This window comes from Lissotriton vulgaris, chromosome 2_1, assembly GCF_964263255.1.
Source record: "Lissotriton vulgaris chromosome 2_1, aLisVul1.2, whole genome shotgun sequence".
NCBI classification, from domain to species: Eukaryota; Metazoa; Chordata; class Amphibia; order Caudata; family Salamandridae; genus Lissotriton; species Lissotriton vulgaris.
The window spans coordinates 1,112,441,700-1,112,513,788 of NC_141687.1; the positions used below are offsets into that span (position 1 = coordinate 1,112,441,700).

Consider the following 72,089-nt stretch of genomic DNA (forward strand, 5'->3'; position numbering starts at 1 on the left):
TCAAGCCAGCCGGGCCGAAGACGGCTGAAATGCCAGAAACCGGTCCCCGGTAGCTTGTCTCCTTTCTGGTGAAGAATTGGCTTGGTAGTTTAGTCTGCCCTGTTCCCATGATGCACTGGGCCAGGGACAGACTGATTTGCATATAGCCAGGTTCTGAGCTGGGATGGTGCAGTGAGATAAATAACGGTGATGGATCAAGCCCTGATCTTTGGACTGGGTAAGAGTGGTCTGCTTAATTCAGACACTCTGTTCATCACCACCCCCTTTTCTGAATCATTGCATAACAAAGACACACACAAATTTGTCGATCAACTGAAAGTAGAATCAGGGCTACAATCAAATGAGCAACAAAAACAATGCAATCCTTTAACCAAACCGAACGAAAGAGATTGAGAAAAGCTAGACAAAACAGCATCAAAGTAAAAAAGCAACAGCATTCTTCAATCGGCACCAGGTTCAAGAGACATCACTGGCCAGCTACCAGAATATAAACTCGACCGGAGCAACTCCAGAAAAGGGGACGAAGGGAAAAGAGTCAAGCAAAAGGGCCCGGGAAGACCTAGGGAAAGTTGGGCAGGGACCTCATAGATCAATGACGCCCCCAACAACCCTAACAACAAAAGAGCCAAGTAGCTTAAGTGACTCTAAGTCAATCCAAGACAACACAAAAACACAACCTGCTGTTATCTCACCAATACAGAAGGTTTGACTAGAACAAAAAAGCATTTCTATTTACTTTTCAAAAATGGCAAAGGATCAAAAAGAAAATTTCATGGCCAAAGTGCACCAACCAAGAACTACAATACAAGAACCAGAGATCTCAAGAGTCCACCCGCCCGCTTTTGGCATTGAGGCAGTAGCACAGTACAAGCTCTCCAATCAGGACAATACAGTCAATAAATTTAAAGCAAGTACTCAAAACATGTTTTTGGACCCAAAAGAAATGACAGAACCAACTTACCCAGTAGGCCTATTAATACTTGAAATTATCTCGCATTATAGCTCCAGAGGGAAGCACGACATCCTCAATCAGAGTGCCATTCTAAAACTCACCAATTCAATTGAAACTCTAAAACTCCTGAACACAAATCATATTGAAAGTATTGAATTCAAACCACTCTCAAATGTAAAAGGGAGTGATAAGACAGTGGTAACCTGGAGTGATCCTAAGAAAGCCAAAGAAATTTGGCAGCACAGAGATGAGTTCGCAAAATGGGGAATTGAAATTAGACCAGTAGAAATTGAAAGATATCCATGCCCGTTATGCCCGATGGTAGAGGCAAGATCACAGGCAGTGGACTACTCCGGGAGTCAGTTGTTCATTCCGACAGCTTTAAGGAAGGATGTACCAACCTACGTATCATCCACCAAGGTTCATCAGGAGCAACCAGTCAGACCCGGAAAGTCCTACCCCCAACATCAAGTTCCATGGACTGCAGGAAAAATGAAGCATGAAAATCTAATTTGAAATTTTGCTTGTGGAACATAAACGGACTAGGGGGCAAAACAGAGAATGCCGAATTATTAGCATTCCTAAAACAATTTGATATCTTATTACTTCAAGAGACCTGGTCAATTACATTGGTTCAGATAAACAGCTTCAAAGAATTCCAACAATATGCCACCAAAAGAGGTTCATTAGGTAGGGCAGCTGGTGGATTATCAATCTACCTGCATACCATGGTCGTACAATTTAATTGACTCTGGACAAACATGGATTCAGTGTATCAAAATTGAGCTACCATCTGACCTCTGCTCAGGATCACAGGACGCCCAAGAGATACGTCATTGGTAATTTGTAACATCTACATACACCCAGAATCCAAGACGAAACAAGAGAAAATCTCGACCCTTAAAGCACGTGCAATCTAATTTCCCACAGGCGGGATTGGTTGTGTTAGGCAACTTCAACATGTTTTTATTACAAATGGACCACACACATAATATCCAACAAAACAAACTGAAAGGGAAAATAATTCCTCCAATGATAACAAACCACCGAAAAAAGGACAAATATGGCCAGCTGTGTGCCTTAAACTTTGCTGAAATCGGCATGATCACTTTGAATGGCCGTTTTCCACAAGATCAGCCTGCAGCCACAACCAGAATTGCTAAACAGGCTCAATCAGTCCTAGATTATACCATAGTGGACTTGGAGGTACTTCAAAGGAACGTTAACTACAGAATAATTCACAAATTGGAGAGCGATCATAGTCTACAATCAATTGATCTCAGCCATCAATATGCAAGGGCACCAGCAAGCAATGACTTTATCGGAAACCCAGAGCCCATATAACCTCAAACGACTCGTATGGACGGGAAAGAATGTTGAAGAAATCATGACCCATGTAAAAAATTTACAGGAAAAAGGCGAAGGAAAAAGTTCAGCAGAGCATCGGGCCAATTGGGAAAAGATGATCATAAGTTTAACCGATAGATTTGGTCTCCAAAACAAAACCCATAGAAGTAAATCAAGCACAGTACACTGAGTGAATCTTGGCTCTATAGTGTGCAAAAAAAGGATTTTAAATCAGGAAATCAGAAAGTTACAAGGAAAAGATCAGATTATGGGTGAAGACACAAAGAGACAAATTCACAAATTAAGGCAAAACTACAAAAAAGAGGTTTGGATAGCAAAAAAAAATCAACAAACAGAAACTTGGCAAAAACTATTGGAAACAAGCAAATCAAATAATAACAGGAAATTTTGGGCAGAAATTAATAAAATAGCAAACGGAGCAGTCAACGATAATAATGCAAATATATTACAGGAACATTGAATCCATCACTTAGAGCAAAATCAAGGGAACAACTGCAATATCCAAGTATTGAAATTAGATCACACTACTCACCAGCAACACAAAAGGGAAGAATCGGCACAAAACTTTGAGGATAACTGGATCAGTCCACATCAAGTCCAAATGGTCATAAAAAAACTGAGGACAAACGGTGCACCTGGCCCAAACGGCTTGCCAACTGGGCTCTTTAAACATTACCAATTGTTCTGGGCAGAATACCTCACCCCATTGTACAACCACACCTTTCAAACGGGAAGTATACCTTCATCAGGGAGAGGGAGCATTTTGCATACAATTTTTAAAACAGGCGCCAGATCGGACCCAGTGAACTACAAGCTGATCGCTCTCATTGACGTAGAGGCCAAAATATACGCATCAAACCTCTTGAGAGCACTGGAAGAATGGGTCACCACGAATAATATCCTTCCAATCACACAGACTGGGTTCAGGCCAGGAAGAAACATTACTTTGCAACCTGCTCACTTTAAACCTTCTTGTCGAAAAAGCAAAGGATAAATCAACAAAATTATACACCTGTTTTGTCGATTTAAAGCTGCGTTCGACACCGTACCAAGGGAGATCCTATGGCAAACTGGGGTATCCCATTGAGGTTACTGTAGGCCATTATCAGCCTACACACATCCAACTGGGTCAAGATAAAATTAGGAAATGGTGAAAGAACAACAGCAAATATCCCTACCCACATTGGCCTAAAGCAGGGATGCGTATTAGCCCCCACTCTTTTTAATATTTTTACTGCAGACCTCATTAAGAGGATTTCGGAAATTCAAAGTGATCCCCCAAAGCTAGCACATCACAAAATAAGTAGCATGCAGTACGCAGATGACATTGTCCTATGCAGCCAGACCCCTTTGGGCCTACCACGCTCCATCACAAGGTTGCATGAATACACCAGGGAGCACGGTTTGCTTATCAATCATAAAAAAATGAAGGTCATCTGTTTTTCGTCACGTACAGGGCGGCAAAAATTCAAATGGCATGCAGCAGGTAACAATGTAGAGCAAAGTCTCACATACAAGAACCTAGGAGAAATGGAAGACTCAAGGTGGACTCTAAAAGATAATTTACTGTATAGAAAAGCCCAGGCTAACAAACTACATTTCGCTCTAAATTTACTAAAAACAAAACTGAAGTGCCCATCCAACTTATACTTTTTAAAAGTAATCGCAGCTAAATTTCTCCCAACCCTCACGTACGGTTCCGAATTATTCAGTGGCCAAGACGCAAGCTTCCTGAATCTACAAAAATCAGAGTTATTCAAATACATCTTCCAGATTCTGAAGTTTATATCACAAGCACAAGTACGTTTGGAATTTGGGCTATCAAACAAGCATTTAGTAAGACAAGCTGCAATATTAAACACGTGCTGGAAATTAAAAGCAGCACAATACTTTAGAACCCAAGACAACGTCAATTTTTAAAAAATATGATTGTATAGATTGCCTATGTATTTTTTCTTATTTTTTAAATGCCAGTTCGATGATTTTTGCACAATAATTGTAAAGGTTTTAATTAACGATATACAATAAAAATGTACTTACTTAAAAAATTGACTGGCCTCCTAATCTGAAGCCACAGGACGCAACATGATGCTAACAATCTTGTCCATGCACCTGGATCTAACATCGGTGAGTCTTCCCTGCCAAATGATGCTTCCAAGTCCAGGTCCCTTGAAAGTAGCTTTGCTAGACTTTGTGGATCCAACAGAACTGATGCATCTCCTCTAATGCTTGGTGCAACTTTGAGCAGAACTGATGCATCCCTGCTGCTGCGTGGATCGGAACCAACACAAAGACCTGCATCGCTAATGCAGCTTCTTCGGAACCAACTCAGTGCGGCGCATCCTTGCTACCTGCCCTAGCACCCGTTTTTGACTGCAGCCTCAATTACAATTTTGGACTCTGCTTCACAGTCTCAGAGCTACTCATAACCGACTAACCGCACCGACTGCGGGACACATCCTTGACACCAGACTTCACATTGCAAGCCCGCATCAACAGGATCCTCTACAATAACACAGGACCTCGCTCTGCAGCATTCCTGAATCTTGGAACAGACGCATCGCTCTTTGGCTGTGCAATGCATCTACGACATGGTAGGCCTGACCTTGCGAATTTGTCTTGGTCCGGGTCCACCAGATATCCACATTAGGCAATTTCGTCTTTTGGTGCTATTTTTGCAAAAATCTTTCATTTGAATATAGCCAGTTCTACTGATTAGATATTTGTGGTGTTGGTCTTTTTTTGTTTTGTTAAAAAGGACTGTTTACAGTGTTGCATGAATACTGTACACAGTACCTCTGAGATAAGCCTGAGTGCTCTCTACATGCTACCAGAGAGTGGAGCATGGGTTAATCTAGGGTCGCTTGAGACTTCACCGTGAGAAGAATTATAGTTGCTGCTTAAGAAGGGTTTCACACCCCTAAACCAGTAACACAGTGTAGTGTAGTTCCTATTTTCCCTGTAGGCCCTGCGCATTGGAATAACATAAACAGCAGTGTAGACGTAGGAGTGCGGTCTCCTCGGTCTCTACTGACTATGTTAGACTTAATTGGGTTTGTACCAGCTAGCTCAGAGGTCACTGGAAACTTTCTTGACTGAATAGGAAGTGATCAGCTTCCCTGGCTCAGAGAAGAAGGGATTCAGTTTTCCAACAACCGCATTAACATGACGACTTTGCTCCTCAGAATAAGAGTCAATCTCTAGAGTCGTGTGAAACAATAGACAGCTATTTCACTCAGTCAGTTGTGCAGAATTACTTTCACCAGTTATGCAGAGAATAGAGAGACGGGCGTTTTCAATAAAAGGTATTATTTATTGAATAGTCTTTCTTCTCATGCAATAGAAATGAATTGCCACAATTGCAAGACTTGTCATTATAAAAAGTGCGTACAGTAAAAGGAGTATTGCGAAATAATACTGTAAAAGCATTGATATGGTTTCTTAGCCATAAGATGGTTAAAATGAATAAAATATATACATTGATATATACATTTGGCTAACATACTCAACTGGTGCTTCTAACTGCGCCTCCCCCAGTGTACCTGACCTAAGCCTAATACGTGGGAGGGAGTACGAAAGTAGCAGTTTAAGTTAAGTTGGTTTTGCCAAGGGTTGCTTCAAGAATTCTCTCTAAGGGTTTAGTCAGCACCGTACCTCTGGAATAGAATGCAGGAGGTCTGGTATCTCCTCTCAGGACTCGATATTCCAGTCACCCGCAAGGGTAGGCTGGAAATGCCGGAGCTGGATTTTCTCGGCAGGAGAAAAGACAGCGTCTTTCTCAGCGCGTCAAGGAGGTGGGGCAGCGTCCTTGGGCTTCTCGCATCTGCTGGGTTCTCTGCAAGGGACAGCTGTTCTGCCTCTGTATTCACCACCACCGTCGTGTTTGCTTAAGGCATTGTTGGTATTATTTATACCTGAAAGGTGCAGAGTTTGACGTAAGTTTTTGGACATAAGACGTCAATAAAGATGTCACTAAGAACTGGTCGTTCTTACAGTGCTCGTTAGGAGTTCTATTACAAATCAAAACAAAGCAAGTGGGGCTTTCCCAGGTTGCTGTAGGATTTGAGCTGTCGAAAGAACTCGCAGTGTTATCTAGGAATCTAAGGAAGTGGCTTCTGCTGTGTCATGTACTGTAATGAGCTGCAGAGACGAGTTACTGAAATATGGCTCTGATCGGTTATGCCATTATAGGGATATCAATTGATTATAGCCGTATAGGGGCATGAGGTCACAATATTGATCGGGGTCCTAGATAGAACACAACAACAGTCTCTTTCATAAATTAAGCAAATTTTGCACACCTATATCTAGAATTCCTATTGCTGGTGATTGCTAGAGATGCAGGACTGTGCAAAAGGAACTCTTTACTTATCTTCACTGGATAGCCCCTTTAAAAAGGATGAAGGACTCTGACACACAGGTAGAAAAGAGAACCTATATCACAACACTTGCTCGGAAAAATGCATGTGGAAAATAGCTGCCAGAAACTTATCCTGCAACATTTTCCAGATATGCAGATCCTTTTGGTGAAAAGGGGGGAAAATATTATTAAAAGCATTGCAAAAGACTACATTTACCCATACAATTCCAACTGTGTACAACTGTACAACCTTAGCACTTTTTCATAGCTCCTGCAACTATTAAGCAAAATTCACGCCAAAAAAACTTTGCAGCACTGCACATTCCCAGGATTTATTCCATCTGTAAAAGCCCTAATGTCCAAACCTGTCCTAATTTTTTTAATATGCTTGATAAACTCGCTGAAAATGAGCTACTTGAAATTTGTGAAATTTCCCGAACTTCACATGTCATGACATTTCACAAACTTTTTTCTGTACGAGACTGTAGTGAGCACAACATTTGTCCCCGAAGAAGAAAAATGCCTGCAGGAGACAGTTGCTCCTCAAACGACTCCCCGTGGCAGTGTCTCATGTGACTTTTGAACGCTAGTATGATTTAACATTGAAATTTCGCGAGAGACATCACAGAGATGCCTATTGTAAAATTGTGCTTAATTGTGCACGTCTTCTAATATCCCGAGTGCTCCCCCCACTTGACTAGGCCCAGAAGTTCACCTGATGGGAATCAGGTGAAGCAATGCAAATCACAAAACTCTGATCATGACGATGGCCACTTGTTTACTCCTCATCGCCACACCCACTTCTGTGCTTGTTGCCCTAGCACAAGAGTGTGGATGTGACAATGTAAGATTGCACTCTTTTAAGAACCTGCCACGCTTGTGTATACTGGAGGACTTGGAGCAACTTTAAATGTCAGGGTACACCATTAATCTACTAATCTTCCTTCAGCCTGCTTACTCTGTCTTTTCCCACTTTTAAAGGAACGGTCATTTGTCGCTTTCCATAAAGTCATCACTTCACGAGAGTCCCACGAGAGGCTGGTAGAGATCGCCTGGTGCCATTCTGTGGTGATAGAGCTCGATGTCAACACCCTGAATTGACCTACTAGCCTAAAAGATTCACATTTACGTTTACATTTCGTATGGTTTACTTAATTTCCAGCTCCTGGCCTACTAGCCACTGTAACTGCTAATCATAGCATCATAGTAAGTTGTACAATTTTCCATAAAAGTAGGAAGTCAGTGTTGGATTTGATCAAAACTTATTAAAATTAGACATCAATGCCTGAATACTATAGAAGCCTTTATGAACACTGTGCTTACCGCTGCCTGCCTTCCCCGAGTGTTCATGGCTGCCGGATTACTTCAATTAGCAGCGCACCCTGAACAAGGCAGAGAGTGAACAAGAGGCAAAGCTCCTGCCAAGGAAACTTTCAAATTACACTTTTCACTCATTGTTAGATGCAGGATTTAGCCAGTGCCTAATACAAAGGTCAAAGGTAGATAGGGAAAGCGGAGAGGTGAATGGTGAGGAGTTACCATGGCCTGGGGAAGGGGTATGTGAGAAGCTGGAAAGCTTCTTTTTTTAAAGTTAAATGATTTAAATGAGGTAACGTAATTAAGGATGCACAAGTAATGTGTGATGGGTATTTAGGCCCGTCCGTATGCACAGACTGTGCTTGTGAATCTGTTGCTCATTGGGTAAGGTTTGATAATGCTGGACGGCGACTGGCTAAGGGCTGTGAGGAACCACCAAGTCCTGCATGGGTCAAACAAGCTCGACTCTTCATAGCCACCCTTGAAGACTTCAGAGAGTAAAATAATTGAGTTAATGAGGTCTTACGCTCTTATTTATTTAAAATTTGTAGTGCGTACTATCGCATGGGTATCTAGGCAACTAAGTGAGAAAATAGTAAGCCACTGTGGCATTAGCCCCGAGGAAAAGTTTTACTATACAACTAGGTTTTCGGACCCAAGGGAGGGGTCAAAGCGTAAGTTTAGATGAAATGAGTTCCAAATAGGGATGGTTGATAATTAAAACTACAGCAACTATATCTGATTTGCGTATTATGAGGACCCTTAAGAAAAAGCTTTGCGCCAAGTGCAAATACCTCACTGGACTGTATTCAACCAGTCACTTCTTGATGAAATAAGGATCCTCTCCAAAAACGACTTATCAACAATGTGAAATGTTTTCAACTGAATTCTTTGTTTATCAGGCAACCAGTGAAGGTCCTGTGGAATCAGCCTAATGCACTCACGCCTGATGCACCCTGCAACAAAGCAGACTGATGGCTTTTGTATTACCTGGAGCTTGTTGGCTATTGAAGAAGCAAGAGCCAGGTACACAGCATTAGAATAACCTAATCGTGAGCCATATATCCCCTTGCAACTAAGTGGCTGGCCTCCTGATTGTGGTAAGACTCTAACATACATGAAAGCTCTGACTCCCAACTCCACCAAGGCATTTGCCAATGGTCTCATAAAAAATAATGAATAGATGGGGAGTTGAAGAGGAGCATCGGGGTATCGAGTTTGGCATATGAGCTTTTGTTGAGATAAATGGTTCAAGCGTTACCTCCTGAACGTGGTTGTCTAAAAATGAACGAAGCCACTGCAGTGTATCAATTCCGATACCTAGACCTTCAATAGAGTTCAAAAGAATAGCATGATTGACCATACTGAAAGACAGATCACACATGATTAGTGCACTAACGCACCCAGCATTGAGATCCATTCTTAGATCGTCCACAAAGGAACCAGGCATTGACTTCATGTTGTGAGCTGGGAAAAACGCAGGGTGCACAAGCTTAAGCTCTGTACTGTGTGCTTTTCAAGCACTTAGCAGTGTAAGGCTTCAAGGAAATAGAAGAACAATTTTTAACGACTGCAGGATCCAGTCATGTTTTTTTTTTTCAACAGCAGAATTATAGTTGTCTCCTTGAAGATTGATCGGTGGATCACGTCATTTTCTAAGGACGAAATGAATAGGGAACAGAGCGGCTGTGCAACCACCGGAGTTAGTTGCATAAAAACTGTCAGTGTTCAGACGTGTAAGTCAGGGCAAAGGGACATGCTTCAATGGCTCTCCTTGCAGTTGCCACATTGTCTAAATCAGGGCAAAAGGACATGCTTCAATGGCTCTCCTCGCAGTTGCCACATTGTCTAAACAAGCATTTACAATGCAATGGTTTTGCCTTTGTTAAAGTTAGAGCTATTGGCATTGCTCTTGACACTCTGCACTCTGAAGCTCCACTCTGAAGCTCCACTCTGAAGCTCCACTCTGCTATAGAACATAGAATGAGTGCATTTGTTGTATTTTTGTTAAACTAAATTTGCATAGTAACATTTATGTTGTTTGTAAATAATAATGCAAAGACAAGATAAGGTTTACATTTTTTATTTAAGTAAATATATTTATTATTGTATGTAAGCAAATTAAACTGTACTGAAAATACTTTTACATTTTGTATGAAACGTAATTTAGTTATGTTTTTTTAGTTCCATTTACAGTAAAGTTTTGTGTACTTTTTTTCAACTTATGGAAATATATCTTGTACAAGCCACTTTTAGATGGATGCAGGCAGCTGCTTCGAAACTTCTTTAAACAACATATACAATGATGTGAAGGTCTTAGAATGCGATTGCATGTATTGTTGGAAAACATCAATAAGGCACTTGAGGATGTCACACCGAACCATGCATAAGTACAATATTGCACAGTGACTTTACTAGTTTGAAAAAACCATAACTTCTGAAGAATCTGAAGATTGATGTATAAAATGTTGCATGGATGAATGATGGATGTGTGAAAAGGTGTGTGGATGTGTAAAGGATGGATGGATGTATGGAAGGATGAAAGTGTGGATGGATGCAGGATGGATTGTTGAAAGTGTGAATGGATGAAATGTTGGACGGAAGGACGGATAAAAGAAAATGTAGTTGTTTGGATGTATAAAATGTTGCATGGATGAATGATGTATGGATGTGTGAAAAGGTGGCGTGATGAATGATGGGTGGATGGATGAAAGTGTGGGTGAATTGATGTATAGATGAAATGATGGATGTATGAAGGATGTATGAAGGATGGGTGGAAGAATGAAAGGATGGATAGTTAAAGTTGCATGGATGTATGATGCATGTGTGAAAAGCTAGGTGGATAAATAATGTGTGGCTGGATGGATGTGTTGATGTGTGAATAGATTGTGGAATGAAATTTTAAGATGAATGTAGAAAATGTTGCATGGATGAATGATTGATGGATAGTTGAGAAAGTTGTTGGACAAATGATGAGTGAATGGATAGAAGGGTGGATGTGTAAATGATGTATGGATGGAAAGCTGAAAGTGTGGATGGATGTATTGTTAGTAGAATGAAATTGTAGATGAATGTGATGGATGGATGTGTTGAAATTTATGTGGCTGTATGATGGGTGTATGGATTGAAGGGTGGATGAGTAAAGGATGGATGTATGGAAATGTGGAAGTGTGGCTGGATGAAGGATGGATGAATAAAAGTGTGTATGAAAGGATGCATGGAAGGATAAAAGGGTGGTCGGTAGGACGGATGTAAGAAAAGGTGGATGTATGGATGTATAAAATGTTGCATGGATGAATGATGTATTGATGTATGAAAATGTGTTGTGATGAATGATGGGTGGGTGGATGAAAGTGTGGGTGCATGGATGTATAGATGAAACGTAGGATGGATGGTAGAGTGAAAGTATGAATAGTTAAAATGTTGCATGGATGTATGATGTATGTGTGAAAATGTAGGATGCTAAATGATGTGTTGCTGGATGGATGCGTTGATGTGTATATACATTGGAGACTGAAATTTCCAGATGGATGTTGAATATGTTGCATGGATGAATGATGTATTGTTGAAAAGGTGGGTGGCCGAATGATGAGTGGATGGATGGGAGGGTCGATGTTTCAAGGATGGATGTATGGATGTAAAGCTGAAAGTGTGTGAATCTATTGTCATTAGAATGAAATGTTAGATAGATGTATTAATAAAAATGTTGCATGAATGATGAATGGATGTGTGAAATTGTAGGTGGCTGTATGATGGTTGGATGTATTGAAGTGTGGCTGAGAAAGTATGGATGGAAAGATGCAAGTGTGGATGGATGATTGAAAGTGTGGATGAAAGGATGTCTTGTAGGATAATAGGGTGGATGAATGGAATAAAACGTGGCTGGATGTATGGTTGGATAAAATATTGCATGGATGAATGATGTATGAAAAGGTGGTGGGATGAATGATGGGTGGCTGGATGTAAGTGTGGGCGTATGAGCATTATCACGTGAGTAGCAGTTCTAATGAATGTGGGATATGTTTTTATTTTCCCATTCTTTAAAAAGGAATAAGACAGATGAATTTGCTACAGAACATAGAATGATTGCATGTTCCAGCTTCTTTAAAAAAAAAATATTGTGCACAGTAACATTTTGTGCATTTTCCTCAATTTGCTATAGAACATAGAATGAGTGCATTTGTTATCGTTTCTTTCAACTAAATTTGCACAGTAACATATTTTATGAATTTTGTAACTAATAATGCACAGACAAGATGTTTGAAAATGTTATTTAAGTAAATATATTTACTATTATTGTATGAAAGCAAAATAAAATTTAATAAATACTTTTTCATTTTTTATGAACCCTAATTTGAATATTTTTTGTTTTTACTTCCATTTACAGTAAAGTATTGTGTCCTTTTTTTCAACTTATGAAAATATATTTTGGACAAGGCACTGTTAGATGGATGCAGGCAGTTGCTTAGAAACTTCTTTAAACAACATATACAATGAAGTCAAGGTCTTAGAAAGTGATTTCACGTTTTGTTGTAAAACATCAATAAGGCATTTGAGGATGCCACAGAACTATGCATAGGAACTATATTGCATAGTGACTTTACTAGTTTGAACAATCCCATAACTTTCGAATAATTTGAAGATTGATGTATAAAATGTCGCATGGATGAATGATGGATGTGTGAAAAGGTGTGTGGATGTGTAAAGGATGGATGTATGGATGGAAGGATGAAAGTGTGGTTGGATGCAGGATGTATTGTTGAAAGTGTGAATGGATGAAAGGATGCGTGGAATGATGAAAGGGTGGAATGATGAAAGGGTGGACGGAAGAAGGACGGATGTAATAAAAGGTAGATGTATGGATGTATAAAGTGTTGAATGGATGAATGATGTATGGAGGTGTGAAAAGGTGGTGTGATGAATGATGGGTGGATGGATGAAAGTGTGTGTGTATTGATGTATAGATGAAACATTGAATGGATGAAGCATGTAGGATGGATGGATGGAAAAATGAAAGGATGGATAGTTAAAATGTTGCATGGATGTATGATGTATGAGTGAAAATGTAGGTGGATAAGTATTGTGTGGCTGGATGGATGCGTTGATGTGTGTATAGATTGGGGAATTAATTTTTAAGATAGATGTGAAAAATGTTGCATGGACGAATGATTGATGGATCGGTGAAAATGCTGTTGGACAAATGATGAGTGGATGGATAGAAGTGTGTATGTGTAAAGATGGATGTATGGATGGGAAACTGAAAGTGTGGATGGATGTATTGTTAGTATAATACATGGTAGATGGATGTATTAATAAAAATGTTGCATGAATGATGGATGTGTGCAAATGTAGGTGGGTGTATGAATTGAAGGGTGGATGTGAAAAGGATGGATGTATGGATAGAAAGATGCAAGTGTGGATGGATGAATAAAAGTGTGGATGAAAGGATGCATGAAAGGATAAAAGGGTGGAAGGATGAAGTATGGATGGAAGAAAACATGGCTGGATGTATGGATGGCTAAAACTTGCATGTATGAATGATGTATGTATGTGTGAAAAGGTGCTGTGGTGAATGATGGGTGGATGCGATGAATGATGTGTGGATGGAGAAAGGGTGGGCGTATGGATGTATAGATGATAGCGTGGATGGATGAAGGATGTATGGATAGGAGGATGAAAGGCTAAATAAAAAGTTGCATGGATGGATGTGTGAAAAGGTAAGTGGATGAATGATAGTTGATGAAAGGGTGTGTGGATGGATGTATATTTGGGAGAATGAAATGTTAGATGGATGTATGGATGGAGAAAATGTTGCATGTATGAATGATGTATGAAAAGGTGGTGGGATGAATGATGGGTGGATGGATGAAAATGTGGGCGTATGAGCATTATCATGGGAGTAGCATTTCCAATGAACGTTGGATATGTTTTTATGTTACCATTTTTCACAAGGTATAAGACAGATGAATTTGCTACATAACATCGAATGAGTGCATGTGGTGTAGCTTCTGTAAAAAAAAAAGTGTGCACAGTAACATTTTTGCATTTTGCTCAATTTGCTATAGAATAATTGCATTTGTTGTAGTCTTTTTAAAGTAAAATTGTCCATTAACATATCTTATGTACTCTGTCAATAATAATGCAAAGACAAGATAAAAAGCTTTAAAAATTTTATTTAAGTAAATATATTTAGTATTATTGTTTGAAAGCAAATTAAACTTTAATTAAAATACTGTATTTTTAGCCTTTTTACAGAAACATAATTTGAATATCTTCTTTTTGTACTTTTATTTACAGTGAAGTATTGTGTTGTTTTTTACAACTCATGTATTTTTAGTATGTATCCATTTTGAAATATTACATTTACATTTTTTGGCAAGATTGGCATTAGAGCTTCTTGAATGTCATCAATGTCCGGTGGTATATTGAAGAAGTCCAGTAGAATATTGTTATTTATTTCTACAGATTGTAAATTTTCGGCATTATCAATATGTACATTTAGTGTACTGTGTTCCTGATTCGCAGTTTCTAGGCCAAATATAGTCATATTTATTTCTTCTTCTGGTGGTTGTATTTTCTGTGAAGGAAAAATAATTTAGTTAATTTCATATTTATGAAGTTCTTTTATTTCTTTTCTTGTGTTGACCTACGGAAAAATTTCTTGTTATATGCAGTCTTAAATAATGTTAATAAGTAGTGAAGATAGTTTAAGAAAGGATAGATGTGAGTACATATAGTGAAAAGGTATAATATAGTGTGTATAATAGAGGATTAGAGACTGTTTTGTAATGTTATAGCTACTTTAGTAAAAATACGTTTTAATAAATAGTGAGTAGTAGGTACTAGTTTTGTGTTTCAGAATAGTATTGTAAATAGTGATTATAGTTAATAGTACAGTGTGAGTAGACTGAGTTATTAGTAGAGTGTGTATGATTTTGAGTGCATTGTTAATTATTTTTGGAGTATTGAAGTTATTGGCGTAGTAGTATAAAGTTAATTTGAAAAGAACCAAAAATTGTGTACTTAAGTGTTAGTATTAAAGTTATATTTGTAAGTGATAGTTGGGCATTATTAGTAAATTATTTTGAAATAGTGAATGTTATTTTTCTGTAATAGTGTTTTTTTATGGTGTGAGTAATAAAGAGAGAGTAGTTAAGATTGAGTAGTAGATTTATTAGTGGAGAGTATTAGTGAGTTTTATAGTAGTGATTAGTAGAATACATAGTATAGCTTAATCGATTTAGATAGAGAGTATTAGAAGAGAGAGTTTGAGTGAATTGTAATTAGTGAATATTGAGTTTGATGGTGTTTTAAAAAGTAGATAGTATAGATTGAGTAGTAGAGCAAGTTATTAATATTTTCATAATTTGTACTTACTTGAAATTGTGTATTTCTTGTTGTGTTTAACATTTTATTGTTGTTAAATTCATGCACTGTCAGGTGCGTCATCTTTATGTAGGATCCAATTTCTATGGGAAAGTCTGTGGCATCTCTCCAAAGAGTTATTTTTACTGAGTCCGTTGTATCTTTCACAGTTATTGATTTAAGTTTTGTATCTTGTCCAGCAATAACAATTGTTTTTGTTTCTTCTTCCTGTAAGACAAAATTGGTAATAGAAATTAGAGAGAGTCTGTCAAAGAGAGAGAGTCTGTCAAAGAGAGAGAGAGTCTGTCAAAGAGAGAGAGTCTGTCAAAGAGAGAGAGAGTCTGTCAAAGAGAGAGTCTGTCAAATAGAGAGTCTGTCAAAGAGAGAGAGAGTCTGTCAAAGAGAGAGAGAGTCCGTCAAAGAGAGAGTCTGTCAAAGAGAGAGAGAGTCTGTCAAAGAGAGAGAGTTTGTCAAAGAGAGAGAGTTTGTCAAAGAGACAGTCTGTCAAAGAGAGATAGTCTGTCAAAGAGAGACAGTCTGTCAAAGAGAGACAGTCTGTCAAAGAGAGTCTGTCAAAGAGAGAGAGTCTGTCAAAGAGAGAGTCAAAGAGAGATAGTTAAAGAGAGAGAGTCTGTCAAAGAAAAAGAGTCTGTCAAAGAGAGAGAGAGTCTGTCAAAGAGAGAGAGAGTCTGTCAAAGAGAGAGAGAGTCTGTCAAAGAGAGAGAGTCTGTCAAAGAGAGAGAGTCTGTCAAAGAGAGAGTCTGTCAAAGAGAGAGAGTCTGTCAAAGAGAGAGAGTCTGTCAAAGAGAGTCTGTCAAAGAGAGAGAGTGAGCCAAAGAGAGAGTCAAAGAGAGATAGTCAAAGAGAGTCTGTCAAAGAAAGAGAGAGTCTGTCAAAGAGAGAGAGAGTCTGTCAAAGAGAGAGAGAGTCTGTCAAAGAGAGAGTCTGTCAAAGAGAGAGAGAGTCTGTCAAAGAGAGAGAGAGTCTGTCAAAGAGAGAGAGAGTCTGTCAAAGAGAGAGAGAGTTGTTAATGAGAGAGAGTCTGTCAAAGAGAGAGAGTCTGTCAAAGAGAGAGAGTCTGTCAAAGAGAGAGAGAGTCTGTCAAAGAGAGAGAGAGTCTGTCAAAGAGAGAGAGAGTTGTTAAAGAGAGAGAGTCTGTCAAAGAGAGAGAGAGTCTGTCAAAGAGAGAGAGAGTCTGTCAAAGAGAGAGAGAGTCTGTCAAAGAGAGAGAGAGTCTGTCAAAGAGAGAGTCTGTCAAAGAGAGAGAGAGTCTGTCAAAGAGAGAGAGAGTCTGTCAAAGAGAGAGAGAGTCTGTCAAAGAGAGAGAGTCTGTCAAAGAGAGAGAGAGTCTGTCAAAGAGAGAGAGAGTCCGTCAAAGAGAGAGAGAGTCTGTCAAAGAGAGAGAGAGTCTGTCAAAGAGAGAGAGAGTCTGTCAAAGAGAGAGAGAGTTTGTCAAAGAGAGAGAGAGTCTGTCAAAGAGAGAGAGAGTCTGTCAAAGAGAGAGAGTCTGTCAAAGAGTGAGAGAGTCTGTCAAAGAGAGAGTCTGTCAAAGAGAGAGAGAGTCTGTCAAAGAGTCTGTCAAAGAGAGAGTCTGTCAAAGAGAGTCTGTCAAAGAGAGTCTGTCAAAGAGTCTGTCAAAGAGAGAGAGAGTCTGTCAAAGAGAGAGAGAGTCTGTCAAAGAGAGAGAGAGTCTGTCAAATAGAGAGAGAGTCAAAGAGAGAGTCAAAGAGAGAGTCAAAGAGAGAGTCAAGAGAGTCAAAGAGAGAGAGTTAGTAAGAGAGAGTCTGTCAAGAGAGAGAGTCTGTCAAAGAGAGAGAGAGTCTGTCAAAGAGAGAGAGAGTCTGTCAAAGAGAGAGAGAGTCTGTCAAAGAGCGAGAGAGTCTGTCAAAGAGAGAGAGTCTGTCAAAGAGTGGGAGTCTGTCATAGAGAGAGAGTCTGTCAAAGAGTGAGAGTTTGTCAAAGTGGTAAGTATTGTGTGCAAGAGTTTTTGGTATATAGTGTGCGTGTAAAAGGGTGAGTGTGATAATTTTTTTTCTTTTTATAAGCTTACCTCAGCAATAGTCCCTGAAATGCTCATTAATGAGCGTAGTGAAGCTGCTTTAACTGTTTTTATCGGTGATATTGGTGGAGCAGGGGGTTGTAGGATATATTCTGCCTCCTGTATTATTTCTTGAGGTATAGATAAGGGCATCATGCGTGATAGTTTCGTTTGTTTCGTGATGATAATCACATTGTTTTTGGCTAAGAAATTGCGAATCATAATAGCTTGTCCTTCTTTAGTTTGCTGGTAAAATGGCTCATTGTAGCACGTTGCTTTAATGCAACTACTTTCATCAGCTAGAGCTAGATGATACATGACTTTGTTCTCTTGTTTAGCATTTGTATAGTTTGTTTTTGTCGAACATTTTATTACGTTGGCTCGGATTGTTTTTTGGTAAGGTTTGTTGTCTTCATGTTTCATTTTTTTGAGGTCTTGTATGGAAATCATCTGAAATGAGAGAAAATGTTAGTACACATTCTGAGCATAAATTTTTCCCCTTTTGCTATTACCTGTAATAAAATAGCATGTTAATGAAGTGGTTGCATTTTAAACTGCCACCCATAATGCTTTGTGATCACTATAATATGATTCTAATGTACCGTAGTGCATGATGTTGTCATTAGTATAGATGTGATCTAGTGTAGAATTGTAGTCTGTTGTGTATTGTTGTATTTTTTGCTGGCATTGAAATTGCTGCAGCATATATTCTAATAGCAAAGTTCTGTTTGGTGACATTTGTGTTAAATCTATATTGAAGTCTCCCATGATGACATATTTCGAATTTGGATACAAGTTAATTATGCTACTTAAAACTTGTAATAATGTCTGCAAAAGTACATGTGGTGGTTTGTACGGTATAATAAATAAGTATTCAGAATCATTAAGATGCTGAGTGAAAAATAAAAAGTCAATTTCGTGTTGTGTTTGATATATTGGCGATAAAAGCATGTTTTTTTTGTAGTAAATGGCAATACCATGCTTTGTGTGCTGGTTGTGAAATTTATCAAATAATACTAGGTGATATTGTTCTATTAAGAACGTATTCTTACCTGCTTTTCTAGTTGTGTTGATTTCAGTGAGGCATATAATATCACTGTTCATGATATTTTTGTCTGATTTAATAGCAGTGTAATTTCTTTGCAAGGACCGTATGTTATGGACAATTATATTACACTGTTGTTAATAGCTATCTAATTGTGGTACTGATATTTGTAATTGCATGTGTGTTCTTAAACGTGTCATTTCTTCATGCACTTTTGGATGTACAGCTATTTTGTCTTGCTGAAAGTTTCTAATGTATATGTTGTCTAAAGATTTAGCTCTGCTTAAAGCTACATAATGCAGATGATGTACTTTACTGTTGTTAAAGTGAATGTAAATGGGCTCAATTGTTTCTCCTTGTGTTCTATGTATAGTTCTTGCAGATGATTGTCGCAATGGGAATTGTTTGCGTATAATAGTTATAAATTTCTGTGTATATTGGAAATGCCGTGTAATAGCATGAATGGGTGTCCAATGAGGCAAAATATTACTGTGATATATGTGTCTGTTTTCTTGTCTTGTTAATTTGCCTACTGTTTCTTTATCAAAATTAATCCAAATTACATTTGGGCTGTTATTGATAGTTTCTACAAATTCTACTATACCTGTTGCACCATTTGTTAAACCATCATTGACATTTATATTGTTAGTTAAATCATATCTTAATTGCAATGCAATATGTAATATTGATGGCAGGCTCATTGTTTTAGTAGAATCTGTGGGCAACTGTTTGAGTATTTTTTTTTTTACTGCTTCACTTAAGTCTGCTGCAACTGTATCTATTGCTGTAGCTGTGTAAACTGGGTAATGGGTTATATGTTCTAATAAAACTGCATTATTTATGCTATTGACTTCATTGTTAGTTCCCATAATGTAAGGGATCGTTTTGCTAATGTTTTCAGGTGGCTCTATTTCTCGTGTTTTTATCTGTATAATATCTTCATTTGTTTGTTTCCCTTCTCTTAATCTGTTTAGTAGTTGAGCAAATGGCAAGTCATTTTGTTGTCTCATTATTTTAGTCAACTCAAATAACTTGAAATGTGTCTGCCATAAATTAGTACTTACTGGCCTATATGAATGTTTTGGGTTGTCAAATATGTATGGGTCAAAAACTGGCTTCAATTGGTAAAAGTCTCCAATTGCTAAAATAGATATTCCGCCAAAAGGGAGATCAGACATTTTTATCTCTTGCAATCTATTATGTATAAAGTTGAATACATTAGCCCCTACCATTGATATTTCATCAATTATTAGCAATTTAAGATGCATTAGCTGACCTTGTAGTGTGCTTCTATTCTCATGAGTTAGCTGTCTATGAGTTAGTGTTTGTGAAATAGGTATTTTAAAAGTACTATGTAGTGTTTGGCCTTGAATGTTATGCGCTGCTTTGCCAGTTGGAGCTGTAAGCAATACATATATGTTATCTGGTTTTTCTCCTGCTTTTGTATTGTAATAACGTACTAATGTTTGGTAAAGTGCTGTTATAAGGAAACTTTTGCCTACTCCTGCACCACCTGTACAAAATGTGTAGCATGGTGTTTCTTTTGTTTTAACCCAATGCAAATGATGATATATAAAGTTAAGTTGTTCTGCTGTTAGATTTTGCATTATACTATCATATTGTTCTTTTGGCATTATGTTATTGCTTAGTGATTCTTCTCTACTTGTACTTCTAATCCCTAAATCAAATGATAGGTCATACAATGGGTTTTCATTATTTTGCACTTCATGGAATATGGTGTTATCTTCTTCTGTATCTATTGGTGGTAGCAATGTATCTAATATACTAGTTTCATTGCTATTAGTTGTTAGTTGTTTATTATGTTTATTATATTTATTATGGTTCGAATCAACTGCATTTTTAAGTTCTAGATAGCGTTCATAATAAGTTTCCTTGTTATTAATTATATTATGTTCATTTCGCCATGGGTAAAAAAGCATGAGCAATTCTCTATAGTAATTTTCTGAGTCATTTTTGATGTTAAATCTGCAATAGCGAATTACTCTTGCTTTTTTTCTTTTTATGCAGTTTGTTTCGTCTACTAAATTTATCTCAAGTTCTTCGTCATCTGAGCTATGAAAGTTATTTTCAATAAGGAAATTGTCATGGCCTGTTTCTTCTTTCCCTTTACATTTTTTCTTTTCATTATACATAGATGCATAGTCAGCTAATGTACATGTTTCTAATTTTACAGGGCGTTTACTATACCTGACTATAATATTATCATATTGTATTTTACAAGACTCATCTGGTAAAGAATTGATAGTTTCGATGTCTTTTAATAAGTATGTACGCTTTTCATTAGGACTTGTATTGATAAATACAAAAGATCTTGAACTTTTTCGTAAAGGAATTTGTAGTATTAGATATGCTGCTTCTTGGGCACTTATTTCTGTACAGTTTAAGAATTTGTTCCCTATATGCTTAAGTTGTTCTTTAATACTTGGATTGGCATGTACTTCTTTAGCAGCTTGGGCAATTAGTTTGCTCATTCCTCGCTGTGATTTACTAATGTATGAAACAATATACACAGCACATGCATATGCATCTAAGATGTATTGTATATCTATGTTTGCTTGCCATGCTTTCAAAATAGTTGGATTGTAGTTATTTATAAAGCATTCAGCTGGTGTCCTTTTCAAGAAAATAGTATTTTTTTGTATAATAGATTGTATACATAAAGTATATTGTTTTAGATCTATGTTCATTGAATGTAAAAACTGTTCAAAAGTATAATTTGAAAATTCTTGGCTGTTTATAGTTAGATGTATTAGTTCAATTTGCTGTAAGAGCTCGTTATTTGTTTTGTCTAGCTCTATTGGTTCTAGTATAAAAGTTTCAGGCATTGGATATCTGGGATAATGATATTTGCATGTTCTTTTATGTTTGATACGGCAGTTTTTGGTATGGCCGTGTCTTTGTAGAGGTAGTAAAGACTCTATATCTGGTTCTTGTGTTTTTGCACATGTAACATACTTATTTATGAAAGTAGTGACTTCATTTCTATCAGAAGTTTCATATAGTGGAGCATTTTCTATCCATATTATAGCATGTATATGTGGTGATCCCCGTTGTTGGAATTCCACTCTATAAAAGTAATCAATAATTTGGCCAATCGGATTACTTTCATGCAATAAAATAGAATTAAATAATTTCCGAACTCGGAAGTCAAAATGTCTTGCACATGTAATGGGATTTTGCTGTATTAATTTGCATTTTGTTTCCCATGACATATTTTTAAATTCTTCTTTTGTGCATTCTGGTCTCTTTTCTGTACGTAATAATATGTTAATTAAGTGATACCATTTCGTTTCTGCAGCAGATAAAGTTAAAAAAAATGTTGGTAATCCTAATTGTCTAATCATAGCAAAGAGGTCTTTTTTGCATTGCTCCCAATATGGTGGTGAACTACGGATAGTTTTAAGTATTTTGTATCCTTCATTATACTGTAAAATTGTATCTAATTTATTCTTTATGTCTTTGGCAGTTATAATGTTTCCATTATTAAAGTATTTCCTAAGAGATATAAATATTTTGCTCTGTAATTGTTTAATGTGTAATGTTTTTAATTTAAAGAAAAGATTAGTAACACACTTTGCTACTCTTAGATCATTACTTCTTACTTCTGATTGACAGATTGTGCTGTAATGTATTGGGACATGCCTTTCTTCATTAGTCGGCCTTCGTTTTCCGCAAAATATAGTTGGGAATGCCAAATATTCAGAATCTTTGTCTTCATACAGGCCTCTTGGTGTGTTATATTCTGCAGGTGCTAAACTTAAAATATTATTTGTTTCTGTAGTAATAGTTTCATTATCTAACATAGTATCTAAATTTCCTGCTGGAATGTTGTCTGAGGAATCTGACGTATTACTTGTATCTGAAGTCTCATCACAAGAATGTATATCTTGTGTTGTATAATCCCAATCTTTATTAATAGTGATTCCATATTCTTGAAACAAAGTGCTTGTAGTGGCTAAATATAAAGCTGCACGTTTAACTTTGTTTGGTCGAACATTTTCATAATGGGTATAAGATTTATAACTTAATTTCCTTTTTAATTTTATTGGGATTGTCATGTTATCATTAATTTGCCTTGGTAAAACAGTTACTGTTGTCATAACGTCTGCAGGGACATTTACTACTGCACCTGATAGAGATTTTTGGAATCCATGTGGTAATGTTCTAATTTGTAAAAAAGGTATTCTTGGTGATACTAATCTTTCTTCTAAGTTATGCAAGTGTAAGACTGCTGGGATATCAGGAAATGTCATCCCATTATATACTGAACATGGAGGTATTTTGTCTTTAGATATATATGTGTAACATGTTCTGCATATCTCATTTGTTCTGTATTTGCTAATATTATATTCTATGAATTTAGCTCTCTTACTAATACTGTGTGTATTTTGAAGACTTTGCTTATGCCATAGTTGATTGCAAATAGTGCAAGTGTACTCGGGTCCATATCGTATTTCTTCCTGAAACGTCCTAATTATCTCATTTGTTGTTTGACCTGCTATATGTCTATGATTAGGTTCATTCTCTTTGTTTTGTGTCCGTTTTCTTTTTCTATTACTGTTTATTTCTAGAATTTCTATATTGGTTGGTTGAATTAGTGATTCAACATCAGCTGTTAATGTGTTTATTATCTCAGTATTGTTAAGAGCTATGTGTGAAGCTAAATAACTGTCTTCTGTTACATGCAGTCTATTGTCCTGACTATTGCTGTTTTGTGTGTTTATTATTGTATTTTCTACTTGTAAGTTATTTGAAGGAATTTCCCCTAATGCATTTATAGATATATGTGTCATATGAACATATATGCTTTTTCTAGACTTTACATTTCCTTGTTTATGATTCCGTTGTGTTTGGTGTAATCCTTTTTTGCTAATTGTTGTTATGTTCACTGTAGTTAAATCTAAAGTAATACTCTCAGAATTAGTAATTTGTTCTCTATTGCCTAACTTTAGGATGTATTCTATAATAAGATTAATAGAGTCAATTTGGATAGCAATACATGTTCCATTAGGATGTTGTATTGCATTTTCATTTTGGCTATGTGAATCAAATAGAGAGTAAGTATGTATAGTTTTGAAGACTGAAATTATATATCTACCTATAGAGATCAATACACCAGTTTGTGAATTAATTGTAGAAGTTAATGCAGATATAAATTTACTATGTAAAGTTTGTGCTGATTTTGTTAGTTCTTCGCTAAAGCATTTTTTGAGCTTTGTAGAATAGATTATGTCATTGCTAACTATGTAATTTGGTAACTTTAGAGGTTGCATACAATCTTGTTCATCGACAGAGTGCATTTCAGTGTACAAAGCATCTCCAAGATTCATAATACAGTGCAAGTCTACACTATCCCAAATATATGCTGGTTTACAGTAGTTCTTTAGAATAGCAAATATACTATTTTGAAGACAATGTGTATAGTGAATACTTTTATCACTATGTGTATTTTTTTCCTGTGGATGTGTGTTATGTAAAAAGGGAATTTCTTGTGGTGTTTGTGTTAAAATATTTGAATCTATATTGGTATTATTTGTGCTACTTTCCTTGTTGTGCAATGTGCTATTGTGTATATTATCATGAAGTAAACTGTCATTACTTCCAGTAATAAGTTTATATGTATTATAGTAATCACTTGAATATGTGTTTGTATGTAAATTACTTGTGTTTATTGTTTGTTGTACATTTATGTGTGTGCTATTAATTACATTAGTAGAATATGTGTTGGTATTTAAATTACTTGCTGGTATTGTTTGTTGTACATTTATGTGTGTGCTATTAATATGTTGTCTTTCTGTGTTGCTCTTAAGTGTTTTCTTAAGTATACTTGCATATGTGTCAGTAGGAGTAGTCTCTTCTGGTGTATTAGTATATTGTGTTGTGCTGATCTGCTTGCTGTTGTTTTTAGATAGATTATTAGGCCCTGTTGTAGTGAGAATTGCACAGGAATACGTACTAGTACTAGGAGTACTATCTAAAAATGCTAATGGCTGTTCCTTATTCAAAAAAGTATTTTTTTTAGATTGACATCTCTGAATGATTTTTTTGGCATTTTCTATACGCATTTCAAATGCTTGTGTGAAAAAATTTTCACTACCTTTAGTAGAATACACATAAAAATTTTTCGGTGCTACTGCATTCTTATTTTTTTCATGACGCACCATTGCTTTTTGAAGTGATTCTTTTGTAATCGTACTTATTTGTATTGGAGTTAATTCATACGGCACACAATTCATGTTTGGTTTCTTAAGATAGTGTGCCAGATTTGTGATGTACTCTAGAAGTTTTTCAAATCTGAACTGTATAGTAATACATGTTCCATTTGGATGAGGCATTCCAGTGTTATCACGACTATGTGAGTCAAATACAAAGTACGAATCATTTTTCTTAAAAATGGAAATAACATAAATTTCCATGCAAAGTATAACACCGGAGTTGGAATCAAGTGCAGGTTTTAATATTTTGTTGAGATTTGGAAACGAAGGGTCACATTGTTGTAATATGTCTCCATAATAAGGTTCTTTAAGTTTAAGAGAATAGATAGTAGTATTGTGTTCAATTAAATTTGGTAACTCATCTGGATGCCTAAGTTGTTCGCTATTAAGTAAATGCATATCTATATATAAAGCATCACCTAATTTCATAATGTAATGCAAGTCTTCTTTAGTCCATGTATGTGCATCTTTGTAATAGTTGTGTATAATTGCAAAAGTACTATTTGGCAAGCATTGATAACCTCTAGAATTGCATGTAAATTTGTCATGACCTTGATGATAATCTGCTGCTAGTATTTGCATCTTAGCTAAGCTAATTTATGAAATAATTTGATATCGCTACAGTATTGCTAGATTTTTTTTGTTATACGTGAGTCTTTTTTCGTTCTCTCTCTCTCTCTTATTTTATATATATATATATATATATATATATATATATATATATATATATCTATTGCTAATTTATATTTGTTTTGTAGTTAACTATAATGCAAGGCAATTAATTTAACACTATTTTTTTGCTTTGTATTTTAGGTAGCAGCTTTAGATGTATCTTTTTTACAATTTTAGTGATGTACTAGCTATAAGTTATACTATTAGCGTATATATATATATATATATATATTTGTATATATTTATATGTATATATATAGTTATTTTACTGTTAAATATATTCCAAGTTACAGGTTGATAGCTTATTTAAAAAACATACTTCTAATTGTATATATTTCCAAACAATTAGCAATTGTCTTTATAAAAGAAATAATTTTCAATGGTAAGTATATAAATATATATATAATTTTTTTTTATAACTAATTATATATATGATTAGGTCTAGTTTTTTTTTCTCTAAATCCACTCTATTGTTGTTTTTGACTTGTTTTATAGTTGGAGCTGGTAGCAAAATAAAAAGCAATTTGTTTTACTTTTTTGTTAACTAATTTTTTTTCTTAAGATTAATGTTACCTATGGAAATCTTCTATATGATATTTCCTAATTATAAGTATATACAATATATATATATATATATATATATATATATATATATATATATATATATATATATATATATATATATATATATATATATATATATATATATATATATATATATATATATATATATATATATATATATATATATATATATATATATATATATATAAATATATATATATATATATATGTGTGTGTTGATATATGTGTCTTATTTTTTTCCTTGCTATTTCTATACTTACAAGTCAATACAGAAGCAAAATAGATACTTTTACCGTGATGATGTTTTCACTGATGTTGTGTCAAACAATTATGAACGTCTGATCTTATTCAATCAATTGGCAATCTAAGGAAGAATGAAACAAGCATTAATATTGAGTTTACATATTAATATAATAAAAGCGGCTCGATACTCCTAATCATTGATAGTATTTTAAAAATTTTAGCAAAAAGTTTTTTAATTGTAATTAATTAATAGTATTAAATAGTGTATACAGTAAGTTATATTTAATACTATATAGTGTATTGTATTGCATGTTGATATAGGTTTTTGAAACATTGTGACTAGAGTGCATGTGTAAAGAGTGCATGTGTAAAGAGTGCATGTGTAAAGAGTGCATGTGTAAAGAGTGCATGTGTAATGAGTGCATGTGTAATGAGTGGCAAACGTATATGTACAAAGGCATATGTGTAGAAATTGTGTGTACAAAGTGTATATGTAGTACATACTTTAAGACTATGTGTAGAAGTTGTATGTGTAGTATGTGTGTGGACTGAGTGATGAAGCATATTAGTAGTCGTAAATCGAGTATTAGAAGTGTATGTAGTATAGAGTAACTAGTAAAGTATAGTAGTAAGGAGGATAAAGTGAGCAAGATAGAGAGAGATGGAGGGCAGGAAGAAGAGATGTTAATAAAGAGGGGTGGATAGGCAATATTGAGAGTAGTGGAAAGATGAAGAGAAAGATAAGGAAAAGAGAGAAGTATGATAAGGAAGAGAGAGGATATAGAGGTGTAGAAAGGAAGCTAAAAAAATATAGAAATGTAAATTACACGATGTGAATTTTATTAGAAGTTGTAAAGAGTGTATTAGATGCATTGTTTGTAATTTTAAGCAAGTACAAAAGAATAGGAGAGGTAGTGAGATTAAGGAACACTTAATCCCCTGTTAAATCTAAATAAACAAGAGAAGAGACGTTAAATAAATCTGAAATTGCCACAGAGACTGAGTGATGCAACTGGGGAATTGCACACTCACTTTAGGTGGAAAAGAAAGCCCTCACACACCGACCTAGTCAGTGTCATGCTTCATCATTGGGCCCCACCAAAGAGGCCGAATGCCTCTTTGGTGTGCTACGACGCCAGAAGACTGCGGAGCAGGTTTTGTGAAAAAGGCATGTTGTGAGTTTTATAATTAAAACTGCTTAATGTGTAAGTACAAATCTATAATTCTTGATGCTTAGTACACAAATGAAAGAGTTATGTGTCTGAATTTAATGCCCAAGGTAATGGATTTGTTAATTTAAAATACTAATTAGTCAGTCAACATGTTTCATCTTTTACAGTTGTTTACATTTACTTAGGCATTTATAATGACAGAATTATACCCCGGCAGTATGGACTCTCTAATCGCCCACCCTGACCTGGGGGCGTGAAAGTGAAAATATCAAAAAAAGGATTTAGTGCATAAAAAAAGGGGGAAGAGCAATTGCTCATTCCAAAAATACTCCTAATTGCGGAGTGTTTGTGCACCTGTAAAAGAAATAACAGACAGACATATAAAACTTTCACACAATTAGTTGTAAATATAAGTCATTGCGTTTGTCCAGGGTGTTCCATAGTTGTTGCATAGTGTTCCTAAATAAACACTATAGTTAACATCATCTATATATCTATATAGCCTTATAGGGATGCTCACACTAACTTAGTAAAGTGAAGTGGAAAAAGGTGTGTAAAGCACACAAAGTAGCTAGAAAGTGTTGATGAAGAGAGAAGACACATAAGAGAGATCAAGAGAGCTAGAAAGCAAGAAGAAAAGTAAGTGCAGAATGGAGTGAGAAGATAGCAAGTAAAAAGTGCAAGATAGAAAGTGAAGACAAGATGGAGACGAAGATAGAGAGTGAAGGCAGGAAGGAGAGAGGACATGAGAGAGAGAGAAAAAGGGAGGGTAGGATGTAGGGCATGAGCAAGAAGGAGGAATGGATGGAAGAAGGTGCAGGAGCAAGAGGCCCAGCTCAGTGGTGTAAAGACTTTCAGGTATGCAATTTTGTGTTTTGTAAAGCTGATAATACTGTCACTTTGAATGCGCCGAATGTGACTAAATTTATTTTTCTTTTGTTGCAGTATTTGACAGCAGGGTTGGCCAAGTATTTCTTGTTGCCATTTTGTCTTGAGATCTTTGGCTCGCTGTCTCAGTGTCCATGGTGCAAGGACCCCCATAGAGAGAGATGTAGATGGAGGGCAGTAAAGAAGAGAGCAGTTGGAAGAGTGGGCAAGAGGAAGAGTGATAGCAAAGGGGAAAAAAGCGGAGAGGGAGATAAAGAGAATAATGATAGATAAGGAAGGAGAGAAAGAGTGGATGCAGAGAGTGAGCAAGAGGGAAAAACAGATAAAAGATAGAAAAGAGAGAAAGTTAAAGGGATAAAACAGGGAGAATGTGCAAGAGAGAAGAATAGTAGATAGGGAGGAAGAGAGGGAGGAAGAGAGAGGGAAGACGAAAAGTAAGGGTACAATGGAGCGAGAAGATAGGAAACAAAGAGTGCAAGATAGTAACTATTTCCGGTCGGCATTTTGTCTTGGGATCCATGGCTCGCTGTCTCCATGGCACAAGGGATTTCAGGTATGCGTTTTAAATTGTAATGTAATTAGTATTTCTCTTACAGGTGTTTAACTATTTTGTTTATATTCTTTTAATATGTTTTTTTTTTGGGCTGTTCTCTCTAGTGTTTCCGTGTTGGGTCTCCTCCTTGGCGTAACAACTTTCAGGTAAGCGATGTGTTTTGTAACAAATAAATGACTGTCTCTTTTAAATGACCGGATTTTTTTTTAAGTTTGAAAAGGATTTTTTGACTTCATTCTACCCTTACGTTTTTTTTTGTCTTTTTTTTCTCTTCCTCCCTATGTACTATTTTTCTCTTGCACTTGCTCCCTCTTTTATCTTTTTAACTTTCTCTTTTTTATCTTTTTTTTCTATTGCTCACTCTCTGCATACTCTCTCTCTTGCCTTATCTATCCTTATTCTTTATCTCCCTCTCCTTTCTGCTTTTTTTTCCCTTTGCCATCACTCTTCCTCTTGCCCCCTCTTCCAACTGCTCTCTTCTTACTGCCCTCCATCTACATCTCTCTCTATGGGGGTCCTTGCACTATGGAGACTGAGACAGTGAGCCAAAGAGTGCAAGATAGAAAGAGAAGACAAGATGAGGACAGAGATGGAGAGTGAAGGCAGGAAGGAGATAAGACGCAGGAGTAAGAAGAAAGACAGAAGGTTAAGGAAGAGTAAGAAGTAGGGCATGAGCAAGAGAGAGGGAGAGAGAGCAGATGGAAGAGGGTGCAGGAGAGAGGGATGGTAGAGAGAAAAGAAAGCATAAAGGAGATAGAGAGAAGAATGATAGATAGGGAGGAAGAGGAACACGGAGAGTATTAGAAAGAGGAAAAGAAAAGAAAAAGGAGAGTGCAGGACAGAGAAGCATGATAGATAGAAAAGGAGCTAGAAGAAAGGAGAGAGCAGATGGAATAGGGGGCAGGAAGAAGGAAGAGAGCATAAAGGAGAGATATATAGAGAAGAATGAATAAAGAAGTAATTAAAAAAAGGAAGAGAGAGTGCCAAGAAAGAACGGAGTATGCAGAGAGGAGGTGAAAAGAAGATAGAGAAAGATAAGTAAGAAAGAGGAAGAGAGTGCCGGAGATAGAAGTATGATAGATAAGGAAGTAGAGAGGATGTAAGATAAATGGAGATCATGAGAGAGAACGTAGAAAGGGGGAAAAGACTGCAGAATGGAGGCAGAGGGCAAAAAATATAAGGAGTGCAAGATGGAAAGGCAGAACAAGATAGGGAAGGAGATAGAGAGTGAAAGTCACAGAGTGCAAAAGGAAGAGCAAGAAAGAGAGAGAAAGCAGGAGATAAAGGGAGGGTGTGCATGAGCAAGAAAGAATTAAGAAGGGAGCAGTTGGAAGAGGGGGCAAGAGGGAGAGTGATGGCAAAGGGAAAATAGCAGAAGGAAGATAAAAAAAGAATCATGATAGAGAGGGAGGAAGAAGGAAGGAGAGAGAGCAGATGGAATAGGGGTCAAGAGTAAGAAGAAAGAGAGCAAAAAGGAGAGAGAAAAGAGAAGAGAGTGCAGAATGGAGTCAGAGGGCAAGAAAGAGAAGGAGTGCAAGATGGAAATGTAGCACAAGATAGGGAAGGAGATAGAAAGTGAAAGTAAGAGAGAGGGCAAAAGGGAGAGCAAGGGAGAGAGAGAAAATGCATGATGTAAAGAGAGGGTGGGAAGGAGGGCATGAGCAAGAAATAAGTAAAGTAGCAGTTGGAAGAGGGGGCAAGAGGGAGATTGATGGCAAAGAGAAAAGAGCAGAAAGGAGGGGGATAAAAAGAGAAGCATGATCGAGTGGGAGCAAGAAGGAAAGAGAGTAGTTGGAATAGGGGGCAAGAGGGAGAAGGAGGAGAGAGCAGAAAGGAGAGAGATATATAGGAGAGTGATAAAGAGAACGGGAGGAAACAGATTGTGATGGAAGAAAGAAGGTGAGAGGGTAGATGAAGAAAAGCACAAGAGTGTGAATATAAGATGGAGTGGGCAAAATAAAGAGAAATAAAAAAGGAATACAAGATAGCGACATAAGGAGCAGAGAAAGAAAGGAGAGAGATGGAAAGGGTATGCAAGAAGAAGAGAGGGGCAAAAGGTAACAGAGCAAGAGGGAGAGAGATAAAGATAGAAGGAATAGGAAGAGAGGGCAGGAGAGATAAGCATGATAGAAAAGGATGGAGAGAGCAAGCAGAAAGGAGAAAGGACGCAGGGCGCAAAGGGAGCAGCTTTTTTGCGCAGGCCAAAACCTAATGAGAACTGTAGTGTGAGTTTGGGTCGGCCCTCGTCATTCATTGTCTGGCTCCATAAATTGAGCCTAGCCATTGGACGAGGGGCCTGTCCGTCAATTTAGAGCAGACTCAGGGGCGGTCGAGATTCTTTGGCTTTTGCCGACGTCACGCGACGCCGGGAACGCCCCCGATTCTGGCCCGGCATTGCCGGGACCTGCCTTTGATGACGTATCAGGTTTCTTTGTCTGTGGCGGAACAAATTGCAGGTAAGCGATGGTGTCTTTTGTAATATAAATGACTGTCTCTTTTGAATGCCCCAGCCGAAATGTTTATTGACGTATTTTTTTTTTTTGTTCTCTGCAGGTATTTGGCGACGGCACGGTGGGGGTAACAATTTCCGGTCTGTATCCTTGGCTCGCTGTATGTCTCCGTCTCCATGGTAAAAGGGATGTCTTGCAGGTAAGAGATGGTGTCTTTTGAGGACAGAGATGGAGAGTGAAGGCAGGAAGGAGATAATACGCAGGAGTAAGAAGAAAGAGGAGGAAGGCAGAAGGTAAAGGAAGAGTAAGAAGTAGGGCATGAGCAAGGAGGGAGGGAGAGAGAGCAGATGGAAGAGGGTGCAGGAGAGAGGGATGGTAGAGAGAAAAGAAAGTATAAAAGAGATAGAGAGAAGAATGAAAGATAGGGAGGAAGAGGAACACGGAGAGTATTAGAAAAGAAGGAGAGTGCATGACAGAGAAGCATGATAGATAGAAAAGGAGCAAGAAGAAAGGAGAGAGCAGATGGAATAGGAGGCAGGAAGAAGAAGGAAGAGAGCAGAAAGGAGAGATATATAGAGAAGAAAGAATAAAGAAGTAATTTAAAAAAAGGAAGAGAGAGTACAAAAAAAGAACGGAGTACGCAGAGAGGAGGTAAAAAGAAGATAGAGAAAGAGGAAGAGAGTGCAGGAGATAGAAGTATGATAGATAAGGAAGTAAAGAGGATGCAAGATAAATGGAGATCATGAGAGAGAACGTAGAAAGGGGAAAAGACTGCAGAATGGAGGCATAGGGCAAAAAATAGAAGGAGTGCAAGATGGAAAGCCAGAACAAGATAGGGAAGGAGATAGAAAGTGAAAGTCACAGAGTGCAAAAGGAAGAGCAAGAAAGAGAGAAAGCAGGAGTTAAAGGGAGGGTGTGCATGAGCAAGAAAGAATTAAGAAGGGAGCAGTTGGAAGAGGGGGCAAGAGGGAGAGTGATGGCAAAGGGAAAATAGCAGAAGGGAGATACAAAAAGAATCATGATAGAGAGGGAGGAAGAAGGAAGGAGAGAGAGGAGATGGAATAGGGTGCAGGAGAGAGAAAAAAGAGCAAAAAGGAGAGAGAAGAGAGTGCAGAATGGAGTCAGAGGGCAAGAAAGAGAAGGAGTGCAAGATGGAAATGGAGAACAAGATAGGGAAGGAGATAGAAAGTGAAAGTAAGAGAGAGGGCAAAAGGGAGAGCAAGGGAGAGAGAGAAAATGCATGAGGTAAAGAGAGGGTGGGAAGGAGGGCATGAGCAAGAAATAAGTAAGAATGGAGCAGTTGGAAGAGGGTGCAAGAGGGAGATTGATGGCAAAGAGAAAAGAGCAGAAAGGAGGGAGATAAAAAGAGAAGCATAATCGAGTGGGAGCAAGAAGGAAAGAGAGAGCAGTTGGAATAGGGGGTAGGAGGGAGAAGGAGAGAGCAGAAAGGAGAGAGATATATAGGAGAGCGATAAAGAGAGCAGGAGGAAACAGATTGTGATGGAAGAAAGAAGGTGAGAGAGTGTAGATGAAGAAAAGCACAAGAGTGTGAATGTAAGATGGAGTGAGCAAAATAAAGAGAAATAAAGAAGGAATACAAGATAGCGACATAAGGAGGAGAGAAAGAAAGGAGAGAGATGGAAAGGGTATGCAAGAAGAAGAGAGGGGCAAAAGGTAAGAGCATGCGGGAGAGAGATAAAGATAGAAGGAATAGGAAAAGAGATGGCAGGACAGATAAGCATGATAGAAAAGGGAGAGAGGAAGCAGAAAGGAGAAAGGACGCAGGAAATAGAGAGATAAAGAATGAATTCAAGAGACAGCTACATCTAGGAAGTAGAGAAAGAAAGGAGAGAGATGGAAAGGGTATGCAAGAAGAAGAGGGGCAAAAGGTAAGAGAGCAAGAGGGAGAGAGATAAAGATAGAAGGAATAGGAAAAGAGAGGGCAGGAGAGATAAGCATGATAGAAAAGGAGGGAGAGAGCAAGCAGAAAGGAGAAAGGACGCAGGAAATAGAGAGATAAAGAATGAATTCAAGAGACAGCTAGATCTAGGAAGTAGAGAAAGAAAGGAGAGAGATGAAAAGGTATGCAAGAAGAAGAGAGGGGCAAAAGGTAAGAGAGCAAAAGGGAGAGAGATAAAGATAGAAGGAATAGGAAAAGAGAGGGAAGGAGAGAAAGCATAATAGATAAGTAGGGAGAGACCAAGCATAAGTAAAGAGAGAGCAAGCCGAGACGCAAGATAGAAAGAGCATGAGAGAGAAGGTAAGGAGGAGTAAAAGTGAGAGCAGAATAGAGTGAGTAAAAGAAAGTGCATGATAGAAAGAAAGAGAAGAGGGGAATACAGGAGAGAGTGTAGAAGAGAAAGGATGCAAAAGAGGGAGAGGAAAAAAAAGAAGGAAAGTAGGAGAAAGTGAGGGAAGAATAGAGCAGGAGTAAATAAAATAGCAAGACTGCTGGCAAAATCATGAAGGAGATGCAGAGTAAATGCAAGAGAGAGGAAAGGCAAGAATGCAAAATTGAAAGGGAAGGCAAGAGAAGGAGATGTATGTATGTTGCATGTGCTGTCTCAGTATCTAAGCATTTGCTGCAGGATGTGGAAGAAGATATAGGGTGTGTGCAGAGACGTATGAACAAAGTCTTGGTTATAAGTTTTCCTTTAGGTTTGACCTCTCTCTTGATTACGACCTCACCAGTGCAGCTTTCATCTCCAAAGTAAATTAAATGTTGTTTATGAGGCAAACTCTTGTGTATAACTATCCAGCAAAGAATGCCCAGTACAGATAGGAAGAACAAAGTCTTAGTTATAAGTTTTCCTTTAGCTTTGACCTCTCTCCTGATTACGACCTCACCAGTGCTGCTTTCATCTCCAAACTAAATTAAATGTTGTTTATGAGGTAAACATTTGTGTATAACTATCTAGCAAAGAATGCCCAGTACAGACAGGAAGTACTACCCAAAAAAATGTCTAAAGTAAAATAAGTTTTAAGTATGAACGTACCGTGTTGAATGAACGAATTTGAAAGATGTGTCCTCGATGGGGCAGTTGCACCAAATGGCAAATTTTTTGTCCTGTAAAAGTAAAATATACTGTTAGCAAAAGATTGAAAAGAGTGAGGACATTTGTCTGAAGTATATTAGAAGTTGTAAATAGAGAATTGAAGCACTATGTATTAGAGTAACTAGTATAGTAGTAAAGACTATAAAGTAGCAAGGTAGAAAGAGATAAATGTCAGGAAGAAGAGAGAGAGATGGAAAGAAAGAGGGGAGGATAGGCAAAAAGAAAAGGAGTGAAAAGAGAGTGTAGAAGACAAGGGATGCAAAAGAGGGAGAGGAAAAGAAAGAAGGAAAGTAGGAGAAAGTGAGGGAAGAATAGAGCAGGAGTAAATAAAATAGAAAGACTGCTGGCAAAATCATGAAGGAGATGCAGAGTAAATGCAAGAGAGAGGAAAGGCAAGAATGCAAAATTGAAAGGGAAGGCAAGAGAGGGAGATTATGTATGTTGCATGTGCTGTCTCAGTATATAAGCATTTGCTGCAGGATGTGGAAGAAGATATAGGGTGTGTGCAGGGACCTGTGAACAAAGTCTTAGTTATAAGTTTTCCTTTACTTTTGACCTCTCTCCTGATTACGACCTCACCAGTGCAGCTTTCATCTCCAAACTAAATTAAATGTTGTTTATGAGGCAAACTTTTGTGTATAACTGTCCAGCAAAGAATGCCCAGTACAGACAGGAAGAACAAAGTCTTAGTTATAAGTTTTCCTTTAGCTTTGACCTCTCTCCTGATTACGACCTCACCAGTGCAGCTTTCATCTCCAAACTAAATTAAATGTTGTTTATGAGGCAAACTTTTGTGTATAACTATCCAGCAAAGAATGCCCAGTATAGACAGGAAGTACTACCCACAAAAATGTCAAAAGTAAAATAAGTTTTAAGTATGAACGTACCGTGTTGAATGAACGAATTTGAAAGATGTGTCCTCGATGGGGCAGTTGCACCAAATGGCAAATTTTTTGTCCTGTAAAAGTAAAATCTATTGTTAGCAAAAGATTGAAAAGAGTGAGGACATTTGTGTGAAGTATATTAGAAGTTGTAAATAGAGAATTAGAAGCACTATGTATTATAGAGTAACTAGTATAGTAGTAAAGACTATAAAGTAGCAAGGTAGAAAGAGATAGAGGTCAGGAAGAAGAGAGAGAGATGGAAAGAAAGAGGGGAGGATAGGCAAAAAGAAAAGGAGTGAAAATAAAAAAGGATAAAGAAAGGATGAGGAACAGTGCAAGTTAAAGAGAAGCTTGATAAGGAGAGAACGCAAAGAAGTGAAAAGACGACAAAGATAAAGAAGGAAGAGAGTGCAGGAAATAGAAGTATGATAGATAGATAAAGAGTGAAGCATAATAGAGAGGGAGCAAGAAGGAAGGAGAGAGCAGCTGGAATAGGGGTCAGGAGAGAGAAGGAAGAGAGAGAGCAGAAAGGAGAGAGATATAGAGGAGAGCGATAAAGTAATTGAAAAAAGGAAGAGAGAGTGCAAGAGAGAACGGGAGGAACTAGATTTTGACAAAAGAATGTGAAAAAGGGTAGATAAAGAAGAAAAGCACAAGAGTGTGAAAGTAAGATGGATAGAGTGGGCAAAATTGAGAGAAATAAAGAAGGAATACAAAAGAGTGAGATATAAGGAGGAGAGAAAGAAGGAGTGGTGGAAAGTGTATGGAAGAAGAGAGGGGCAAAAGGTTAAGATATCAAGAGGGTGAGAGAAATAAAGATAGAAGGAATAGGAAAAGAGAAGGTAAAAGAGATAAGCATAATAGATAAGTCGGGAGATAGCAAGCAGAAGGGGGAGGACGCAAGAAATAGAGAGCAGGAGAGAGAAGGAAAGGATGGGTAAAAGTGAGAGCTGAATAGAGAGGGAGTAAAAGAAAGTGTGCATGATAGAAGGAAAGAAGATTAAAACAGGAGAGAGAAGGTATAAGAGAGGGCATGAAGAAAAGAGGGAGAAGAGAAGAAGAAAGAAAGTAGGTGTAATAGTGAGGGAAGAATAGAGCAGGAGTAAATAAAAGAGAAAGACTGATGGCAAAATGGGAAAGGAGATGCAGAGTAAATGCAAAAGAGATAAAGGCAAGAATGCAAAATTGAACTGGAAGTCAAGAGAGTGAGATGTATGTATGTTGCATGTGCTAGCTTAGTATGTAAGCATTTGCTGCCGGGACCTGTAAAGAAGGTGGGGATGAATATTTAGGGTGAGGGCAGAAGAGTGAGGATGCAGGAGAGAGAGGGAGAGCAAAGAAAGAGAAAGTAGGAGAAAAGGAGAGAAGAATAATGCGAGAGTGAAAGAAAGGACAGTGAATGTAAAATTGTGAAGGAGATGCAGAGTAAATGCAGAAGAGAGACATAAGGAAAGGCAAGAAAGAAATTGAAAGGGAAGGCAGGAAAGAAAGAGATCTATGTATATTGCGTGTGGTAAATGAGTCAAAGCATTTCCTACATGGACCTGTAAAAAAAGTGTTGGTTATAAGTTTTCCTTCTCTGCTGACTACAACTTCACCAGTGCAGCGCTTGTACAAAAGCATAAGATGTGCTTTATGAGCAAAATTTTGTGTATAACTATACAGCAAAGAATGCTCAGTACAGACAGCAATTATTAAAAAAAGAAATGTATTAAGTAAAATAAATAAAGTATTAACATACCGTGTTTATATAACGAATTTCAAATTGTGTAGTCGATGGGTCAGTTGCAACAAAAGTCTACTTTTTGACCCTATAAAACAAAAATAGCATTAGCAAAATATTATGAGTGCAGGCAAAAAAAGCAGTGATTTTCTCATGCAAACTGTGCAAATTGAATCTTAGCTAAAGCTTTGCGTATTAGCGATTAATGCGTTCTAATGTAATAGTATGGCAATTATTTGCGTCACGTTACTGGTTTGTATGTGCCTTTAAAAATATAGAAATCCGCGCATGCACGTAGTGAAAATAAAACAAGGAATGATGTCAGTGTTTTATTTAATTTCTCGCATCGTGCAAAGCAGTTTGTGAACTAAAGTTGTAACTGAACATATATATATATATATGTGTGTGTGAAAGATTAGTCTTACCTAAAGAACTGAAATGGATTACCAAAAACATGGTGAAATTGGCCAAATGTATATGCAACACAATTTAATTGTAAAGTGATACGTATTCTTACTGCAAATTAGTTTCACATAAAGGCATACTTACATGCGCAAACATTTTCATCCTAAATGCACAGTTTGCAAACATTTATATCGTAAATGTACCTATTGGCGATGTATGAAAAAGAACTCAAAGGCATTAAACAAAAACATGGGGAAATTGGCCAAATGTATATGCAAGACAATTTAAATCTAAAGTGATACGTATTATTACTGATTTGTTTGCGTGTATAAAAACAGAAAAATGTGCTCGTAATACCGCTGCTCAAAAGAACAGATTACTTTCACAGAGAGGCCTGAACTTACATGCGCAAACATTTTCATCCTAAATGCACAGTTTGCCCATGTATAACTTTGCACTGAAAGTCGTCGTGTCTCACCTTATCCTAACTGTTCTTTATGCTCTCAGTAAATGTTACGGGCCTTCATGCTCTGACTAAATCTAGTGTTGCGACAAACACATGCTTGTGCTCAGCTAACTCTCAGCCCTACGATTGGAGCATATTAAATAAAATCTGGCATCGCATAAACAAGGCATCCAAAATGTACATAATGACGAATTGGATTAAACAGCAAGGCCTTACAAAGTAAGCATGTGTTCGAATTTTCAAAGGCCATGAATAAAGTAGACATGCGCAAACATTTATATCGTAAATCTACCTACATTTTTCTCCTAAATGCACAGTTTGCCGATGTATAACTTTGCACTGAAACTCGTCGGTCTCACCTTATCCTAACTGTTCTTTATGCTCTCAGTATAAAATCTGGGACAAATGACTTTCACAGAAAGGGCGAAACTTACATGCGCAAACATTTTCCTCCTAAATGCTCAGTTTGCCGATGTATAACTTTGCACTTAAAGTCGTCGTGTCTCACCTTATCCTAACTGTTCTTTATGCTCTCAGTAAATGTAACGGGCCTTCATGCAATGATTAAATCTAGTGTTGCGACAAACACATGCTTGTGCTCATCTAACTCTCAGCCCTACGATTTGAGCATATTAAATAAAAAAGGGGACAAATTACTTTCACAGAAAGGGCTAAACTTACATGCGCAAACATTTTCCTCCTAAATGCAGTTTGCCGATGTATAACTTTGCACTGAAAGTCGTCGTGTCTCACCTTATCCTAACTTTTCTTTATGCTCTCAGTAAATGTAATGGGCCTTCATGCTCTGACTAAATCTAGTGTTGCGACAAACACATGCTTGTTCTCAGTTAACTCTCAGCCCTACGATTTGAGCATATTAAATAAAATCTGGCATCGCACAAACAAGGCATCCAAAATGTACATAATGACGGATTGGATTAAACAGCAAGGCCTTACAAAGTAAGCATGTGTTCGAATTTTCAAAGGGCATGAATAAAGTAGACATGCGCAAACATTTATATCGTAAATCTACCTACATTTTCCTCCTAAATGCACAGTTTGCCGATGTATAACTTTGCAATGAAAATCGTCGGTCTCACCTTATCCTAACTGTTCCTTATGCTCTCAGTAAATGTAACAGGCCTTCATGCTTTGACTAAATCTAGTGTTGCGACAAATACATGCTTGTGCTCAGCTAACTCAGCCCCACGATTTCAGCATATTAAATAAAATGTGGCATCGCACAAACAAGGCATCCAAAATGTACATAATGGCGAATTTGAATAAACAGAGGTCCTTACAATGTAAGCATTTGTTTGAATTTGAAAAGTTCATGAATAAAGGAGACATGCGACAAAATTTATATCGTAAATATACCTATTGGGATGTACCAAAAAGAACTCAAACGCATTAAACAAAAACATGGTGAAATTGGACAAACGTATAGGCAACACAATTTAATTCTAAAGTGATTCATATTATTACTGCTTTGTTTGCGCGTGTAAAACTGAAAAATGTGGTCGTAATACCGCTGCTCAAAAGGACAAATTACTTTCACAGACAGGCAAGTAACTTACAGTTTCTGTCGAAAGGCTCCAGTCCGCTGTCTCGAAGTATACCTCCTGAGATCGGTCGAAAAATCGAGAGAGGCTCCAGTCCACTGTCTCGAAGTATACCTTCTGAGCTCGCTCGAAGAAATGTTTCTTTCCGTGGCTGTAGTCCTTTACATACTGTGGAAGACAAAAAACGCAGTTAGTTCATTAAATAACAAAAGACTTGCAAAGTTTGTTGTTAAGAACATGTACGTGAGATGTTGTTTAGGATGTTGCTGTCTCGACATATGTAAATTGCCGATAGGAGGCTGTCTAGCCGAATGAAAAGGTCGTGGATGCTGTGACTCGTTAGAGTACTTAGTGGCTATGTGCGACTTTTGCCGATCTTGAATATCAAAGCTTAGTGGTAGACGAGTTGGCGCCACGCTGCCTGCAAATACAAAAAGAAGTGCTGGTGAATATCATTTTGTTAAAGTAGAAAAACACGATAGCTCTTTGCAATAATTCCCTACACAGAAAGCACACGATATAAAATAACTATTAAAGTAAGCATAATAGAATTACGAGTGCCACCCATCCGTCCAATACCTGCAAGGAAAAGAAAATAGATGTATTAAAAAATATAGAGCATTCAAAGAAACAAAACAGTTTTATTTTACAAAAGACAAAATCTATTCAATCTCTTACATGAAAAGCCTTGCACCATGAAGACAGCGAGCCAAAGATCACAAAAGACACCAGCAAAGGCACCAAGCAGCTGAGGCGATACGAAAGTACGTACCTAAAAAAGAAGCCGAAAAGAGAGTTTAATATCGAACATGTTAAATAGCTTACTTGCACCACGAACAAAGCGCACGGAGGCAACGTCCGAACATATAAAGGAAACACGAGAGAGCTGCAAAACAAAAATATAATCCAAGATTATAAGCAAAGGAGCATGAAGTTACCTGTAACAAAACAGTAATTACATAACAAAGTATGTACTACGAGTCGCACTTACCTGAATAGTCAGGGCAAGATCACCAGACAAAATGGCGAACAAAAACACATGAGCTACACTTATTACTTTGGAAAAAAAACAAAATCCCCTACCTGAAAGTCCTTGCACCACGAAGACAGCGAGTCAAAGATGACAAAACAAAATGGCTAACGGAAATAGTTACCCCCACCACGCCGCCGACAGATTGCTGCAAATAAAGGAAAAGAAATGAAGTCAGAAATTACTTTTGAAACGTAAAAAAACACTCCGGGTATTCGAAAGTGACAGTAATTGTTTAGTTACAAAACACATCGCTTACCTGCAAGTCGTCACGCCACGGATGAGACCCAACATGGAAACACTAGAGAGAACAGGCCAAAAAAGAAACATTAGAAGAACATAAACCAAATAGCCCGAACACCTGTTACGTTACAATCTACAACACCTGTAAGAAAATACAAATTACATTCGAATCTATCTACACCGAGTCGCACTAATACATGACCACAGCACTTACCTTAAAGTCGTTCGTCCACGGGGAAGGAAACCCGACACGTCACGGCAGGCTACATGGAAACACTAGAGAGAACAGCCCAAAAAAGAAACATTAAAAGAATATAAACCAAAAAGGCTGAACACCTGTAAAAGAAACACTAATTACATTACAATTTAAATCGCGTACCTGAAATCCCTTGTACCAAGGAGACGGAGACAGACAGCCAAAGATCCCATGACAAAATGGCGACCGGAAATCGTTACCACGCCGCCGCCGTTCAATTCCTGCAAAGAAAGGAAGATACATAAACTCAAAAATACCTTTTCCAAGTTAAAAAAACTCCCGGGCATTGAAAAGGGACAGTCATTTGTTACAAAACACAACATGGCTTACCTGCAAGTCGTCACGCCACGAATGAGACCCTACACAAAAACACAAAAGAGAACAGGCCCAAAAAATAAATACATTACAATATAAACAAAACAGGCTGAACACATAAAAGAAATTACAATGACATAAAAATGTAAATTACAAAACACACCATCGCTTACGTGCAAGCCGTCACGCCACGGAGGAGACCCGACACGGAAACATTAGAGAGAACAGGCCCAAAATATATAAAACCAATAGGCAAAACACTTGTAAACAAAATAAGTATTACATGAAAATGTAAATTGCGTACCCGACACGAAAACACTATTACAAAACACACCATCGCTTACCTGCAAGTCGTCACGCCACGGAGGAGACCCGACACAAAAACACTAGAGAGAACAGGCCCAAAAAATAAATACATTACAATATAAACAAAATAGACTGAACACATATAAAAGAAATTACAATGACATACAAATGTCAATCGCATACCTGAAATCCATCGTACCACGGAGACAGACACCGAGCGAGCCAAGAATCCAAAGACAAAATGGCGACCGGAAACCGTGACCACGCCGCGACGCCGAAAAATACCTGCAAAGAAAGTTAGATAAATTAATTCTAAAAAACGCTTTTCAAAGTTACAAAAACTCACAGTCATTGAAAAGAGACAGTCATTTATTAATTACAAAACACACCATCGCTTACCTGCAAGTCGTCACGCCACGAAGGAGACCCGACACGGAAACATTAGAGAGAACAGGCGCAAAATATATAAAAGCAATAGGCAAAACACTTGTAAACAAAATAAGTATTACATGAAAATGTAAATTGCGTACCCGACACGAAAACACTATTACAAAACACACCATCGCTTACCTGCAAGTCGTCACGCCACGAAGGAGACCCGACACAAAAACACTAGAGAGAACAGGCCCCAAAAATAAATACATTACAATATAAACAAAATAGACTGAATACATATAAAAGAAATTACAATGACATAAAAATGTAAATCGCGTACCTGAAATCCATCGTACCACGAACACAGACACCGAGCGAGCCAAGAATCCAAAGACAAAATGGCGACCGGAAACCGTGACCACGCCCAGAAACCGGGACCACGCCGCGCCGCCGAAAAATACCTGCAAAGAAAGTTATATATATTAATTTCTAAAACACTTTCCAAAGTTATAAAAACTACAACACATAAAACAAATTACAATTACATACAAATGTAAATCGCGTACCTGAAATCCATCGTACCACGGAGACAAACACCGAGCGAGCCAAGAATGCAAAGACAAAATGGCGACCGGAAACCGTGACCACGCAGCACCGCCGAAAAATAGCTGCAAAAAAAGTTAGATAAATTAATTCGAAAAAACGCTTTTCAAAGTTACAAAAACTCACAGTCATTGAAAAGACACAGTCATTTATTAATTATAAAACACACCATCGCTTACCTGCAAGTCGTCACGCCACGAAGGAGACCCGACACGGAAACATTCGAGAGAACAGGCGCAAAATATATAAAAGCAATAGGCACAACACTTGTAAACAAAATAAGTATTACATGAAAATGTAAATTGCGTACCCGACACGAAAACACTATTACAAAACACACCATCGCTTACCTGCAAGTTGTCACGCCACGGAGGAGACCCGACACAAAAACACTAGAGAGAACAGTCCAAAAAAATAAATACATTACATTATAAACAAAATAGAATGAACACATATAAAAGAAATTACAATGACATAAAAATGTAAATCGCATACCTGAAATCCATCGTACCACGGAGACAGACACCGAGCGAGCCAAGAATCCAAAGACAAAATGGCGACCGGAAACAGTGACCACGCCCAGAAACCGGGACCACGCCGCGACGCCGAAAAATACCTGCAAATAAAGTGAGATAAATTAATTTCTAAAACACTTTCCAAAGTTATAAAAAGTAGAAGACATAAAACAAATTACAATTACATACAAATGTAAATCGCGTACCTGAAATCCATCGTACCACGAAGACAGACACCGAGCGAGCCAAGAATCCAAATACAAAATGGCGACCGGAAACCGTGACCACGCCCAGAAACCGGGACCACGCCGCGCCACCGAAAAATACCTGCAAAGAAAGTTATATATATTAATTCTAAAAAAAGCTTTACAAAGTTACAAAAACTCACAGTCATTGAAAAGAGACAGTCATTTATTAATTACAAAACACACCATCGCTTACCTGTAAGTCGTCACGCCACGAAGGAGACCCGACACGGAAACATTAGAGAGAACAGGCCCAAAAAATAACTACATTACAATATAAACACAAGAGGCTGAACACATATAAAAAATTACAATGACATAAAAATGTAAATTACAAAAACACACCATCGCTTACCTGCAAGTCGTCACGCCACGAAGGAGACCCGACCCAAAAACACTAGAGAGAACAGGCCCCAAAAATAAATACATTACAATATAAACAAAATAGACTGAATACATATAAAATAAATTACAATGACATAAAAATGTAAATCGCATACCTGAAATCCATCGTACCACGGAGACAGACACCGAGCGAGCCAAGAATCCAAAGACAAAATGGCGACCGGAAACCGTGACCACGCCCAGAAACCGGGACCGCGACGCCGAAAAATACCTGCAAAGAAAGTGAGATAAATAAATTTCTAAAACACTTTCCAAAGTTATAAAAAGTAGAACACATAAAACAAATTACAATTACATACAAATGTAAATCGCGTACCTGAAATCCATCGTACCACGAAGACAGACACCGAGCGAGCCAAGAATCCAAAGACAAAATGGCGACCGGAAACCGTGACCACGCCCAGAAACCGGGACCACGCCGCGCCGCCGAAAAATACCTGCAAAGAAAGTTATATATATTAATTCTAAAAAAAGCTTTACAAAGTTACAAAAACTCACAGTCATTGAAAAGAGACAGTCATTTATTAATTACAAAACACACCATCGCTTACCTGTAAGTCGTCACGCCACGAAGGAGACCCGACACGGAAACATTAGAGAGAACAGGCCCAAAAAATAACTACATTACAATATAAACACAAGAGGCTGAACACATAAAAAAAATTACAATGACATAAAAATGTAAATTACAAAAACACACCATCGCTTACCTGCAAGTCGTCACGCCACGAAGGAGACCCGACACAAAAACACTAGAGAGAACAGGCCCCAAAAATAAATACATTACAATATAAACAAAATAGACTGAATACATATAAAATAAATTACAATGACATAAAAATGTAAATCGCATACCTGAAATCCATCGTACCACGGAGACAGACACCGAGCGAGCCAAGAATCCAAAGACAAAATGGCGACCGGAAACCGTGACCACGCCCAGAAACCGGGACCACGCCGCGACGCCGAAAAATACCTGCAAAGAAAGTGAGATAAATTAATTTCTAAAACACTTTCCAAAGTTATAAAAAGTAGAACACATAAAACAAATTACAATTACATACAAATGTAAATCGCGTACCTGAAATCCATCGTACCACGAAGACAGACACCGAGCGAGCCAAGAATCCAAAGACAAAATGGCGACCGGAAACCGTGACCACGCCCAGAAACCGGGACCACGCCCAGAAACCGGGACCACGCCGCGACGCCGAAAAATACCTGCAAAGAAAGTTATATATATTAATTCTAAAAAAAGGTTTACAAAGTTACAAAAACTCACAGTCATTAAAAAGAGACAGTCATTTATTAATTACAAAATATCAAGCAACATCTGGTAAAGGCAAGTAGATTGATGACCAACAAAAAAGATACTAGGAGTTTATTAGGATTACCACCTGTGATTGGACACTACCGCTGCATGAATTGCGCTGTGTGTCCAAACACGAAAGACTTGAAAGCAATCGACATCAATGGCCATACACATACGATGCGTACCTTTTCTAATTGCAACACGAAGAACGCTATTTATGTAGTGACATGTCCGTGTAATTTATCCTATATTGGGCAAACTACGCAAGCAGTTAAAATGCGTATTGGACAGCACAAATCACGCATAAGGTGCAAGTACATTGGGGCACCTCTAGTGCAGCACTATATGGAAGCTGACCACAACGAAGAGGATTTGACTTGGGCAGTTCTAGTCACCATCATGGCAAAAAATAAAGCCGAATTAGAGACCAAGCTGAATCGTACAGAAGCAAGATTAATAGAAAGATACCATACTTCTGAAAAGGGACTTAATGAGCGTGATGAAATTTGGGCATTGATCTGAATCCATTGACCCCTTGCCTTGACTTCTGATTTATATTCTATAAATACTCTGTTCTCTGGTTTTGACTGAACCTAAACTCTGTTGTGTAACTGTATTGAGCCGATGGTTTGGTGCTATGTATTGATGTATAGGGAAACAGGTTAGATATATACATATATATATATTGTTTCATCTATGTATCTAATATGGATTTTGTGTATAGATTTTCGCATGCTACCATATATTTTATTATGTCTGTGGCATTCCTATATTCATGATGGTTTATGAATCTGTGTTCTTTACACTTGTTAGCCTTTGAGATGTACGGTCATGGTGCTTTATTAAGAATGGGAACCCAGTAGTGGAAATGCAGATGTGTTTATGGATTATTCTCGACCTTTGGATGTTTCTAGAGGTCCTTCCTTTGTGTTTGGTTCTTTCTTTCACTATTTTATTTATTATGATTATTGTTTGTTCTTTTGATTTTATTCCCTTGTTAGAGGTGTTTTCAGCACATTGATATGAGATTGGCCTGATGTAGATATTAATATTATGCATGTGAATTGCTTATGCCAGTAGATTTACTCTTAGGTTGCACTGCCTGACCTCCGTATTCATTCGGGATCACTAGTCCCTCTTTTGTATTGTTGACGGAATTTACGTTCCGTCCCACGCTGACACGCCCCTTGCCCCGGGCGTTATTTGGCCGCTCGCACTGCAGCGGGTGCATTCCCGGAGGAAGACGTTGCTAGCCGACACCGGTTCCTCGCGCCATTGGAGCAGTTGGAGATTGAAGGTACTCCTCTCCCCGCCTTGTGTACTTTCGTACACACGCCGCGCGGGTTCTTTTGACCATGCTCGTTTTGGAAGAGTCTGGGCTTATTTAGTTCTTTATGGATAGTGTAGCCTGTACGGGACCGTTTGAATCTCCCTTAAGGCCGTAGTGGGTAATTGTACTTCCCTCGTCCTTGAGCCCTACAGTACCTACAGTACCTACTATCGAGTGGAGGCTGTCGTCAGTGTCCTTTGTAATCCTCGATTCTCCGTTGCCCTGCCCCGCCCCCCCTCCCACCCCCCGGTGTTATACCTATTCTGCTCGGTATTAGCCGACTGTATACATATATATTCACAAACTTCTCTCAGGCGCTGTTATCATCGGTGGGGTCACTCTGTGTGGATAGACCCTGTATGTATATAGTCCTTTTTGTGTGGACTTGCTCTATATACCTTGTGTTTATGAGTGACGTGTAGAGCATAAATAGATTGAAACAACTCGTGATGGGGTTTTCCTCTTTTGTTTTGTTTCCTTCCTCCTTGGACTCGTGTTGTTGGTAGGAAGATCGTGTGACTTGAACCACCCCCAAGAACCAAATTATTTTGATTCTATATATTGTGTTGGGCGGACACAGTGAAGAGATTAAGGTATGTCTGTTAGTATTGTTGTTCCACTATCTGCTAGAGAATGAACACTTCTGTGGCTTTGGACCTGCACCTGTGAATGATTTGCTTGTTCTTGTGTTTGGCTCGTGCAGATTACTCGAGACTTGAGCCGAGACGGTGGCACCTACCCCACCCTCTTGGGTGGGTGTGTGGGTTGACTGATTATATTTGCCCTAGATTTGGCCAGGGCCATGCATATGAGGTACTTATATCTTACATTAGAGGTGTGATGTAATTCTTGGTCTGCACATGCTTCTTTACACTCTGGGATATAAAGGAAAAATACCCATTGAACTAAATTGGCTTTTTTCTTGTCACATAGTTGTAGTATGCACCCTTTAAGGTGTGGGTGTGGTCTCTTGCTTTCAATTCCTTTGTTGATTTTGGTCTTTTATTTGAATATCATTTCTGATGCTGGAGCTATCTCTGATTCAGTCTGGTGCACTTTTTCTTGTCATATCTCTTCTTCCCCCTTCCTTTTTTTCGGATAGAGTCCCCTAGTGACACTGCATTTCCACACTCGTGGGGAGATAGATTTTTCAATCTGATTTCTTGCAGCTGTAATGTAATGTGTTTCCTTGTTTTGGTAAGAAAGAGGATAAAAATAATATATGTGTTTGTTGTTATTAGAGTACCCATGTCCTGATGAAGCCTATATCATCTGGCTGAAACGCGACCGCGACTGCGTCGACACCTTTGGCTTTGAACGGAGTCCCTTAGTTTAATACAAGAAAGATTTGATTTGTTCATTGATGCACCTACACAAATATAGGTTGGGTATATGTGTTAACCCCCTGGTGCTTGTCTGTTGGGACTACCTTTTTTATTGTATACTCCACTAGACCTTAAGAGGAGATACATATGTAAATTGGTGTGTATATATATATTTGTACATATGTTTTTTTGTCTTTAGGGTACATAAAAGTGTTTTTGATATTTTACATGTTGTATATTTGTATAAAATGTACATGTGATGTGTTGTATATAAATTGTTTTTTGTTGTGCCTCTCTGGCTGCCCGCCCATATATGTATATATGAACTTATAGATATACCTCCTTGATTTAATTTGCTAATCACAAGAAAATTAATTGTTTCTTGTTTGAGAAATAAAAGTGGATTGATCCCTTCAGTACCATTTTTCTCTACTTTTTACATCCGTGGATGTCTCCTGCTCAGGTACGGGAGGGTGAGGTGGGCAGAACCCCTAACCATTTTTTCTAGTATTTATTAATTACAAAACACACCATCGCTTACCTGTAACAGAAACCGGGACCACGCCGCGACGCCGAAAAATACCTGCAAAGAAAGTTATATATATTAATTCTAAAAAAAGCTTTACAAAGTTACAAAAACTCACAGTCATTGAAAAGAGACAGTCATTTATTAATTACAAAACACACCATCGCTTACCTGTAAGTCGTCACGCCACGAAGGAGACCCGACACGGAAACATTAGAGAGAACCGGCCCAAAAAATAACTACATTACAATATAAACACAAGAGGCTGAACACATATAAAAAATTACAATGACATAAAAATGTAAATTACAAAAACACACCATCGCTTACCTGCAAGTCGTCACCCCACGAAGGAGACCCGACCCAAAAACACTATAGAGAACAGGCCCCAAAAATAAATACATTACAATATAAACAAAATAGACTGAACACATATAAAAGAAATTACAATGACATAAAAATGTAAATCGCATACCTGAAATCCATCGTACCACGGAGACAGACACCGAGCGAGCCAAGAATCCAAAGACAAAATGGCGACCGGAAACCGTGACCACGCCCAGAAACCGGGACCACGCCGCGCCGCCGAAAAATACCTGCAAAGAAAGTGAGATAAATTAATTCTAAAAAAAGCATTACAAAGTTACAAAAACTCACAGTCATTGAAAAGAGACAGTCATTTATTAATTACAAAACACACCATCGCTTACCTGTAAGTCGTCACGCCAAGAAGGAGACCCGACACGGAAACATTATAGAGAACAGGCCCAAAAAATAAATACATTACAATAAAAACAGAATAGGCTGAACACATAAAAGAAATTACAGCGACATAAAAATGTAAATTAAAAAACACACCATCGCTTACCTGCAAGTCGTCACGCCACGGAGGAGACCCGACACGGAAACATTAGAGAGAACAGGCGCAAAATACATAAAACAAATAGGCTAAAGACTTGTAAACAAAATAAGTATTACATGAAAATGTAAATTGGGTACCCGACACGAAAACACTATTAGAAAACACACCATCGCTTACCTGCGCTTACCTTACGGAGGAGACACGGAGACAGACAGCGAGCCAAGGATCCCGACCGGAAATTGTTCCCCCCACCGGGCCGTCGCAAAATACCTGCAGAGAACAACAACAAAAAATACGTGATTAAACATTTCGGCTGGGGCATTCAAAAAAGACAGTCATTTATATTACAAAAGACCCCATCGCTTACCTGCAAGAAATCCCTTGGAGCACGGAGACGGAGACAGACAGCGAGCCAAGGATCCCGACCGGAAATTGTTCCCCCCACCGGGCCGTCACAAAATACCTGCAGAGAACAACAAAAAAAAATACGTGATTAAACATTTCGGCTGGGGCATTAAAAAGAGACAGTCATTTATATTACAAAATACCCCATCGCTTACCTGCAAGAAATCCCTTGGACCACGGAGACGGAGACAGACAGCGAGCCAAGGATCCCGACCGGAAATTGTTCCCCCCACCGGGCCGTCGCAAAATACCTGCAGAGAACAACAAAAAATACGTGATTAAACATTTCGGCTGGGGCATTCAAAAGAGACAGTCATTTATATTACAAAAGACCCCATCGCTTACCTGCAAGAAATCCCTTGGACCACGGAGACGGAGACTGACAGCGAGCCAAGGATCCCGACCGGAAATTGTTCCCCCCACCGGGCCGTCGCAAAATACCTGCAGAGAACAACAACAAAAAATACGTGATTAAACATTTCGGCTGGGGCATTCAAAAAAGACAGTCATTTATATTACAAAAGACCCCATCGCTTACCTGCAAGAAATCCCTTGGAGCACGGAGACGGAGACAGACAGCGAGCCAAGGATCCCGACCGGAAATTGTTCCCCCCACCGGGCCATCGCAAAATACCTGCAGAGAACAACAAAAAAAAATACGTGATTAAACATTTCGGCTGGGGCATTAAAAAGAGACAGTCATTTATATTACAAAATACCCCATCGCTTACCTGCAAGAAATCCCTTGGACCACGGAGACGGAGACAGACAGGGAGCCAAGGATCCCGACCGGAAATTGTTCCCCCCACCGGGCCGTCGCAAAATACCTGCAGAGAACAACAAAAAATACGTGATTAAACATTTCGGCTGGGGCATTCAAAAAAGACAGTCATTTATATTACAAAAGACCCCATCGCTTACCTGCAAGAAATCCCTTGGAGCACGGAGACGGAGACAGACAGCGAGCCAAGGATCCCGACCGGAAATTGTTCCCCCCACCGGGCCGTCGCAAAATACCTGCAGAGAACAACAACAAAAAATACGTGATTAAACATTTCGGCTGGGGCATTCAAAAGAGACAGTCATTTATATTACAAAAGACACCATCGCTTACCTGCAATTTCTTCCGCCACAGACAAAGAAACCCGACACGTCAGCAAAGGCAGGTCCCGGCAACCTGCAGAGAACAACAACAAAAAAAACGTCATTAAACATTTCGGCTGGGGCATTCAAAAGAGACAGTCATTTATATTACAAAAGACACCATCGCTTACCTGCAATTTGTTCCGCCACAGACAAAGAAACCCGACACGTCAGCAAAGGCAAGTCCCGGCAATGCCGGACCAGACTCGGGGGCGTTCCCGGCGTCGCGTGACGTCGGCAAAAGCCAAAGAATGTCGGGAACGCCCCCGTGTCTGGTCCGGCATTGACGGACAGGCCCCTCGTCCAATGGCTAGGCTCCATTTATGGAGCCAGCCAATGAATGACGAGGGCCGACCCAAAGCCACACTACAGTTCTCATCAGGTTTTCGCCTGCGCGAAAAAGCTGCGCAGAGCGCAGCTTTCGCCAGGCAAAACCTAAAAAGGGGCATATTTACAAGGAGGCTGCGACGCCACTACATCATTTTTTTGATGCAGCAGTGGCGCTGTCATTGCTCCATATTTATTCAGTGATGCTTCTTGGCTGATGCATCATTTTTCGTCGGCCCGCATCGTTTATTTCCTTCATCAGAATCAGCTGGGGCAGGTTAGTTTTAATATATGCAAGGTAGGCGTTCAGACCTAAAATCCCCTGTTAAAATGACACAGTGGTATTTATGACTTTTTCGTGAAGTGACGCATCTCCAGGATGCGGGTCACTGAGCTTGAGATGCGTCAAAATTCCAACTTCTCTAAATCACAGTGTAGGAATGATGAATTGGCTGTTTCATAGGAATTTGAACAGCTGAAGTGATTTTTATCTGTGTAATCTGCAATAAAGTCACATCCCCTCAACAGGTAAGTGCACACAAAAGGTAGGTAACACAGTAAATTACACACTGAACACAGTTAATGAGTTATGTCACACATATGTAGGCATTGTGGTACACAAAAGTACACTATGCCCACTTGTATGCGTGACATCCAGGACCAATGTAATAGAGTGCAAGATGAGTTTTTCACCTTTTGCCAATCTAATACATTGGTCCCCGTAGAGGATGCTACTTGCGTCAGTCAAAACTGATGCACCAGGTCTGTTTTTTACACATTGTTGTAGTTGGGTCAGTTTTATGACCAACTACAGCAATGTGCCACTTTTGGGCCACATGCTTTGCCGCATCCTTCCCATGGATACTTCAGAATTTCTGACGCACCCTTAGGACCTTGCGTCACTGAGCCCCATATTGTAAATACAATGCATCCATGGTGTTGTAAGGATTTTGCACTCAGGGGTAAGAAAGTTTGGTGCAGCGATGCATCATTACTTGTAAATATCCTCCAAAAGTTAATTTTTTCAGATACCTAAGTTGCGGGGAGATCTTCGTCGAGACATGAGATATTATATCTGTCAACTCTTTGATAGCATAGAACACGCTTTTCTGACTGTTCTGAGGGCTGATCATTTTGTTGAGCACAATATGCTTGATTATTTACTTTAATGGCGACTTTATAGGTATTTAGGATTCCTGTGTATAATATTGTCAGCTGCCGACTGGCACCATTGATTCATGTAGCTCATTTAACACCGAAGTTTGCCTATGTGCTTTTCATGATGCACTGAGTACTATACTAAAATGAGCAAGAGAGAGGCCTAAGAACACAACCTGATATACGATTGTTCATACCTTTAGACCACAGAGAGAGGGCTCCAGACTATGATAGCCCACATAAACAATTTGCTACCACCAAAGCATTTAAGGTAGGTTATGCTAGAACAAGGAAAGCATAGCCTGTCACTTAAATATTGTGTGGCAGATCCATGTAAATATCACTGATGAACACTAAAGCACTTTTAAATGAATCTGGTTTTCTACCTACTTCCTTTTGAATTCCTGTATCTCTGATATCACAACAAATCTAGCAAACTGGATTGAATAGTCCATGGTTTCAAAGGGCATCTATAAAGCTAACAATATTCTCACTGACATGTGGTCTTTCTCAGTTGTCAGTTTAATAAAGATTGTGATGGCCAGCAGGGATGTCTGTATGCCATGGGCCTCATGAGGATTCAGAAAAGGGGGTGGTGATGGACAGAGTATCTGGATTAAACAGAACACTCATACCCAGTCAACAGATCAGGGCTTGATCCCTCACCGTTTTTTAGCTCACTGCACCATCCCAGCTCAGAACCTGGCTACATGCAAATTAGTCTGTCCCTGGCCCAGTGCATCATGGGAACAGGGCAGACCAAACTACCAAGCCAATTCTTATACTGGGAAGGAAACAAGCTTCCGGGGACCGGTTTCTGGCATTACAGCCGTCTTCGGCCCGGCTAGCTTGAATCCTGATGGTGCAATAAGCAAGGGACTCACATCTGAGTATACCCTTCCACGCTTCAGACACTCTGTTCATCACCACCCCCTTTTCTGAATCGTTTTTGGCCACTATAGGTGTGGCAGGGTATACTCAGACATGAGTCCCTTGCTCACTGCACCATCAGGGTTCAAGCAAGCCGGGCCGACGACGGCTGAAATGCCAGAAACCGGTCCCCGGTAGCTTGTCTCCTTTCTGGTGAAGAATTGGCTTGGTAGTTTAGTCTGCCCTGTTCCCATAATGCACTGGGCCAGGGACGGACTGATTTGCATATAGCCAGGTTCTGAGCTGGGATGGTGCAGTGAGCTAAATAACGGTGATGGATCAAGCCCTGATCTTTGGACTGGGTAAGAGTGGTCTGCTTAATTCAGACACTCTGTTTATCACCACCCCCTTTTCTGAATAGTTTTTGGCCACTATAGGTGTGACAGGGTATACTCAGACATGAGTCCCTTGCTTACTGCACCATCAGGATTCCAACAAGCTGGGCCGACGACGGCTGAATGCCAGAAACCGGTCCCCGGTAGCTTGTCTCCTTTCTGGTGAATAATTGGCTTTGTAGTTTAGTCTGCCCTGTTCCTATGATGCACTGGGCCAGGGACAGACTGATTTGCATATAGCCAGGTTCTGAGCTGGGATGGTGCAGTGAGCTAAATAACGGTGATGGATCAAGCCCTGATCTTTGGACTGGGTAAGAGTGGTCTGCTTAATTCAGACACTCTGTTCATCACCACCCCTTTTCTGAATCGTTTTTGGCCACTATAGGTGTGGCAGGGTATACTCAGACATAAGTCCCTTGCTCACTGCACCATCAGGATTCAAGCAAGCCGGGCCGACGACGGCTGAAATGCCAGAAACCGGTCCCCGGTAGCTTGTCTCCTTTCTGGTGAAGAATTGGATTGGTAGTTTAGTCTGCTCTGTTCCCATGATGCACTGGGCCAGGGACAGACTGATTTGCATATAGCCAGGTTCTGAGCTGGGATGGTGCAATGAGCTAAATAACGGTGATGGATCAAGCCCTGATCTTTGGACTGGGTAAGAGTGGTCTGCTTAATTCAGACACTCTGTTCATCACCACCCCTTTTCTGAATCGTTTTTGGCCACTATAGGTGTGGCAGGGTACACTCAGACATAAGTCCCTTGCTCACTGCACCATCAGGATTCAAGCAAGCCGGGCCGACGACGGCTGAAATGCCAGAAACCGGTCCCCGGTAGCTTGTCTCCTTTCTGGTGAAGAATTGGATTGGTAGTTTAGTCTGCTCTGTTCCCATGGTGCACTGGGCCAGGGACAGACTGATTTGCATATAGCCAGGTTCTGAGCTGGGATGGTGCAGTGAGCTAAATAACGGTGATGGATCAAGCCCTGATCTTTGGACTGGGTAAGAGTGGTCTGCTTATTTCAGACACTCTGTTCATCACCACCCCCTTTTCTGAATCGTTTTTGGCCCCTATAGGTGTGGCAGGGTATACTCAGACATGAGTCCCTTGCTCACTGCACCATCAGGATTCAAGCAAGCCGGGCCGACGGCGGCTGAAATGCCAGAAACCGGTCCCCGGTAGCTTGTCTCCTTTCCAGTGAAGAATTGGCTTCGTAGTTTAGTCTGCCCTGTTCCCATGATGCACTGGGCCAGGAACAGACTGATTTGCATATAGCCAGGTTCTGAGCTGGGATGGTGCAGTGAGTTAAATAACGGTGATGGATCAAGCCCTGATCTTTGGACTGGGTAAGAGTGGTCTGCTTATTTCAGACACTCTGTTCATCACCACCCCTTTTTCTGAATCGTTTTTGGCCACTATAGGTGTGGCAGGGTATACTCAGACATGAGTCCCTTGCTCACTGCACCATCAGGATTCAACCAAGCCGGGCCGACGACGGCTGAATGCCAGAAACCGGTCCCCGGTAGCTTGTCTCCTTTCTGGTGAAGAATTGGCTTGGTAGTTTAGTCTGCCCTGTTCCCATGATGCACTGGGCCAGGGACAGACTGATTTGCATATAGCCAGGTTCTGAGCTGGGATGGTGCAGTGAGCTAAATAACGGTGATGGATCAAGCCCTGATCTTTGGACTGGGTAAGAGTGGTCTGCTTAATTCAGACACTCTGTTCATCACCACCCCCTTTTCTGAATCGTTTGTGGCCACTATAGGTGTGGCAGGGTATACTCAGACATGAGTCCCTTGCTCACTGCACCATCAGGATTCAAGCAAGCCGGGCCGACGACGGCTGAAATGCCAGGAACCGGTCCCGGTAGCTTGTCTCCTTTCTGGTGAAGAATTGGCTTGGTGGTTTAGTCTGCCCTGTTCCCATGATGCACTGGGCAAGGGACAGACTGATTTGCATATAGCCAGGTTCTGAGCTGGGATGGCGCAGTGAGCTAAATAACGGTGATGGATCAAGCCCTGATCTTTGGACTGGGTAAGAGTGGTCTGCTTAATTCAGACACTCTGTTTATCACCACCCCCTTTTCTGAATCGTTTTTGGCCACTATAGGTGTGACAGGGTATACTCAGACATGAGTCCCTTGCTTACTGCACCATCAGGATTCCAACAAGCTGGGCCGACGACGGCTGAAATGCCAGGAACCGGTCCCGGTAGCTTGTCTCCTTTCTGGTGAAGAATTGGCTTGGTGGTTTAGTCTGCCCTGTTCCCATGATGCACTGGGCCAGGGACAGACTGATTTGCATATAGCCAGGTTCTGAGCTGGGATGGCGCAGTGAGCTAAATAACGGTGATGGATCAAGCCCTGATCTTTGGACTGGGTAAGAGTGGTCTGCTTAATTCAGACACTCTGTTCATCACCACCCCCTTTTCGGAATCGTTTTTGGCCACTTAAGGTGTGGCAGGGTATACTCAGACATGAGTCCCTTGCTCACTGCACCATCAGGATTCAAGCAAGCCGGGCCGACGACGGCTGAAATGCCAGGAACCGGTCCCGGTAGCTTGTCTCCTTTCTGGTGAAGAATTGGCTTGGTGGTTTAGTCTGCCCTGTTCCCATGATGCACTGGGCCAGGGACAGACTGATTTGCATATAGCCAGGTTCTGAGCTGGGATGGTGCAGTGAGCTAAATAACGGTGATGGATCAAGCCCTGATCTTTGGACTGGGTAAGAGTGGTCTGCTTAATTCAGACACTCTGTTCATCACCACCCCCTTTTCGGAATCGTTTTTGGCCACTATAGGTGTGGCAGGGTATACTCAGACATGAGTCCCTTTCTCACTGCACCATCAGGATTCAAGCAAGCCGGGCCGAAGACGGCTGAAATGCCAGAAACCGGTCCCCGGTAGCTTGTCTCCTTTCTGGTGAAGGATTGGCTTGGTAGTTTAGTCTGCCCTGTTCCCATGATGCACTGGGCCAGGGACAGACTGATTTGCATATAGCCAGGTTCTGAGCTGGGATGGTGCAGTGAGATAAATAACGGTGATGGATCAAGCCCTGATCTTTGGACTGGGTAAGAGTGGTCTGCTTAATTCAGACACTCTGTTCATCACCACCCCCTTTTCTGAATTGGGCCTCATGAGAGCCAGATTGAAAAACACACAATAATCTTTGATCCAAGGGCCCCGAAACTGGGAAGCCACTTATCAAAGTTGAATACTACATTTAGTGTTCAACTCATCTTTTTACAGCGTTCAACGGCATTATGTCATTGTTAGTGTACAGCAGTATTCTTTTTGTGAAGGCTAGTGTATGAAGACTACTGAGATGTGGAGGATACCTCTTGAACACTACCAAAATACAAAGCAAATACTTATTTTCTAATCTTGTAGACTTCATTTACAAAGTAGAACATTTATTGAATACAAACAATTTGAATACTATTTGGCTGTGATGAATATTACCAGACTACTTATCACATTCTGCTATTCAAAGTGTTCATTTAGCATGAAGAATCAATAATGATGACTAACATGCAATTCTCTTATTCCAGTCATCATTTAGTATGCAGAAATTGGTATGAATATCAACCATTTTATTTATTATCTGTTTACTATTGGTATATGTAAAAAGATGTATGTGCAAAACATTTCTTTTCAAACTCTAAAAGCTAAATTGAAGGGTATGGTTAGGTTACTATGATAATATCACAATATTAACAAATAAACTAGCACACTTTTAGATGTCTCACAAATACACAGTAGGAATGATGAGTATGCATCACAAATCTAGGTGTACAGGAACCAGAATTAATGTCTACTTTCTTAACTCAAATCCATTGAGGCCCAGATTTACTAAATTATCATGCAGTGAAGTGCTGCAGCTGCAAATTCTGTGCTGCACTGTTTGAGAAGGCGAGAGCAAGAGAGCGCCATATTTACAGAAATATGGCACTCTCCTCCCCTCTCTCTAGCACTGGCACAGAAATGTGCGTCAGTGTGCCACACACACATCTTTGCACCATAGTGCAAGAGTGTCTGCATGAGTCTAGCATAGGATTTGTACTGGGAGAGTACCATTCCAGTACAAAGTACTATGCTTAGATTAACTTTAAAACTATTCCCACCTTGTATGTGTGCTGTGCAGTGCAGCATACATGCAAAGTCAGAAAAGGAAGGAGAAATAAAAGCATTTCTCAGGAATAGAGCCTGGTTTAAGTGGGCACAATTTTCCTGATACATACCCCATTGTACTTTTATTAGTAAATAGGGTTTTGCGTCACAAACCTTGGGTGGTTCTGCCCATGCACCACCATGGAACGCCCCTTAGCGCTAAGTAACATAAAGCAGCATCCAGTACAAAACAAGTTTTACGCTGGATAGTAAATTAGTAAAAAAAGATTTTGCGTCAATTTGAGTCACGTTTGTGACTCAAACACAGCATTAAATCATGGTAAATATACCCTGAGTGTCAAAGTGTTATGCATTCTCCAATTTATCACCCATTTGGTTTATTCCCACCTGTTATCCAAAAAATGCAAGTATCTTAACAGACATTCCCTTCCAAGAGAAGAGTACTCATGCAGGTATCCTGTGCACAAATCTATGGAGCAAATATGCAAGCCCTGTGCGCTGCCGGAACATTACTTTTTTTTTACGCTCTGCTGGTGCAGAGTGCAGACCCATATCTAAGAGGCCACACAAAGCCACCCTGCATGGCTTTTTATGACATCATAGATAAAGTCGCAAACAAAACAGGTGATGGACCGAATGTGGATCAATGTCACACATTCACCCCAGTCCAAAGATCTGGGCCCAAATCCATCGTTTTTTTGCACTCCACACCACCCTGGGTTAGACAAAGGCGATATGCAAATCAGCTCTGACCCTGTGCCCCATGGGAACAGTCCAGTCCGAACTACAAAAGCCATGTCCTTCCCAGAACAGAATCAAGCATCCGAGGACCGGACCGGTTTCGAGGTAACACCTCTCATCAGCCCGGCTAGCTTGACTCCAGTGGTGTGGAGTGCCTGGGACCCACGTCTGAGCATCCCCAGCGCACTTATGGAGAATTTGCAAACAAAACAGGTGATGGTCCGAATGTGGATCAATGTCACACATTCACCCCAGTCCAAAGATCTGGGCCCAAATCCATCGTTTTTTTGCACTCCACACCACCCTGGGTTAGACAATGGCGATATGCAAATCAGCTCTGACCCTGTGCCCCATGGGAACAGTCCAGTCCGAACTACAAAAGCCATGTCCTTCCCGGAACGGAATCAAGCATCCGAGGACCGGACCGGTTTCGAGGTAACACCTCTCATCAGCCCGGCTAGCTTGACTCCAGTGGTGTGGAGTGCCTGGGACCCACGTCTGAGCATCCCCAGCGCACTTATGGAGAATTTGCAAACAACGATGGATTTGGGCCCAGATCTTTGGACTGGGGTGAATGTGTGACATTGATCCACATTCGGTCCATCACCTGTTTTGTTTGCAAATACCGCCATAAGTGCGCTGGGGATGCTCAGACGTGGGTCCCAGGCACTCCACACCACTGGAGTCAAGCTAGCCAAGCTGATGAGAGGTGTTACCTCGAAACCGGTCCGGTCCTCGGATGCTTGATTCCGTTCTGGGGAGGACATGGCTTTTGTAGTTCGGACTGGACTGTTCCCATGGGGCACAGGGTCAGAGCTGATTTGCATATCGCCATTGTCTAACCCAGGGTGGTGTGGAGTGCAAAAAAACGATGGATTTGGGCCCAGATCTTTGGACTGGGGTGAATGTGTGACATTGATCCACATTCGGTCCATCACCTGTTTTGTTTGCATCATAGATATAGTCAGCTGCGGTCAGTAGTGGGAGTACCTGCCAGGCGGTGACGTGGGGAGGGGGAGGGGCAGGGTGGGTGATAGTAAACTATGGATTACAGAGGTATACAGGTAAGTAAACTTATACATAAATAAAACGAATTTCAGTGTGTGCACTGCATCCCCAAATGCGATGTAGTGCGGCAATGAAATTCGTTTTATATATATGTTTACTTACCTGTAAACCTCCATAATCCATAGTTTACTACCCCCCACCCTGTCCCACCCCGTCCCCACCTCACCACCCAGCAGGTACGCCTACAACCGACCACGGCTGGATATAGTGTAAGTCATTGCAGCACAAGTCACTGCATTGCCTCACACTGCCTCAGGGAGGTGTGCCATGGGTGTTGTGGTGCATGTTCCCATGCAATGCCCATGGATTTTGACACATTTGCAGGTTAAAAGCATAGCGTTAATCAGGGAATATGCCAAAACCATGTGCCTCCCTGGGGGTGGCGTAACATGGAGAAATAACTTTATTTCTCCGTGTTTGTGCCTCTTTCTATCTGTGCTGCATTTTGCAGCACAGATAGAAAGAGGAAAACACCTCCATTGATTTATTTTGTGCAGGAAGGTGTCTCTTCCTGCACAAAAACAATCATTCCTACAACACAGACTCCCTTTCACCATGGTGCAAGGATCACAATATCAAACATTCAACACAGTACAGAGAACTGGGCCTAAATCCATTTTTTTGCTCCACATGCCTTTCCAAATCAGACCCAGCCACATGAAAATCAGTCTTGATCATGTACCTCATGGGAACAGTCAAGCCCAAAGTGCCAGGCCTGCTCCTTTGCGGACTAGAAACATGCATCTTGGGACCGGTTGCGGGGCATCACCCCTCATCAGCCAGGCTATCTTGTCTCCAGTGGCATGGAGAGCAAGCCACCCATGTCTGGGCATACCCATCCAACTCGGGGTGACAAATGCAAAAAGAACAATTGATGGACTGAATTCTGCACAATGTCAAATATTCACCCCTGTACAGAGATCTGGGCCTAAAGCCATTGCTTTGTTGAAATCCATGCCTTTCCAGTTCAAACCTAGAATTATGCAAATTTGTTTTGATCCTGTACCCCATGGGAACAGTCTCGCCCGAACTGCCTGGCCTGGTTCTCTCTGTACTGAGAACAAGCATACTGGGTCCCAAGTCTGAGCACAACTGTCCCACTCAGGGACACCTTAGACATCTTGGGGAATAAAAGGTGGGGCCACTCGTATTAGTGGCTCTTGACAAGTATTTTTATCCAGAATCTCTTGTAAATCTCAAAACTTTGACTAAAATAAAACACTTTCCTTGCATTTCTGTGTTAGAATATTTGGAAATCTGCAGGGAGCCAAAAACATCCTTTCGCCCAGCATTCCCGCAAATCTCCAGATAAAAATGGTACCTCACTTGTGTGGGTAGGACTAGTGCCCACGACAGTAGATGGCCCAAAGCGCTACATGGATACATCACATTTTTACACTCAAAACGGACCCTTTTTGCAAAGCAGGTACCCTTGGATTTTTGGCCCACCGCTCAGCCGGCAACAAGAGAAACCTAGCAAACCTGACATTTTTAAAAGCTAGATACCTGCAGGAATGCAGGGTGGGTTGACTTGTTTGGTGCTAACCAGGTTTGTTTTACCCAGAATCCAAACAAAATCATAGTAAAATGTAAAAGAAGCATTAGAAGCCAAGTTCAATTGAATGTTGAACATCGTCTATGAAAGGCATATCTTCAGCATAGCATGGCAACAGGTTGGTAAAACAATGGATGAGTTTGTTGAAAGACTTGATGTACTCATTAAACATTGCAAATGTAGTGACTTCGCCAATGAAGAAGCCATGCATCTCAGAATCATCAACAGCTGTCTTTGAAACTCATTTCGAAGACAAATGTTGGTAGAAATAGACAGTTTGGAGAAAATGCTGCTGGCTTTGAGAGTAGATGAATGAGCTGACCGACAAGCTAGTGACATGGAAGCAGGAACAGCTCACATTGAATCAGCTCTGACTGTGAAAACCAAGCACATGCAGAAACATGATGCATGTAATTCGACATCTTTAAAGAAATCAAAACTATGCTTTCGAAGTGGATTTTCATTTCCCCACAAAGGTGAGTGTCCAGCCATTGGACAGGTCAGTAAGGTTTCTGGGAAAGAAAATCATTTCATAACTTTGTGCTGAGCCAAAGGAAATTCAAATGTGCCACGACTTTAAGAGAAGATGGACATGAGAATGTTCTAGAAGCACTCTCACCCCAAAAATCAACATTAACACATCAGTGCAGGCCATCATTCATTTTCTACAAGGGACATCATCGAGTGCATGTTTGCTCAGCTTTGCCACTGCTGCTGTCATGGGGTTGATATCCCACAACTACAATCTCTGCTCAATCTGACATCACAAGCAGATTCCCATTGTAGTTCCACGGCCTAGGAATACTCAAGAAAATAAAAGTACAGCCTCATATCAACCAATGTATTCACCTGTCGCTCCGTGATATCAAGAGTTGCTTTTCATCTACAAGAAGCTGTGTAGAAAGAACTGGAAGTGCTCTTGAAACATAACATCATTGAACGCTCCACAGGCCCCGCATGCGTTTTGCCCATAGTAATAGTGCCTAAAAGGACAGTAGTGGATTTGTGATCATTTGTTTTGACATGCGCCAAGCGAACAAAGCCATTAAGAGAGAGATACTATAGTCCTCACATAGGGGACAAGATCATGCAACTGATGAGAGGCAAGCTATTTTCCCATCTTGGCCTCAATAAAGGATACTATTAACTTGAACTAGAGGAGAACTGCAGATACAAGACACTGAGCTTTGGAGTATTTGTGGCTGCTGAGATATTTCAGGATATCATTCGCCAAGTAATTCAACCCGTCACAGATGCTTTCAACCGCCCGGATAACCTGCTGGTTTTTGGGAAAACACAAAAAGAAAATCCCTCAACTAAGTGTGCCAGTTACTCACTGATGCAGGCCTCACTACAAATGCTGCAAAGTGCGAGTTTCACAGGACCAAAGTGACGTTTTTGGGTTTTTCAACCTACCGGATTTTTTTCAAACGCCCGGATAACATGCTGGTTTTTGGGAAAACACAAAAAGACAATCCCTCAACTAAGTGTGCCAGTTACTCACTGATGCAGGCCTCACTATAAATGCTGCAAAGTGCGAGTTTCACAGGACCAAAGTGACGTTTTTGGGTATATATTCTCTGCTGGGGGAATGACTCCAGACCCAGATAAGGTACAAGCACTCTCCCCCACTTTCACTACCCAAGATGCTACCATACTGTGATCCTACCTAGACATGGCCAGTTATTGCTCAAGACACATTTGCAACTTTGCTACCGTGAGAGCACCACTAAGAGACAAAACAAAATGTACCTTTTCATTGGCCTCCAGAGTCCAACAGAAGTTTCAGAGACATTAAGCATGTTTTTGGGAATGCAACTGAAATGGCCTATTTTGATCCCAAGGTACACACCGATATAAAGTTCGATGCAAGCCCAGTCAGGCTAGGGCAATCCTTGCTCAACACATTGGTCACTTGAATGCTCCGAAACGTATTTTGTGGCCTATGTCAGTTGGAAACGGTCTGAGACAGAACACACATATTCTCAGCTGAAGAGAGTCCGGCAGTGCTGTGGACCTGTGAACATTTTCATGTATTTCTCTATGGAAAACAGTTTACTTTCATCACAGACCTCAGGCTCTACTCATAAGTTTGGGGAATCTGAAGGTCAAGATGCCCTCTCACATTGAGAGGAGGGTTATAAGACTTCAGAAGTATGACTAAAAGGTTCTTCACAAGCCAGGGAATGATCAAAACACCACACACTACTCTTCACAAGCGTCACTACATCAGCACAGCTCTACATCCAAGGCAGCTGAAACATATCTCAACTTTATGGTGAAATCCAGCATACTAGCGGATCTATTTGTGGAACAAATCACGGATGCTACCAAAGCTGACAAGAACATGGTCATTATCATAGAAATCATTGCCACACAATCATGGAGAAGAAATACCCGACCCATTGCAGACAATGTTGAGTTTGATGAGTTTTAAAACATTCAGGATTATTTGTCAGTCACCTCAGAAGCCATAGTACTAAGAGGTTTGTGAATCATCATACCTGAAAGCCTAAGGCTTATGAAGGATACCATTGTTTGTAGCCACCAAAAGAACCCTGCGAGATTGAGTGTGGTTCCCTCAGCTAGCTGAGCGACTGGAGGAGGAGCTCAAAGTGTGCCACTTTTGCAACTGTTTGTCTCCTAAGGTGACAGACACACCCAGTGACAATGTTTGACCTTCCTGCACATGCTTGGTATAGGGTTGCTGTTGACTACTTTGGACCTTTAGGAAATGTACACCATCTCATGGTAGTCATCAACGAATTCTAATGTTTTCCTTTGGTGAAAGACTGTCAATAACAACCAATGACAAAGTCATAGAATGCCTATATGACATCTTTGCAACATGGAACTTTCTTGAAATCTTCAAGTCTGACAATGGACTACATTTTAATAGTAAAGAGTTCAAAGAATTTCTTGTCTGACTCAAAGTCGAACACCAAAAGAGAACCCATCTCTGGCACCAAGTCAATGGTGTTGTTAAATGATTCATGGGTTCCCTCAAGGGAGTCATTCAACAAAATTCCATGGAAGGACTCAACCTGAAACAAGCCATGTAACAAGCCCTCAGAGCCCATCAATTAACTCCTCACTCGACAACTGGTGAGAGCCTAGCCACCTTGCTATTTGGGAGAGCCATCAGAACAAAACTGAGACAATGGACCTCGTATCGGTCCGTCAACACTGATCAAGTTCGAGATACCAACGCAACTCGAAAAAGGAAAATGAAGACCTATGCCAACTAGCATTGCAATCTTTGATGAATGAGACTGGGTACTGGTTATAGAAAAGCAAAAATGGAAAACGGATACTCCTTTTGCAGTTAATCCTCTACAGGCTGTGGCACGTACAAAACATATGGTGGCAATACATCATCTTGGACAGACCTTCACACGGAACACATCACATTTTAATCACCTACCCCTTAATTTGTCGAGTCCTGAAACCATGTGTGAGGTGAACCTTTCAGCAGGTCCAGCAGGTCCAGCTCAAGTGCCTGAGTCTAGGTCACTGTTGTTCGAACAAAGGTGGACTCGACCATCTCGGATCACCCATGCTGAAATACAAATGTGATTGCCTTGAACTAATTGGAGAGATGTAATTTCTAATGATGTCTGTAACTTTCTATTTAAAAAAGGGGAAGATGTAGTATATTGGCACTATACACACTAGGACCCTCGTCTTTCTATGGCGGACTGTAACAGGAACTAAGCATGGGCGGAATTTGCGAATTCACGATACGCAAATTCACGCAAATTCATAATCGCAATTCGTAAAAATCCGCCGAATTCCGTGAGCTTGCAAATTAATTTTTTGGGCAAGTTCGCGAGCTTTTTTTACCAGTTCGGGAATGAGAACTTGTGCATGCAGTCGCAACGGTCACGAACATGTGGTTTCCACTTAACCAGCCTGCTGGCGATGCCTTTTTCCTGTTTCGGGTCGCAATGACATGTTCGCATTTGCAATTTCCTGTTTCGGGTCGCAATGACGTGTTCACGTTCGCAATTTCCTGTTTCAGGTCGCAATCACGTGTTCGCAATTGTGGCGTTGCTCTGCCCGCTACCAAAATCTCGCAGCGCACGCGAACAGGGAGGAAAACTCATCAGCGAACGCAGAATCACGGTAAGTCAATACTGCGCGTGCAAGATTGTATTTTTGAAGCGCAAACAAGAAAAAAAATCCACCAATTGTGGATTTTTGGGCAATTCGCGGATCGCAAAATTGCAAAAAAATTGCAAATTCCGAAAAGCGGAACAAATTTTCCGCCCATACTTAACAGGAACTTCATAATATGCACAGCGGAGTCTGGATGTGGTTATCTGAAAAGTGTAATGTAATGTGCAGTGCATGAATGTAAGATGAGTAAAAGGAAGTGTCAACTACAGCTCTTGTGTGGTGTACTTCATCTGCATGCTCCAGGGCTGTGGAAGACAAGAGGGCCTGGCCGGTCTTGTAGGAGACTCCCCGATTTCCGCTGATATAGCTATAAAGGCGAGCTTAATCTTGTCAGCCTCTGCTAGTGGGGCAAGACCGATTGTAACCTCTTGTTGCTTCTCCTTCATGGTTGTTGTAAACAAATTGAGGGCACTTACCTTAGACTAATTAATTGCGTGACCATGTTTCCACCTAAGTTCTAATTTATGCTTGAATGAAAACATATTTTAATTAGGACCTTCAGCCCCATCCACAAAATGAGGGTGGGGCTGAAGGCTTTGACATGTGGTACATTAGTCGAAGGCAAGTACAAATTTGCCTAAGCATTTTGAGACTGATATATGATCTATGAAAGTCAAGCAAGAACTTTTTACAAATGTGGAAAGGGGTGTGATGACTTTAAACACATATCATTTGCCATGGTCATATTATAGTTGATATGAGATTGTTCAGAGTATTCCCATAGCTGTGAACAGAGTGGGTCAGAGTCTACATTTCAGTGTTAGATAAAACACATACTTTTTTTGATCGCCAGTTACAAAGTCCCCTACACATAAAATGCATAGGAGCTTCAATGGATCCTTAAAGAACTTTTGATCACCCCTTGACTTTTCTTAGAATCAAAACAATTGTTATATGGGTTGACTGGTACAATATCCCACTCTCCCTGCAAAGTAAACAAAAGTAAATGGCAATTTATTATTTAATTAATTTTAATTATGTAATTTATGGAATGCTTATTTATTTTACTAATATTTTAATTGTGACTGCTAGGTTTGTAGGGGTCTAGTCTGAGAAGTTCATTAAGTAATAAATAAGAAATAATATATTAATAATTTGTTAATATTTATATGATCAATTTTTAAATATGGAAAATATGGAATACTGATTTATTTCACTGATATTTTAGTTGTGGGATGCTAAGTTTGCAGGGGTATATGATTCTAAGAGAATACATTAATATTTAATCAATTTGTATTTATGATGTGCAATTACAATTTAATTCAATATTTAAATAATGGATTCTATCACCACCTCTGTTGGACTGGGGGACTCTTTTTTGAGAGTTTGGCTTGATATGGAATGAAGTCTTCCAAAACCATACTATCGTTTGGCGGAGATAATTGCTGAGAGTGCATTAGTACTGGAAAGTACGAGGTGGAACGGATTTATACAGGGCAACCTTGTGCCCCGGTTTGCACCGACGCTAAAAAGAGACCCAGTCACAACACAAGGACAGTGGAAAGGAGTAAACAGTAACAAGACCGGTTGACCGCTACGATAAGAAGCGCCCTGGAATTGTTTTGCGCGGTTTCGTGTGGTACCGTTACCATGGAGTGAGAAGAAACGCCGTAACGGATTGCCGGAAGGTGAGACTGTAATAACATTTGTGGAGGATATTTTTAAATATCAAGGGTAATCCGATATCTACACAGGCGTTCTGTAAAAAACTCCGGGAAGTATCACACGTGAACAATAGGGATGAAATAAGATCCCTGGCGGCTTGTTCATCTACTACATTGAAAGGCGTCTTCACGTAGCAGCGTTCCCGGACAAGACTCGAGCGAAGAAGTGCTGAGAGTCGTTACAGGGGTTGCAATATTGCCGCGGTATTCTCTTGGTTGGGAATACATATGGATGTAAATAAGGAAGCAGCTTATTAAGCGGATGGTTAAAATACAAGAGTTAAATAGAAATAAGCCAAACTATGGAACAGGACATGGAAGCACGAAGGAGGCTGAGAGCAGTAACGATGTTTACACAAAATGCAGGACAAACGAATATGAGTGAAGATAAAACTGTTGCCTTGACCTCTTTGAATCAAAAGTATATGAAGTTAGAAAAACTGATGTGCAAAGAACTCTCCAAGTGGTGGGAGGCAATAACTTTAGAAAAATATCAAGAAGAGAAACGAGTACCTAGAGGTCTCAGAATACTTATTGCCCCCTCATATGAAGACCAAGTCCCTGAATTGGCTAATGAATGGGCAGCAAATCTAATGGATTGTTCGAACCGCATGCTGTCAATACTTATAAAGTTTGCATGGAAGGAACGCGCATCAGTTTTGAAAATGATTGCGGATCTAAAAGAGGAGATCGAAAAGGAAGAGAGTGATGACATCTATAAAACCAAAATGGAAGAAATGTCTAAGAGGATCACAAAACATGAGGAAGAAATAATCATGAAAAAAGAATGTAAATTCTTGAGAGACAAAATCGATTATCAATCTGGCAGGATCTTCACGTTCAGTGAAAAGTATGACAACATCAGCAAAAAAGTGACCACAAGTAATGGGACGATGGAAGGAGCAGAAAGTGAAATAAGCGTAAGCGATGTTTCAGATGCCGGACTGTGTTACCAGAAAAAGCACCCAATACTCTGCCAAATTTTTGGAAGGAATTCCGCATGATGAATCAGAACCAAAATTCTCAAAGCTGGCAAATAGATCGTGGCCGGGGGCGAGGAAGGGGCTTCACCGGACGAGGCAGAGGAAGAGGAAGGCAAACAGGAGGAATGCCCACAACCTCAAATCAACAAGGAGGGGCGGCTGGTGGAAAAACCATAAGCCCGGCATCGGGAGTTGAGACGAGAGGACAAAAGAAACAACGAGGAAAATGAGGAACACACAGAATGTGGTAAATCTTTCAAATAGATTGATTACTGATGTTGAATTTGATGTTTTAAGTTTAGGGCTTTCCTTTTGTCCCACTACTGATTTTTCTTACTGCCAAGAAAGAATACACTCGTACAAGTTCACGCGCAAATTAAGGCTTCGTAAGTGGCATAAACCTACAGTAAAGAGCACAATACCAACAAAAAATGTGGTGCCGGCTGTAGAATCAGTTAATGAAGTTGAAGCCCTGATTCTAATAAAGGAACTTGAATTTGAGGAAGTGGAATCCACACTGCTTGATGCGGTAGCTTTGGGTTTCACTGCCAATTTGAACTGCCCAAATGACTTTAAGCCAAAGTCGATGTTTAATCCTACCCTACCCCCATGTGGCATTGATATCTTTGAGGATTTGGTGATCAAGGATTTAAAAAATATGGTAAGAAAAAAGAGAAAATGGAATAAAGACAATTTATCGAAACAAGAGAGAATGGCGATAAAAACTCTGCAGATGGATCAAAGCATTACTATCCATCAATCAGATAAGGGGGGGATGCGGTTGTTCAAAATGTAAGTGACTACATCAAAGAAGGTATGCAGCAGCTAATGGATACTGACTGTTATGAACAGACTTCCAGTAATGAGATTAAGGAATCCACTATAAGATACCATCAAATGCTTAAAGAGTGGCACACAAGTAAACTCCTGGAATGGGAAGAATACTCTTTTATGCTTAACCGCACACCCAAAGTGGCAATATTATATCTATTGCCCAAATTGCACAAAAACTCTGAACAACCGCCTGGGAGACTAATTGTTTCCTCTATGGACTCCCTATTGGAAAGAACATCCCAATACATAGACTTCTTCTTACGTCCATTTGTAGAAGGTTTACCCTCTTACTTAAAAGACAGCCTGATTTTCTCAATAAAATCAGTGAGATTACATGGGAAGAACATTTTCTGTTGATAACATTGGATGTTAACAGCCTTTATACATCCATCAAGCATACTGATGGCTTGAAAGCATACGAGTACTATTTGAAATTTCGCTCCATCTCGTTTTTTGACCATAATCTTATGCTTTTACAAGTGATCCAATTTTGTCTGGAAAACAATTTTTTTATTTTTAATGAATTGCTTTTTAGACAAAAGCAGGGGACTGCGATGGGCACTTGTTTTGCTCCAAGTTACGCCAACCTCTTTATGGGGTGGTGGGAGCGGCAAGTGCCCAGTCGCTATGACAACTACTACAACCATGTGGTTTCATGGTTCCGCTACATAGACGACCTATTTGTCGTCTGGAAGGGAAGCCATGAACAAGCCATACATTCATTCATTATTTGAATGACAATGATGTCAACTTGCGATTTGAAGGCACAATATGTAAAGAAAAGGCAATATTTTTGGATATTGAGATTACTGTGGTCAACAACAGGTTAACTTCTAGCTTACACCGCAAGAAAACTGCTGGTAACACCCTGTTACATGCAGAGAGCAGCCATCCAAAATCTCTAATCTACAGTATTCCCTACGGGGAATTTCTTCGTGCCCGAAGAAACTGTAGTAATGAATTTTAATATCAGAAGGAGTGCCAGGTGATGAAACAACGTTTCACCGAAAGGGGTTATGGCCAAAAATGTATAGAGGATGCCTACTCCAAAGCATCAAGCCTTATACAAGCAGATCTTCTAGTCCCTAAAAAAAGAGAGCCTGAAGATGGTATTATCAGATATATTTCCACCTTTAATTCCAAATCAGGTGACATACGGAAATGTCTAAACAAACTTTGGAAAATACTGCACACAGAACCTACATTAACCGAGGTGTTGAAGGATTCCCCTAACGTGAGGTACAGAAAGAGTAACTCCCTGAAGGATAGACTCTGTAAAAATGAGATTTCTTTGCGGAAATCCACGTTCAGGGTTTCTATGTTTGCATGAAATGCAAAGCATGCAAACATAGTTCCAATGTAAAAACTGTTTACTTTCCACTATCCAAATCTGAGAAGAAGATTGAAAAACATCTAACATGTCTATCAGACTACTGTGTCTACATTTTAATGTGCCCCTGTGAAAAGAACTATGTTGGGAGCACGATGTTCCCCGCAAAGAAAAGAATACTAGAACATATGCGGGCAATTGCCAATAAAGATAAACTGTCTCCAATAGCTCGTCATTTTGAAGAGTTGCACAATGGGAATCGCAATTTATTACGGTTCTTTGTGATCGATAGGGTCCCCCAGTCCAACAGAGGTGGTGATAGAATCCGTAAGCTGCGACAACTGGAGTCTAAATGTATTCTAGAGCTGAACACCAAAATTCCGGAAGGGTTGAACTCCGAAGAGGAGATGAACTGGTTCCTAGGAGAGTAGCTATGTTGTAAGAGTGTATATACTAAATGCAGGTCAAAAATGTCACAAATGGTAGAATTGTCGATTTGAGGTTAAATTGGTTATACTATATATGTCTTTCTCTATCCTTTGTTTGACTTCCTAGATCATTATTTAATGAATTTTAATTCACTGATTTAAGAATGTGAACACCTATAACATAGAATGAGCCACCAATAGACGTTTCGATTTTCTTTCAGGTGTACAAATATGAAAATATGTCTGCAAAATATGAAAAATATGAGAATCATGGACAATTCCTAGAAGTCAAAATTGTTGCCTACAATGAACACTAATGACTATGACAAAAATGAATTGGAATTCACGCATTTATCGATTAATTACTTACCCACTGGGGAATAATATGAATTATGTACGGAAATTAAGATCAAGATTTGTCCGTGTTTGAGGTGATATAATTACCCACTTGGGATTGATCACTCCTTTTCTAGGATTGCACTGATATACCAGGACCTTTTGAATCATGATATAGATTGCTAAAACCCACTTGGGTTTTATAATTTGTTCCTTAATTTTCCTAGCAATCGTATGTTGGTCCGCGCGCTGTCATTAATACGCTACCATGACACTTAATATTGACAGACTTATGATTGTTGCCATAAATTGGAAGGAATATGCTACGTGTTGCAAAAGCAAGCACTGTGCATTGGACATGGTTTATTGTCTAAAGAATGGCTCTGCATAGTATTGAAAAACACGTAAAAAGACGAAATGTTGTTGTTTACCGTGTTTAGATGGCCGAAAGGCTTTTTTTTGTATAGTCCTATGTTTATGTTCGCATTCGACATTTTGTTGCACTTTTTCTTTATTTAATGTCGGCTGAAGATACAAACAAATCACCCGTGACCAAGGCGAGTGTGTCGCCGAAACGCGTTGGGTTTTTTGAGAGTTTGGCTTGATATGGAATAAAATCTTCCAAAACCATACTATCGTTTGGCGGAGATTATTGCTGAGAGTGCATTAGTACTGGATAGTACGAGGTGGAACGGATATATATATACATGGAACAGAAAATCCCCCTGGCAGCACTTACCTGGAGGAAGTGAAGAACTCTGGGACCTGTAGTTCCAATGAACTACGGGTTGGTGAGCCAATACCACAATTGAGGGGGCGGAGCGGGCTTCCACCAAATAGGAAGTGTTGGACTACATATTCAGTGACGATTGAAATGCCTCCTGACATTTAGGCATCCGAGGAAGGCCATGACAGGCCGAAATGCATCATGCCGAGAATTTCAATAAAGGTGTTCTTCAACTGAATCCCCCGTTTGGCCTCTGCTCGTTTCTTTGGGAGTGAGTCGTTTTGGATAAATTTCACGGCAGCCGGCACCGTGATACAGAGGCCCCCACTTCATAAGCTGGCTGCGGACAAGGCTGGCAGCTGCTGCTGCAGAACTGTTGTAACTCCGAGGTATCGGAACGTCCGTGGCCCACCACCCCTCGCACCAGGACAATAGCAGGGCGGCGACACGTAGGGTGGGATGCATTGCACTCCTACCTCCGCCACATTTGCCTCCAGGTCGTCGGTGAGGTTGATAAGGTGTGTGGGGACCAGAAGAGGCACCTGGGAATACATTTAACAGGACATTGGCAGTTTTCTATCACCACAGCAAGTCCGACCTACCGCGTTTCCTCATGGAACAGAAAATCCCCCTGGCAGCACTTACCTGGAGGAAGTGAAGAACTCTGGGACCTGTAGTTCCAATGAACTACGGGTTGGTGAGCCAATACCACAATTGAGGGGGCGGAGCGGGCTTCCACCAAATAGGAAGTGTTGGACTACATATTCAGTGACGATTGAAATGCCTCCTGACATTTAGGCATCCGAGGAAGGCCATGACAGGCCGAAATGCAT

General features: G+C 39.8%; 1 long non-coding RNA gene across 1 annotated transcript; it reads right to left on the reverse strand.

Moving 5' to 3' along the window:
- Window positions 1-26,231: 26,231 nt before the first annotated feature.
- LOC147731685 (uncharacterized) lies at window positions 26,232-35,258 on the reverse strand. The gene is made up of 3 exons (XR_015308649.1): window positions 35,188-35,258; window positions 34,241-34,311; window positions 26,232-26,302 (listed from the first exon to the last, which is right to left on the reverse strand). It is a non-coding gene; the product is annotated as an uncharacterized LOC147731685 (long non-coding RNA).
- Window positions 35,259-72,089: the final 36,831 nt, after the last annotated feature.